Raw genomic sequence first — 71,036 nt, forward strand, 5'->3', positions numbered from 1 at the left:
TGCTCACAATACCATGCTGTCATTTTGTGGCAAACAAACATAATTTCTGTGTTAACGGCCACAATCTTTTGAATCTGGGCAAATTCAGGGAGACCTGAGCATGAGCCAGTAGAGAGTATCATGCCGGGATGATATTTGATTCCATCTACACAGACAGATGATGCATTAAGAACCGACTCAGGCTTTGTAATGTTTTGCACGATTACTCTCTGAACGTTCAAAGGGAAAGAGGCAAGCAAAACTGGGGTAACCTTTGTCATCTCAACTGACGGTCTGAAAAAAGAGCTACAGTCAAGGTGGTAACTGACTGCTTTCTGGTGTTTGGTGGCAAGTGTCATGGCAACATTTTTGAAGTTTTGCACATTGCGAATTGCCTTTTCAAAGAACTTGTGCTTCCCCTCAAAGTGCATTGTCCAAACATCACACAGGGGACCAAATTTCCTTACAAGCTGAGGGTAATGTTCCAAAAAGTGATGTTTTGGCCTTAAATGAAAATCTGGAAATGTTGACAGCAGCAGCTGTCTGTGCTCTGCTATTTTATAGTCCAGGAAATGCAGTGTCTCCTCAGTATGCCTTGGTGCAACAGCTAGCTCAACCACATCTTTGAGAAGCATGACAATTTCCCAAGTGTTGTCAACCTCAGGGACACAGTGACCAATAAGAAAAGGAAGGAGCCTTATGAGATACCAATTCTCATGGCCATTTCCACCAATGGTTCTTTTGGCGGAAAATCCCTTTCCAATAATCTGAAGTCGGTCTGTTTTGTCAGTAAATGTGTAGTTAAAGTGTCTGATGGCCTGATTTAACATTTCTAGTGTGAAATACCCCTTGTCTATCATGTTTTTAAGACAAAGGGACAACTCAGTTGGAACAATGCCTTCCAATATATCATGCAAGATGTCAGGAGGGTAACCAGTGACTGCATGAAAGTGCTCAAGATTCTCAGTTAAAGGACATGCTCTTTTCACACCATAAGTCCGACTCAATGCTGGGTCCTCTCTCACCTCCTGCACCTGCTTATCATGGGAGTCTTTGTCTCTGAGTTTAAAGTAACCAGAGCATACCTCTTGGTGTTGTATGTCAATACTGCTTGCCGAACAGAATCTGCAGAACTTGTCAGTAGTGAAGCTCTCCAGGAATCCTGCCAGGGAGTGGGCACCAAGATTATCAGCAACAACATATAAGACTGTGCCTTTCACACTCTCACCTAGTTGTTCCAAGTAAACACCATTTTGCTCCAATGACTTTAGATCATAGATAAGAGGTTGCAGAACTTTAGCGTAACCACACTCTTTGACTGTTGAGGTATTGCACAGTAGTGCAAGTTGGATTGAGTTTAGGGTTGACCTATATTTTGAGTTCCTAGGGATCCATCTTTGGCACAATATGACATTATGTTACTTTCTGACACGACACTGGTAACCTCTCTCACAACTGTTTCATTAATGTCAGCATAATATTTCTTTAGTACGGCCCTCACTCTGTTATGCAGAAGTGGCTGTGACAGCTTATTGATTTGACAAAGCTGCTGTATTACTTCTTGCACAGAACTCTCTGGTATGTGAAGGACAGTTTGCATCTTTAACAGAATGCTAACTTGTGCTCAAGCTGTTTTTCTAAATCACGAAAATCATTCTCACTAGCTTCTACACTGACATCTTCTAAATCGTCCATATCATCAGCATGTGACATTTGGTCTTGTGCAGCATCACTGTCATCGCTTACATTATCCAAACCAATGATTTCTGACTTGAAACTTTTCCAGTTCTGGTCCTGGTGTACTTTACTCTTGTGTGCTTTGAAAGTGGAGTATATACTTGTTTCACACAGTTTTGTTTTACAGTCTTTATACGGGCACCTGACTTTATGGTTTACTTTTAAGTGTGCAGTACGCAGGTGAGTAAAATAGTCAGTCTGTGAACAAGACTCGGCAAACCCACATGACAGACAGCAAAATTTAACTGGTTCATCTGGTTGCTGCTGAACAGGAGTTTTGGTGTGAAGGTGAGATAAATGTACTTTAAGTGCATTGAGGGATTTAAATGTACATGGACATTCCTGATATAAACAAGGAAAAGGCTGTGTTCTTGCATAACTTCCATGTTTTAGCCTATAATGTTTAAATAGCTGTGCTCTCTTTTCACAGTTAAGAGGTCAATACTTACACTTCCAAAGCATATTTTTCAGAGGTTGGTATTCAGTTTGTTGCTAATTTCAGGATACTGGGTTCAAAATAATCTCTTCCCATGACCTGCAACACAATAAAACAAAGAAAATAAGAGACAAGGGAACTTATATAAGCTACAGTAGTCTACTGCAACAATATACCTGTATTTTCAAAGTAGCTAACATTAAAGACAATGTAATTATTAGGGGTGTAACGTTATTGCTAATATACTCAGTTTGCATAATCCGGTTGCAATTCACTTTCTCTTAAGTGCTTGAAGGTAAAATAATCACTCATGCGGAGCATATGTCATGCATAAGACAATAATACAATGAATGGTCAAAGTCATTCACATTTAATACTAGGAAAAAACAATCCGATGTGGTCGCTAACACTCTTCTTCCCAACGAGTGCGTGTCCCTCGTTCAGCGTGGATTGGGCTGTGTCACCAAGACGCTAAAGTTACAGGTGAAAAATGTCCAGTTGAACTGGTTACAACAACGGCTTCACACTGCTCACAAATGCCCCTCCAGTAAGAAAAAAAAGTAAGTAATGTTGCGCTCCCTTCCCCGCCATGAATGCGCGTGGTTTTCGTCCACGGCGCCTCTTAATCTGCCGAGAGGCAGTTCAAAGCCAAGACGCTACAGGTGGAAAATGTCCTGTTGAACTGGTTAAAACGACAGTTTTCCAAGTTCACAAACAGCGCGTCAAGCGAGAAAGGCAATTTGGCTAGCTAAGCCATCAAACAGGTGGTTACAGGTGATGTCCGTTGAACTTAATAAAATGTCTTTCTCTAAAGTTACTCATAAAAAGCCCCTCCAGTGATAAAAGTGACTTAATTAGCTAGCTAAGTACCTTAACGGGTGACAATGTTAATGTCCATCGACGTCAAACTGCTTCACTTGGACTTCTCACAGACAGCGCACCAAGTGAAAAAAACTTTCAAACTGTAACGTTAACGTTTTTTTTTGAATTCCGATAAGTGTATTTTATAAAGATATTTGAGTAAACAGATATCCTTAAAAACCTGACAAGTTAGGTTTACTCAAACCGTTTGAGGCAACCGATTGCCTTAAACCATTTAAGTTTTAAAACTAACACACTGTAAAACCCGACAAGTAACGTAACTCAAACTGTTTGTGTAAACAAATATCCTTAAAAACATGACAAGTTGGGTTTACTCAAACCGTTTAAGGAAACCGATTGCCTTAAACCATTTAAGTTTTAAATTAGCAGTAGGAATTGATGCGGTTGCACATTAGTTTTGACTGGACAGGTGTTTATGCAAAATTAGAATCAGGCACAGTGACAAAAGACATCACCATGCATCACCACAAACACTGCAGTCTGAAACTGGATAACAATTGTCTGTAAGTACTTGTGTTCAAAGTCATTTTTATTTATACAGTACAGATTGTTTCAAAGTAACTTCGCAGTAAGTTGACAGTTCATTGTTGATTCAGTTGAGCTTAATAAGGCCACATTTAAACTGTAATTCCGATTTGTTGATCATATCCGATTTTTATTGGATGACCAGCTTACATTTTCTTTTTAAAGTGACCCCTATGCAATTACACTATGCACTTGGTGAAACAAGGTAGACGTAATGACCCAGAAAAGCTTAGGCTGAAAAGAAAGTGAAAACAGCGTGATCAGCAAATCATTGGGTCTCATTCACTAACAATTCTTCTCACAAAAACTTTCCAGCTAATTCACAACTGTAATGATCCAGAACTCGACATGGGATCCATATGCAGGCTTTATTGCAGAAACTCGTAGTTGTACAGGCAATGGTCAACACCAGCAATATCAGCAACGTAGGGAGAACAGAGAATCAAAATCCAGTAAACAAGCAAGGGTCGGTAGGTAGGCAGCAAAGGTACATAAAGGAGATCAAACAGGGTCGGTAACAGGAAAACAAACACGGGTAGTAACGCTCAGAAATGACAGACACAGCAAATCAAGACTTCGCGTTGATCTCCTGTGATAGTCCAGCTTTTATACACAAGTCCTGATGAAGAGCACCTGTGACGGTGATTAGAGTCCAAGGACGGGGCTTGTGGGAAATGTAGTGTAGTCAGTGTAAATGAATGAATGGATGCGTGTGTGTCAGTATTCAGGTGAGGGTGCCCTCTGCTGGCCAGCAGAGGGAATCACGGGGTTCGTCTCCGTGACAGAGCCCCCCCCCCTGCGAGCGACTCCTGGCGCGAGGAGGCAAACGATGTCGGGGTCTACCACGGGGTCGAGGGGCCGGTCTTTCAGGATGTAAGCGATGAAATTCATCGATGAGATTGGGGTCTAGAATATCCTCAGAATTTACGCAAGAGCGTTCCTCTGGACCGTACCCCTCCCAGTCGACCAGATACTGTAGGATTCTTCCCCGACGTCTGGAATCGAGTAACTCCTGGACTTGGTAAGCCTCCTCGCCCTCTATGGTGATGGGTTGAGGGGCCTGTGCACGGGACCTCCCCTCTCCCTCGTCTCTGGGACCAGCAGCGGGCTTGAGCAGGGATACATGAAAGGTAGGAAAAATACGATATGTGTTAGGAAGTGCCAGCCGGAAGGAAACTGGGGTTATCTGTCTAGTGATTTGGAATGGACCCACGTACCTTGGACTCAGTTTGTGGCAAGGAAGCCGGAGACGGAGATCCCTTGTTGATAGTCACACCCATTGACCCGGCTGGTAGTTGGGACCTGGGCGCCTTCTGCGGTCCGCTTGCTCCTTTTGCCTTCGAACAGCGTGTTGAAGGTGAACATGAGCCCGATTCCAAACCTCTTCACTGCGTGCCATCCAATCGTTCACAGCCGGTACGTCCGTTGGATCCCCTGACCATGGGAACATCGGTGGTTGGAACCCCAGTACACACTTAAAGGGAGTCAGACCAGTTGAGGGTTTGAGAAGGGAGTTTTGCGCATATTCTGCCCATAGTAAGTATCGAGCCCAATCATCCTGATTCTGATTGCAGTAGGTTCTGAGGAAGCGGTTCAGTTCTTGGTTGAGCCTCTACACTTGTCCGTTTGCCTGGGGATGATAACCAGAGGTGAGGCTGACATTGACGTTCAGGGCTTTGAAGAAGGCTGACCATAATTGAGAGGTGAATTGAGGTCCTCGGTCTGACACAATGTCTTCGGGTAAGCCATACAATCGAAAGACCGAATTGCAGAGGTGTTCTGCAGTCTGAAGAGCTGTGGGTAGTTTGGGTAGTGGAATGAGTCTACAAGCCTTGGAGAATCGATCTATGATGGTAAGTATGGTAGTATGGCCTTGGGAATTGGGAAGATCTGTAATAAAGTCTATGGCAATGTGAGACCAGGGTCGTTGTGGAATGGGGAGTGGTTGAAGGAGACCAGCGGGAGATTGCTTGGATGATTTGTTAATGATACAGTTATTTCATTGCTGTATGTATTTGGCTGTGTCCTTGTGCAGTGATTCCCACCAGAAGCGGTTCTCCAGCTGATTAATGGTGGCTGTGATACCTGGGTGACCGGATGATGGATGGCAGTGAACTTGACTGATGACCTGATCACGAAGATGTTCAGGGACGAAGATTCTGTCGACTGGGCAGGCCACTGGGGTCTCGTTCCGCTCCCTGTATTGTTGAAGCAGAGTCATGATGTCCCATTGAATGGGGGCCACTACTACATGAAATGGCAGAATGGGTTCTGGATCTATGGGAATATCCTCCTCCTCGAATTGACGGGAGAGAGCATCCGCCTTAGTGTTCTTGGAGCCGGGTCGATAAGTTACTGAGAAGTCGAATCGAGTGAAGAACAAGGACCATCTAGCTTGACAAGGATTAAGGCGTTTGGCGGTGCGTAGGTATTCCAGGTTCTTGTGATCTGTTAGTACTGTAAACGGGTGCGTAGCTCCCTCTAGCCAGTGCCTCCACTCCTCGAAGGCTGCCTTCATGGCAAGGAGTTCCCGGTCCCCGACACTGTAATTGTGTTCCGCTGAGTTGAGTTTCCTTGAATAAAAGGCACAGGGATGAAGTTTAGCGGCGGGGTCTGGACGTTGGGACAGGATAGCGCCGATACCCGTGTTGGATGCGTCAACCTCGACAACGAAAGGTAATGAGGGGTCAGGGTGGCAGAGGATGGGCGCGTTGCTGAATCGTTGCTTCAGGGTCTGAAGCGCGTTGTGAGTAGGTTCTGACCATTGTAGTCGGTGAGTTCCTCTCTTGACCATCGAGGTAAGTGGGGCGACAACCGTACTGAAGTTCCTAATGAATCTCCTGTAGAAATTAGCGAATCCTAGAAATCGGCGTTGACCTTCTTTTCGTCCATGGCCACCCCTCCGGGACTGATTATATACCCTAAGAATGTGGTGGAAGTCGTGTGGAATTCGCATTTCTCAGCCTTGGCGTATAACTGGGACTTGATGAGGCGGTGAAGAACTGCTCGGACGTGTTGTATATGTTCAGGAAGTGTGTTGGAGTAGATCAGTATGTCATCAATATACACGATCACAGATATGTTAAGCATGTCTCTGAAGACCTCGTTAATAAATGACTGAAACACAGATGGACTATTGACCAGTCCGAACGGCATCACAAGATATTCATAGTGTCCAGTGGTTGTGGAGAAGTTGGTCTTCCATTCATCTCCCTCTCTAATGCGAATGAGATTGTATGCGCACCTTAGATCCAGCTTGGTGTAGTCCTGGGCAGTGCGAAATTGTTCGAGGGCTGAAGGAACCAACGGAAGAGGGTATCTGAATTTCACAGTCATTTCGTTTAGTCCACGATAATCAATGCATGGACGAAGACCACCATCCTTCTTCACGAAAAAAAAGAACCCGGATGAAGCAGGAGATGTGGACGGTCTGATGAAACCTTTCTGGAGTTCTTCATTGATGTAATCCTTCATGGCCTCGGACTCAGGCTGAGACAAGGGGAAGATGCGACCCTTTGGGGGAGAATGCCCTGGCAGAAGATCGAATGCACAGTCATATTTACGGTGAGGAGGTAAGGTGTTAGCTTTCTCCTTACTGAAAGCCTCCGTAAGATCAGCATATTCCTCTGGAAGATCGAGAATGGACTCTCGTGCTGGAGAGAGTGACACGGAACAGACAGGAATGGGTTTGACCAGAGAAAGACAGTTCTGTTGACAATGAGTGCTCCATTTCACAACTTGGCCCTCTCTCCAGGAAATCTGTGGATTATGCAGACACAGCCAGGGTAATCCAAGAATCACGGGAGTGTGAGATGTGGGGAGAATGTAGAATTGAATCCTCTCCTTGTGAAGTAATACAGCCGCCATCACTAGTTTGTGAGTGAGGTGAGTGATGGATCCAGAACCCAGTGGTCGACCATCTATTGTTTCCACAGAGAGAGATAGAGCATGAAATCAGTCGAATGTCATTTTTCTTGGTGAACTCCTCGGAAATGAAATTGCCAGCAGCCCCAGAATCGAGTAAAGCAGAGGTAATGACCTGTTTGTCGTTTATCCACAATTCAACTGGAATGCTTACACACTGTGTATCACACATGGAAGTGAGAGGAGTACTCACCGAGCGTTGTGAGGAGGTAGATGCACGAGTAGGGCAGTTGTTACGTTGATGGCCAGGTAAGCCAGAGTACATGCATAGTCTATTTGAGATGCGTCGATCTCTCTCCTCAACAGACAGATGGTAAGTATTAACCTGCATGGGTTCAATAGATTCATGAGACGGCCTGGAACCTGGGTGGTCAGTGCGGCGAGGACTGGATCGCCGGGCACGTTGCAGATTGTCAATGGTAATTGTAAGTTCAATGAAGCTATTAAGATCTCTGCCCTCATCTCTGCATGCTAGCTCAGCTTGAAGATCATAGTTCAGACCCTTGCGAAAGAGTACCTTTAGCGTGTCGTTCACCCAGTTGGTTTGTGCCGCCAGTGTGCGAAATCGTAGAGCATACTCAGCCGCCATCATTCTGCCTTGAGATAGTTCCAATAAGCTATCTCCAGCTCCTTTACCCTCCTTAGGGTGATCGAATACTGCTCTGAACTGTTGTAGGAAGTCCTGAAAGGAAGAGAATGCAGAACCATCGGAGCCCCATACAGCAGTAATCCATTCCAGTGCTTTCTCAGTCAGAAGTGAACAAACAAAGGCGATCTTCCCAGTATCAGTATTATAGAGCGTGGGTTGCTGTTCAACAAACAATGAGCATTGTAATAGAAATCCCTTACACTTGCTGGCGTCACCGTTGAATTTCTCCGGGAAAGAGAGACGAGGATTAACCTGGGACAGCCTCCCTGCAGCGTGGGTAATGGCGGACGCTTCCGGCGTTGGTGTGGCCACGGGAGCTGTATGGAGACTCTGAACGGCTTTGACGAGTTCCTCGGTGATAGACGTCAGTCGATTCAGCTGAAACTGGTTAGCAGCGATCTGACTGGCTTGGGCCGCCATGGTGGTATGAAGATCTTCATAAGCCGCTGGATCTCGTGTTGGCGAAGTCTTCTGTAATGATCCAGAACTCGACATGGGATCCATATGCAGGCTTTATTGCAGAAACTCGTAGTTGTACAGGCAATGGTCAACACCAGCAATATCAGCAACGTAGGGAGAACATAGAATCAAAATCCAGTAAACAAGCAAGGGTCGGTAGGTAGGCAGCAAAGGTACGTAAAGGAGATCAAACAGGGTCGGTAACAGGAAAACAAACACGGGTAGTACCGCTCAGAAATGACAGACACAGCAAATCAAGACTTCGCGTTGATCTCTTCTTCTTCTTCTCTAGTATTAATGGCGGGTCGCAACCAATTTTTTCCGGTGCATACCGCCACCTACTGTACCGGAGTGTGTAATTCATGGTTTTAGTATTTCAGGTTACCTTTTCGCGTTGATCTCCTGTGATAGTCCAGCTTTTATACACAAGTCCTGATGAAGAGCACCTGTGACGGTGATTAGAGTCCAAGGACGGGGCTTGTGGGAAATGTAGTGTAGTCAGTGTAAATGAATGGATGGATGCGTGTGTGTCAGTATTCAGGTGAGGGTGCCCTCTGCTGGCCAGCAGAGGGAATCACGGGGTTCGTCTCCGTGACAACAACACATTCATATGCCACAGCAATAATTGATTAATAATGATGGCTATAAAATGTATTTGATTAATAACAATTGTTTCAGAACTTCTTGAAACAAAAAAGTTATATTTCTGTGTTGCTGTTTGTTTCTTTCCTTCTCAGTTAAGTATGTTCCACTTAATCGAGTTCCTGATCAACAAAACGGTAGCAGTGGTGCCACAAATGTGGTGCAGAGATGGAGTTGTCTATTGGCCAAACTACAGAAATGATAAAAGAGTAAACAGGGCAGTGAAAAATTCGGAGGAGCCTGGACCTGACTGATAACATATGATGTCAGAGTTATTAAAACATGTGGTATGCTATTTATTTATGTTTTAAAATCAAAATGACTATTGTAAGCAAATATCAAAATATTTTGCCCTTATGTAATTGAAAAAAAATCCTTTTAATCGGTCTCATACTGTTCTGTTGTGTATAATTATGTTCTTTTTTGCTCTGATCATTTGAAACTACTGAAGTTTAACACATTTAATTTTAAGATGACTAGTTTGAGGCACAACGACTCTTAAAGAAGTCTCTGATGTGTAACACATCAGATCTACAGTCTGAAGAGGAAGAGGAGGAGATTAAACCAAAGAGAAGGCCAAAGCCAATGTTAGTATATACATATATTATCCTTTATATTCTACATTAACTTTTTGGCCTCTATATTTTCTCAAAAACATAATTTAGTATAAAAATCAGAATACTCTTAACACAATTACAACAGGATTGCCATGACATTCTCAATCAATTACACTAATTTACAACTTAAGTTCTTAGGCCAGTGAAAATGTTTATGTTATTATTAATAAGAGTAGATCAATATAAGATTGTTGTAATTTTCAAACCTGATTATTGCATTTTTTTCAACCCATTTTATAGTCATTTCTTTGGAGACACAGATGATGACAGTGAGGAGGAAGGTCATCCTCATAAGAAGAGAGCCAGGGGTCCAGCCAAACTCTTAACCGAACCACCAGCTCCTGTTATATCAACACCACCTTTTATCCCAAGTAGCGGCACAGCAGCTCCTCCTCCACTCACTTCACCACCTCACTGTGCACAGAGACCAGCAGAAGAGCAAACCCCTTCTACAAGAAAGTGGGGGGGGGGGGTTCAGACAGTATTGCCTGCTCTGGTGAGCAATATCTTTATTATCTCAAATTATTATTTGAGAAATTTATTGTTACATTTCATCAGAATTATTGCACTTTCACCTAAACGCACAAATCAAGAGAATGTTGAATTGTACCCATGGTTTATTTTACCTCATCTAGTGTGCTGATTTATTATAGGCTATTTATAATATAAATTAACACGCTACATTACCAAAACTGGTAAAACAAGAAACTTACTGCAAAAATGAATACAGGGAAATCCCTAATATTGATACCAATAATTTTAAATGATATAAATGATAACAGCAATATATTAAATAACAGCAAAAAAATACTTTATATAAGCCCATTTATTCAGCAACCACAATCACAAACAATATAGTGGAAATCCATGTTTGGATTTATTACAATTCATTGCTGAGAAGATAAATTGTGAAGGAACACAGACTGGCTGAATGATACTTTTATTTGAGTAGAAAATCTCAGTGGATTTCATTCTCGTGTTACGCAGCACATTTGAGCTTCAGCAAGAACCAATGAGGTTCATTCTCATGTTGCGCAGCATGCTTGAGCTTCCCTTAAGAACCAATGACGTTCATTCCCGTGTGTTACACAAGGTGGCAATGCGCATCTTTACACTTTACAGCCTGCACTCCTTCTGTTCACTCACTGTCTGGTCTCAACCTTACAATGTTGTTTCCCCTGACCCACTTACCTGTTGTTCCTGTGATACGTCCTAGTTCTCCCCAGCTGATGTTCTCCACTGTCTACACACTCCTCCACGGATCCTCTGGGAAAGATACTATCAGACTCAGATAAGCCACGCAAGACTTTCCCGATCCCCGCCCACTTACCTGGACTGTCCTCTCGCCAGTGTTGTCTCAATCGTTGTTTAATAAACCTGCTGTTATTTGTACCACTTACCTCCGAGTCCCTTGTCTGTCTGCTGACAAGGAGCTCCAGCGATGAAAAAATTATTATTCTGTTGAATGAGGAAAGACGACAGAAAAGACGCAGATATTGGATACATCCCATAGTTAAGAGAAGAGGAGAAAATGGGGAAATCTATCGACTGATTCCTCTTCGTTGTCGTCTATCAATGTGTGCTCGGCAAGACTGTTTTGTGCTTGAGCGTCACCAAGTCGTGTTTTACTGTAACTTCAGCAGAAACTTACGCCTGCCGTTTTGCGCGTTGGTGTGCACACTCACATTAGCGCCCTTTGTTTAGTCACAAGGCATTAAACATTGGCGATAAATGCGCGCAATAATCGCCCTGGTGTGCACAAGCCTTAAGGTTACAGTACCAGATGGTCCCATTAAGCAATTTGGGCAAACTGTACCAGATGTATTTTTGAGTGCAGTTTTCCCAAAACTGTCAATATATATGCTGTTATATACACTAAACATCAAATATATGGCACAGGGGACATTTATTTCACCCAAAAATGAAAATGTCATTCATTTATCCCCATTATGTCGTTCTACACCCGTAAGACTTTGGTTCATCTTCGAACACAAATTAAGATATTTTGATTAAATCCAATGGCTCAGTGAGGCCTGCATTCAAAGAAATGACATTTCCTCTCTCAAGATCTATAAAGGTACTAAAAACATATTTAAAACAGTTCATGTGAGTTCAGTGGTTCAATCTTAATATTATAAAGCGACAAGAACACTTTTTGTGCGCCAAAAAAACGAAATAACGACTTTCCTACAATATAGTGATGGGCCGATTTCAAAACACTGCTTCGGAGCTTTACGAATCGAATCAGTGACTCGGAGCGCCAATGTCACGTGATTTCAGCAATTTACCCGTTTGATAGGAGATCCGAGTTACTGATTCAGTTTGTAAAGATCCGAAGCAGTGTTTTGAATTAGCCCATCACTATATTGTTGAAAAGTCGTTTTGTTTTTTGGTCCACAATAATTCTTGTTGCTTTTATAATATTTAGGTAGAACCACTGAACTCACATTAAATATGTTTTTAGTACCTTTATGGATCTTGAGAGAGGAAATGTCATTGCTTTGAATGCAGGCCTCACTATGCCATCGGATTTAATCAAAATATCGTAATTTGTGTTCCGAAGTTGAATGAAGGCCTAACGGGTGTAGAACAACATGAGGGTGAGTAATTAATGACAGAATTTTCATTTTTGGGTGAACTAACCCTTTAATATATATGAAATTGGTTTGATTTTTGTTTCATTTTAGATTTCTTCCCTTGTAACTGTTGGGGGCCATGACACAAAACGTGTCACATGGGACATCCTTTCCTGCATGTTCCATGATGACGTTGGGAGGAGGATCAACTGGAAGGGCGTGTGTTACGACCCGTGAGCTCTGTGTGTGTTTTGTGTGTTGGTGTTTTCTCTCTCTATTCAGCAGGTGTCCCATATCTTGAGGTTGACGAGGTGAGAATCCCGCAGCTGAAGTGGATCAGTGGCAATTAGTAAGGGTGTATAAGTTGAGCCAGTGAAGTGCTCTCGGTGTGTTCTCTTTTCCTGGGCAGCTCGTGTCAGACTGTGTGGACAACTGTGTGGACAACTGTGTGGACAACTGTGTGGACAACTGTGTGGACAACTGTGTGGACAACTGTGTGGACAACTGTGTGGACAACTGTGTGGACAACTGTGTGGACAACTGTGTGGACAACTGTGTGGATTGTGGCATGATCTGCTGGGTGTTGATCTTGGTTTCTCCCTGTACCATCTGTCGGGGGGGACTCTGTGGAGGTGGCTGTCGGACCGAGGTTCCTGATTAGCTGGAGGTCGGTGTGGTGAGCTGCGGGCAATCTCAATGTGCGTTCCGGTAACGCGGTGAGAGCTGTGGAGACTGTAGATTATGTTGCACTTTTTTTACTGAGTAGTTTACATTATATAGGGCTGAAATAAACAAATACATGAACTTGATACGTGTTTTGAGTTATCCTTGGTTTCTTTCCACCCTGGGTATATATTTATTTGTTGGTCCCTACCCCTAGACAAGCTGGGGACCTAACAGCGTGAATGGGGAAAAAAGCATTCAACCAGATGGAGTCCAAGAAGTTCCTCCTGTGTAAGTAAATGTAATAAATATTTCCAGTATCTGCATGACTCGTCATAGACATAAACAGAGAGAAGTAGCTCAGGCTATAATGTTCTTCCGCAAGATGCATGAAGTTCTGTTTATTAACCGCTAGAGTAGGGCTGGGCGATATGGCAAAAATGTAATCTCAATTTTTTCCCATATCGATCGATAACGATATATATTCCGATATATAAACTGTTAATGCTGCCAGCTATGACTGAAGCCACAAATATTTGAGGGTTTATTAATTACATTTTAAAGTACAGTTTATTAACAAAAACAGATTACACATTTGGCCTTAAAAAATTAAGACAACTTACCAACTTAGCGTGTGACTTTTAATTATAAACAAGCCCGAAATACACCGGGACTCTTATTTTGAAATGTCTACACAATTGCACGCTGACCTTAAAGGGTAACTAAACCCCTGGTCAGAGCCTGACTCCACCCACTGGCAATATTTGAAAAGTGGGCAAAGCACAGCGGAGATAGAGGGGATGAACCGAGGGCGGGGCTGAGCGGGTGGGGCGTGAACCTGAGACCCGCAGTAACGGATTATAGACAGCTGCTGTCAGAGTCGCTAAAATGGAGAGTGAAAATAATTGTAATTTGTTTTTGACTATTGATAAATCAAGACCTAAACTTGCGGTGGTGATGACATCAGTAGGGTACTTTCAAAAGTAATTTAAAATAATATTCTTAATATCATTAACACCGTTTTTACCTTGGAAGAATTATATTTGGTTTTTTAGGATTGTTTTGTATTTATTTTTTAGTTTTATTTTGAGTTTATGGGTTTATTTTTATCTGTCTTTTTTTTTTTTTAACAGCCATCTTTCGCATTACCTTTTGGCACGCCCCCTACCTTTCGTTTCATCAATGAGAAACCTTTTGGCACGCCCATTGCTCCAGGCTGCAGTTACCCCTACTTGTCAGCGGGAGTAAACAGTTCTGACCAGGGGGGCAGGGTTTCATATTTTATTGAAGCATCCCTGCTTGCCGCCATTGGCTAGCGGACCCCCACCTGCTGTTAGCATTCCATTGACTCCCATTCATTTTGGCGTCACTTTGACAGCGAATAACTTTACTTCTGAGGCGTTTTTAAAGACTCCATTTTGTCCATTCATTATTTCTAAAGAAACACGAAAATGTATAAAAGGCCCCATTACCTTGTATCTTACGTTATGGCCCCGTAGAAGCAGTTTTTGTAAAAATAGGCTAACGATTGCGTCATAACCTGCGACTCTCTGTCGCACAGTAGAGAAATTACCGTATGGACAGGAGGAGAAGCTCGCAGGCAATCTTTTATTGTCTATGAGGCTATCGGGGGGACGTGGAGGCATGAAGTCAAGGGAGAAGCCCATAGAGAATCCATAAAAGCTACGGGACAAAATTATTCAACAACGTCTGCAAGATTCAGTGGGTGATTCAGATTTCTCTTGGCACAGCGATTAGAAGACTTACAATTGTCAGACAGGTTGCTCACGTCACATCTATGTCATCAAGCTGAGTTTGAGTCTGCGCAGTACGCTCGACCCCCAGGAAGTGCAAGCTTCTAATTGACTTCACTTGTCTCCGTTGAATACAACGGGGTCGCTGTGTCCATTTCTTTTACTGTCTATGGTTCTGACGCACACATAACGAGCAGGTACGAAACACGTAGGGCGAGGGGAGATTTTCCACTAGTTAATCAATCGCGGATGGTTTCATTACCTTGGGCGGATACAAAAGTCTGAGAGGATAAAATTAATAAAAGCATAAATGTGTCTCCAAATATACTTGGGCGGCCGTTAATATACCTGGGCGACCCACCCAAGTAAAGTCTATGGGTGCGTCTCAATCAGCTCCCAAGTTCAGTAGTCAGGGCACTGATCAGGGAGTTACATGATATACTGATTCATGACTTAGGAAGCTAGGGAGCAGATTGAGACGCAGCCCACACAGCAAAGGAGTCCGTGGCGGACCCGCCCTCAAGCCGCCAGATCCGCCTGACTGTCAGATTCGTTTTCGCTGCGCTAACAGGATCGGCCCCGCCTCCAGGATCGGCCCCGCCTGCGCTTTTAATCGGCGGACCCAGAACGGATCCATACGGATCCGCACTTCGGACGCGCCGTGTGTATGCCGTGTGGGAATTAGTCGGGATCTCCTTCGCGTGAAGTTCGGCTGCCAAGTAAGTGTAACGTTAAGATATATTTTATTAATGTTATATCTGTCATTGAAATATAATCTATCGGTGTAACCTGCTTTGTCGAAGGTTTTGGTAAAATGTTCGTGGATTTGGTTGCCATTTTATAAGGCGCTGCAGTAGGCTTCAGAATAGCCTGTGTAGCATAAAGTAGCCCATGCCTGATTTTAATTCCCATTACCCATATTCGAACTCTATCCCAGACGTCCTATGTTAAGTTGTTTTAATTTGGGAAAGTATGTAGCCTAATTCATTGCAGTAACTTGGTGCTAACGTTAGTTTTTTTTGGACTGACAATCTGAATGTAGCCTATATCGGGATAATAAATAGAAGTGTAACGTGAAGGTTCAGTATGTGGTGGTAGATCACTCTTTATGATAATGAACAGCAGAATGGAGACAGAAGACTTCCTCAAGCGGCACTTTTACTGAACACCGTCACAACAACAACACTTCCTTAAACACAGCCTTTCACGTGACGTCTCTAAACAATCAGAAGCAAGGACTTAGACTGAGATAAATGTGAGTGAATCAGATAGGCAGATTCAGCAGAATATCCTTACTGCATTAAATATGTAAACACATAAAGGTGTAAATAATTAACTGACTAAACATTGTAAATATACTTCTAGTATATTACCTCAAATATAAATCATATTAAATTCTAAGCATTACAAATTTCCAACATGAAATATGAACTCCACTTCTAAACCTTACATTTCCTCCCCCACCCACAAAAGAAACGTCCCCGTTTCCCATCAAATAAACAAGTAACAGTCACCACAGCGATAAACCAACTGTATCAGTTCAGAACATTGTCCTTAAGGAATCTTGGAGGTCTAACTGAACGTTTCTCAGGGCGTAGCAAAGAACCAGAAGCCTGAGGAGTGGAGGGGACAGTGTCAAACTGGCCTACTGGGCCAAAGGAGGGAGCTGAGCAAGACTGAGTCAAGGGGAGAGCGGGATTGGGGCTGTGGTCGGGGTTGTGGATGGCCAGTGGGAGGGACTAATGAGGGAGTATTGCACTGGCCAGATAAGGTGTAGCTCCTCGTGGCTGCAAACTTTAAAGGCTTAAAGGGCAAAGCACCTGATAATGCAGCCAAATGAGGGAGTTGAGACTGCAAAAAGTCACGTGTAGGTGTCTCATGTCCACAATCTGGCACAGGAGCATAGTAGGGTCTGAGACGGTTGTAGTGGACAATCTGGGACTTATCAGACTGATCCAGCACATAGGGAGTGTGCTTAACACTTTTGTCATACTGTCGTTTCTGCTGATTGTGGGCATAATCTCTGTTCCATGCAGCAGAACTGAAAGCGAACTGAAGTTTCTGTGTCAATTGTGCAACATAGTCAGCAGGAGAACCCGTCATAGACAAAGATGGTGTGTTGTTAGGTAACAGCATGTTGACAGGCATCTTGGCTTCATGACCATGTGTGAGGAAGAATGGTTTGAATCCTGTTGTAGAGTGTGGGTTGGTATTGTAAGCCAAAGCAACTTGGTTGAGGCAGTCATCCCATTCCCCAGACTGCTGAAGAAGTGTCTTGGCTAACTGATCAATAAGTGTCCTGTTGAACCTCTCAATCATGCCGTCACACTGCACTGTAAAACCTGACAAGTCACAGTAACTCAAACCATTTGAGTAAACAGATTGCCTTTACTTAAACCATGTAAGTTTTAAAACTTTGCAATTATGTAATCAAGTGATTAATTAAGTGCTGATTGAGCTTTAGTGATGAACAGCTGCTGTTAACAAACAGCATCACCAGCTCCACTTATTAGTAACCAGACTGACTGAATATAGCTCTCGATGGCGCCGCAGACGGCTGCTTCAGTGCTTGGCTCTCCAGTGTTTGTACTGTTTTTGTTCGTTTTTCCTGTTTTTTGTTTAACAAACACGATCAGTTTCACCAGGGAAGAACTGCTGAACATTCGGCAGAACACACCACAATATCTTTTACCGGATTTCAATTATTCAGACGTTTTACTGAACGTTGTTGTCGGCGGAGCAGCGGCGCTGATCAAACTCTTCAGGACGCGCAAACGGGGGAAGCGAGCTGGTGCGCTCGTTAGACTCAGGAAGCGCGGATTTCGAACGCCGTTGCCTAGCATCCATCTGGCAAATCTCCGCTCTCTACCCAACAAAACGGACGAAATCCTTCTGCTCTCTCGGACAAATAAGGATTTCTCACACTCTGCTGCTCTGTGTTTCACGGAAACCTGGCTCAATGACGCCATACCGGACAGTGCGCTCCATCTGCCGGGCTTTCAGCTGTTCAGAGCGGATCGCGACGCAGAATCAACGGGGAAATCGCGCGGCGGCGGGACATGCTTTTACATCAATGAACGGTGGTGTACAGATGTAACTTTGTTAAAGAAGATGTGCTGCTCAGATCTCGAAACACTCTTCATTAACTGCAAGCCGTTCTATTCGCCGCGGGATTTTCACTCGTTCATTCTGGTGAGTGTTTATATCCCTCCGCAAGCGCACGTAAGTCTGGCTTTACAGAAACTCGCTGACCAGATTACAGAGACAGAACAACAACACCCGGACTCTGTTTTAATCATTCTTGGGGACTTTAATAAAGCCAATCTCTCCCGTGAACTGCCAAAATACAGACAGCAGGTTACATGTCCCACCAGAGACAGTAATATATTGGATCACTGTTACACCACAATAAAGGATGCATATCACTCTGTTCCACGAGCAGCTTTGGGACTGTCTGATCACTGTCTGGTTCATCTTATACCAACCTACAGGCAGAAACTTAAATCTGCTAAACCTGTAGTAAAGACTGTAAAGAGATGGACCAACGAAACAGAGCAGGATTTACAAGCCTGTTTTGACCTCACTGATTGGAGTGTTTTTGAAGCTGCTACCACCAATCTGGACGAACTCACAGAGACCGTAACATCATATATTAGTTTTTGTGAGGATATATGCATTCCTACCAGGACTTATTTAACATTCAACAATTATAAGCCATGGTTTACAGCAAAACTCAGACATCTTCGTCAGGCCAAAGAGGATGCCTACAGAAATGGGGACAGAGTCTTGTACAATCAGGCCAGGAACACACTGAACAAAGAGATTAGAGCGGCTAAAAAGACCTACGCTAAAAAGTTGGAAGACCAGTTTACTTCCAACGACTCAACTTCAGTGTGGAGTGGACTGAGAGCCATCACTAATTACAAGACACCATCCTCCTGCACTGAGGCTAATCAACGACTTGTTAACGACCTGAATGAGTTTTATTGTAGATTTGAAACCCCCCAACACCCATTCTGACCATCTTTCTACACACCCGTTAACACCTCCTTCAATCCCTCTCTCCACACCTCCTGCTTTTCAAATCTGTGAAGATGATGTGCGCCAGGTCTTCAGGAAGAACAAAAGAAGAAAAGCACCAGGCCCAGATGGCGTTACACCAGCCTGTTTAAAAACCTGTGCTGACCAGCTGGCCCCCATCTTTTCACAGATCTTCAACAGATCTCTGGAGTTGTGTGAAGTGCCTTCCTGCTTCAAACGCTCCACCATCATCCCCATTCCAAAGAAACCCAAGATTACAGGACTTAACGACTACAGACCTGTGGCTCTAACATCTGTCGTCATGAAGTCGTTTGAAAAACTGGTTCTGGCTTATCTGAAGGACATCACTGGACCCTTACTGGACCCCCTGCAGTTTGCTTACCGAGCAAACAGGTCTGTGGATGATGCAATCAACATGGGATTGCACTTCATCCTGCAACATCTGGACAAAACAGGGACTTATGTGAGGATCCTGTTTGTGGACTTCAGTTCGGCTTTCAACACCATCATCCCAACAGTCCTCCAGACCAAACTGACCCAGCTCTCTGTTCCTAGTTCTATCTGTCAGTGGATCACCAGCTTTCTGACAGATAGGCAACAGCTAGTGAGACTGGGGAAATTCATGTCCAACAGCTGCTCCACCAACACTGGTGCCCCTCAGGGATGTGTTCTCTCCCCCCTGCTCTTCTCGCTGTACACCAACGACTGCACCTCAAAAGACCCCTTTGTCAAGCTCCTGAAGTTTGCAGACGACACCACACTCATCGGTCTCATCCAGGACGGTGACGAGTCTGCTTACAGACAAGAGGTTGAGCAGCTGGCTGTCTGGTGCAGTCTTAACAACCTGGAGCTGAACACGCTCAAAACAGTGGAGATGATCGTGGACTTCAGGAGAAACCCCCCTGCAGTCCCCCCCATTCACCATCATGAACAGCACTGTGGCTGCAGTGGAGTCATTCAGATTCCTGGGAACCACCATCTCTCAGGACCTGAAGTGGGACAATCACATTGACTCCATTGTTAAAAAGGCCCCAACAAAGGCTGTACTTCCTTCGCCAGCTGAGGAAGTTTAACCTGCCACAGGAGCTGCTGAAACAGTTCTACTCAGCCGTCATTGAGTCTGTCCTGTGCACTTCAATAACTGTGTGGTTTGGTTCAGCTACAAAATCAGACATCAGAAGACTACAGAGAACGGTTCGGACTGCTGAAAGGATTATTGGTACTCCCCTGCCCACCCTTCAAGAACTGTATACATCCAGAGTGAGGAAAAGGGCTTATAAATTCACTCTGGATCCCTCACACCCAAGTTACCCCATCTTTGAACTCTTGCCATCTGGCCGGCGCTTCAGAGCCGCAAATACCAGGACAGTCAGGCACAAGAACAGTTTCTTCCCCCAGGCAATCTACCTCATGAACAGTTTAAATGTTCCCCACTTCTACAATAAAAATGTGCAATATCCTTATATTTATTTGTTACCCCTTCATCCTAGTACATCCCTGCATCTTACTCAATCCAATTCCATTATCATTTATAGCACAATTGTTTATACACTTATTTATCTGCAAAGGGTTTTTTATTTTTTATTTTTTTGACTGTGTGTTGTTGTCTTTTGTGTACTGGAAGTTTATGTCACTAAAACAAATTCCTTGTATGCGCAAGCATACTTGGCAATAAAGCTCTTTCTGATTCTGATTCTGATTCTGATTCTGACTTTACTTCTGTCAGACGTCTACAGAAGATCTTATTGAGAATTATAGAATCTTATTGACACTATAGAAGACCAAACTGTTTGGAAAGTCCTTTATATTAACTGATTATGAAAGAACTACTGACTTTTTGAATGGCTTTCATTGTAATCAACTGAACTAACTATAGAACACCTATTTAGTAAGATTTTGAACTCTGAACAGCTCCATAATTGATGATTATCATCACCCAATATGCTGTATAACAACCAATACCTGATCATTTTTGCTCTGGGTTTACGAGTTATAACAAACATGTTTTAAAAACACATGGTTACAACAACCAGAGAAAAAACTAAGACAGAAGTCAAGGGTCAAGAGCCCAACTAAAGCAAACACTGATCTCTAACATGGTTACTTCAAATGAAAATAAATCAACATCTAAACCTTAGTTAATTCTCAATAAGATCTTCTGTAGACGTCTGACAGAAATAAAGTCAGTCTGGTTATTAATAAGTGGAGCTGGTGATGCTGTTTGTGGGGGGTTGTTTAATCAGATCTTGAGAGATTTAATGTATTTTATTTCAGTTTATTTTATCTAAGGCTGTGTCTGAAGTCAGTTGTAGTTGTGTTTCTCTTTTCTTCAGTAATTCTGTTTGTTAACAGCAGCTGTTCATCACTAATTCACAATTATCACTCAATTAATCACTTAATTATTTAATTGCAATGTATATCTTCTTTCAGTGAACTCAACTGAATTAAGTTCAGAGTACTCATAACTGTTAGTTTTAAAACTTAAATGGTTTAAGGCAATCGGTTTCCTCAAACGGTTTGAGTTAACATAACTTGTCAGGTTTTAGTGAGGCTGTGTCTGAAGTCAGTTGTAGTTCCTTTCTCTCTTTTCTTCAGTAATTCTGTTTGTTAACAGCAGGTGTTCATCACTAATGCTCAATTATCACTCAATTAATCACTTAATTACTTAATTGCAATGTATATCTTCTTTCAGTGAACTCAACTGAATTAAGTTCAGAGTACTCATAACTGTTAAGTTTTAAAACTTAAATGGTTTAAGGCAATCGGTTTCCTCAAACGGTTTTTTTGAGTTAACATAACTTGTCAGGTTTTAGTGAGGCTGTGTCTGAAGTCAGTTGTAGTTCCTTTCTCTCTTTTCTTCAGTAATTCTGTTTGTTAACAGCAGGTGTTCATCACTAATGCTCAATTATCACTCAATTAATCACTTAATTACTTAATTGCAATGTATATCTTCTTTCAGTGAACTCAACTGAATTAAGTTCAGAGTACTCATAACTGTTAAGTTTTAAAACTTAAATGGTTTAAGGCAATCGGTTTCCTCAAACGGTTTGAGTAAACCCAACTTATCATGTTTTTAAGGATATTTGTTTACACAAATGGTTTGAGTTACGTTATTTGTCGGGTTTTACAGTGTGTTAGTTTTAAAACTTAAATGGTTTAAGGCAATCGGTTTCCTCAAATGGTTTGAGTAAACCTAACTTGTCAGGTTTTTAAGGATATCTGTTTACTCAAACGGTTTGAGTTAAGTTACTTGTCGGGTTTTACAGTGTGAGGATGATATGGGCTGGTTCGTGTTTTCTGCACGCACAGCAGGTCACACAGATGTTTCACCAGGTCAGATTCAAACTGACGTCCCTGATCATTGTGAAGCATTTCCGGGATACCATGCTCACAGATGAAGTTTTCAAACAGACATTTCGCTACTGTTATGGCGCACTGGTCTGGAATGACATAAAGGTTGACATTATTGGAGAAATAATCTTGGACAACAAGCACATACCTGTTGCCACGACTCGTGATGGGGAGCTCAAGTATGTCAGCTGCAACCTTTTGGAATGGCTCAGTAGCAACAATTGTTTTCATTGGAGCTCTCTGATAAGGTGTGGGACTCCATCTGGCGTCACATGGAGTACATTGCTTGCACCACATCTTGATGTCACATGACATAAAGGGCCAGTAGCACAGCTGTTGAGCACGTTTCAGGACCTTATCAGCAGATGAATGACCAGTTACAGGATTTCCATGCAGCATCTGCAGAACAGTGTCTTTCAAAGCATGAGGGACAATCAGTTGATGGAGCACTGATGTTGTGGATGGGTTGAAAACTTTACGGCAGAGTACACCATTATGAAAAGTAAGTATGTGGAATTCTTGCCAAAGTGCCTTCTCAACAAGTGTGCGTTTTTTCATGCGCCAGTATGGGGGTTTCTGTCCCTTAACTGTCCAGCTAATAACCTCTAACAGTGCGGAGTCTGTGGATACAACATGACCCAGAAACTGTACTTGATCCCTGGCAAAACAGCATTTTGAGGGATTCAGCTTCAGGCCACTTGACTGGAATCTGGAGAGAATTTCTTCCGGGTGCTGGAGATGTTCACTGAAAGAGCGGCTGTAGATGAGGACATCATCCAAATACACTAGGCATGTTCTCCATGGGAGGCCACAAAGTACCATTTCCATCAAACGCTGGCATGTGGCTGGAGCGTTGGTGAGACCCATTGGCATAACTTTAAAGTGATAAAGGGCACTACCTGTTGTGAATGCTGTTTTTTCACGGTCTTCCTCCTGCAGCTCGACGTGCCAATAGCCATGTTGTAGGTCCATTGTGGAGAACCAGGCAGAGATCTTCTTTTGCCAATTCCACTTGTCGTATATCGTTGGTGGGTTGTGGTCTTTGATTGTCACTGTATTAAGTTTTCTATAGTCCAGGCAGAAACGCCATGTGCCATTTTTCTTGCGCAACAAAACAACTGGCGCAGCCCAGGGACTGTAGCTTTCTTCAATGACATCTGCCTTTAACAGGTTGTCAACTTGAGTCTGTATTTCAGCTCTCTGTTCTGGTGTCACTCTGTAGGCTCTCTGTTTAATTGGTGTGGCCTCACCAGTGCGGATTTGATGCTTGATGATGCTCGTGCGACCTCTGTCCTCTGAGTGTTTACTGAATACTGCTGAGTATTTCTGAAGCAGTGATTTCAGAGACTGAACTTGGGAAGGTGACAGGTCGCTGTCATTTATCTGGACAGATGGAGCTATATCATGCACAGGGGAGATTGCACACCCTGTCCCTTCCCCTGATACGACGTCAACAGATGAAACCAAATGAAACTCACCCAGGAGTTGACCTGAATGCAGCTCAACGTCATCTCGGGAGGGATTTAAGATTCGAACCACAGTTGTACCATTCTGAACCTCACTGAGAGAATGTGCCACAATGTTGTCACACAATGGGTTGGGCATGAGAACATCATAATAGTCAGTTGGCATGGGAGAAGCAGGTGTAGCTGCTGACACACAGGCTGTGATGAGAGTTTCACTCATAGCTGGAATCTTAGTGGGCGCTAGCACAGATACATTACAGCAGGCGGCCACTTCATGTCCTTTGGGCAGGAGAGGAATTTTTCATGTCCCAAAGTTGCAGCATTTTGTTGTTTATGTCAAGGAGGGCATGGTGTTTCCGTAGAATATCAAACCCAAGAATGACTGGCTGGCAAGCACCTCTGAGAATTTTCAAAGTCCTGTTGCCATACCTGATGTCCAAGTCTGATACCAATCGTTAACTTGCCTAAAATGTCCAGGCACTGTCCATCGACTGAGCGAGCTGGCAGAGAGGAGGGTGTCATGGGGCGTTTTTTCAATGCTGGGTGAGAGTTACGAAAATCTTCGCTCACAATGGAAACAGTAGAACCAGACTCAATTAAAGTGCACACTTCAATGCCCTCAACAATAGCCAAGATTGTAGAAGAGACAGAATCACCAGAGTGTGAGTCATTCTTGTCAGGCATTAACTTGGGGAAATCCTTCTGGGGCAGTGAGACAGTAGCTGATGTTTGCCCCTCAACAGCAGCTAATGGAAGTTTCCCTGACGGTTGGAATCAGAGTGCGGGTATCGTTCAGGAGACTTGAAGCGAACACTACCTCTAGCGTGTGGACTGTCATCCCTGTTTCCCTGTGGAGCAGGACTAGGGCTGCGTCTGTATCTGTTCGTATCATCCTTGTCATGGCGACCATACCTGGAGTAGTGATAGGACTGGCGTGAGGGAGAGCGATGCCGGTCACGTCTGTCATTGTCATGCCATTGACGGTCTCTCTGAGTAACAGGGGAAGGAGAACAACGGTCATAGCAGGACCCTGGATCACGACCATGATACTGCTCAGGTGAGTAATTGTCTCTGCGGTGTTGTCTGTTATAATAGGGTTGTGGAGAGACACTGCGTGCACTGTATCGAGCATCGTCAGAGGAAAACCTTTCAGTTTGGGAGTCCAGACGCTGAGCCAGGTAGCTGTGTTTCTCTCTTAATAGGTGTACTTCACTTTGTAAGCTGTTGACAGTAAGAGTCAGCTAGATTTAGGACTAACCATAGCTACCTGCTCTGAAGATTGAGAGTGTGGAGACCCTACAGTTGTCAGTTGGAGCGCTGCACGCGCCCTCTCACAGCGGCTGGCGATACGCAGGGGATCCTCAAGATCCTCCGCACCCATCTCATGGACTTTTGACTGAAGATTTGGGTCCAAGCCAGCAACAAAGCGGTGAAATTTTTCACCCTCCAGTGCATTGAGGTTTCATTGCCTTGCTTTTCATCTTTTGAATGCTTGGCTTTCAGGCTGACTGGTCTCTCATCAGTTCTTGTATTGAATATCTACCGTCCCCCCAAACTTAATTCTGTATTTTTCTCTGAATTTACTGAGTGTTTGACACTTGCCAGTGCACTCTGTCCAGTTATTCTTTTAACTGGTGATCTTAATTTTCACGTTGATAATTTGGCTTGCAATAATGCTGTGTGCCTAATGGATGCCCTTGAATGTTTTAACTTCACTCAGCATGTTGACTTTGCAACACACAAACACGGACATATATTAGATCTGGTCTGCACTTCAGGAGTATTTATTGATGTACTTGAGTGTACTGATGTATGTATAAGTGATCACAAGCTCCTCACATTCACTCTGACTCCTCCTTCTTTGCAGTCTGTGAAAGAACGTGTTATCTGTTTCAGGAAAATCAGTGATATTGATCTTGATCTCCTTAGTCATACTATGGGTGATTTAACAGTGGCGACCTCTATTGACCAGTATAATGTTGCTCTTTCATCTATTCTAGATGAGTTTGCTCCTTTGAAAAAACGTGTTGTGTCTTTTAAGAGATCATCTCCCTGGTACACATCTGTGTTGCGCAAATTGAAGGCATTAGGCAGGAAGTTGGAACGGAAATACAAAAAATCTGGTCTAACAGTTCACAGATTAATGTTTAATCAGCATCAGATTGAGTATCAAAATGCGCTCAAAGCTGCAAAAGGGGCATATTATTCTACTATTATTAGTAGTAACATCTCTAATCCCCGTGTTCTGTTTAGAACAGTCAATAATCTAATCAAACCTCCTAGTGACTTTAACTGTTCCACCATTGAGCAGTGTAATGCATTTCTCAATTATTTTTCAACTAAAATTGAGAATATTCATAACGCTATTGCTTGTGAGGTTGCTCCTGAGCTTGTTGAGGTGCATCCTGCTAATTTCTCTGGTCTTGTTTTTTCAAGTTTCAGTGCTGTTGACTCTGATTTTATTTCTAAACTTGTCTGGTCTATGAACTCTACTACTTGCATACATGATCCACTCCCTACGACTGTTTTAAAAAATTGTCTGCCTGTCATTTTACCCCACATCACTACCATTGTAAATGCCTCACTCATTACAGGAAATGTCTCTTCTGCTCTAAAAATGGCTGCAGTTACGCCAGTTCTTAAAAAAGCTGGTAGCGATATCATTGACATGTCAAATTATCGACCCATTTCTAACTTACCTTTCCTGGCAAAAGTGCTTGAGCGTGTGGTTGTTGGGCAACTCCATACTCATCTCTGTATGTATAGCCTATTAGAAAGATTTCAATCCGGGTTTAGATCTGGACACAGTACAGAGACTGCTTTGGTCAGGGTTCTGAATGACCTCCTCGTTATAGCTGACTCTGGGGCTTGTGGCATTTTTTGGTCATGTTAGACCTTAATGCCGCATTCGATACCATATGTCATAGTATTTTATTGGACAGATTGCATAAGTGGACCGGTCTGTCTGGAACGGTGTTAGACTGGTTTGAATCTTACCTCTCAGGTCGTTCACAATTTGTCTACCTGGGTTCAAACAGATCTCAGACTGTTTCTCTGTGTCAGGGTGTCCCTCAGGGGTCAGTCTTGGGTCCTACGTTATTTAGTATTTATATGTTGCCTCTCGGGAAGATCATTCAGAAATATGGCCTGAGCTATCACTGCTATGCAAACTGAAGTCTTATTAATTGGCACTCCTTTGAATGTCAGTAAATGTAAAGATTTTAGAATCTCAGTAGACAACACCCAATTGTCCCCTTCTGGTCAGGTTCGTAATTTGGGGGTTATTTTCGATGACCAGCTAACATTTAACTCTTTTTAATTTTAACTCTGATTTTAACTTATAAAGCAGTACATGGGCTGGCTCCAGATTACATCTGTGATTTGGTTACTCCATCCATTCTTGCTCGCTCTCTCCGCTCTGCTGGCTCTCTCTCTGTGTCAGCCTCATTGTAAATTAAAAACTATGGGGGGAAGGGCCTTTTCCTGTAATGCGCCGAAGTTATGGAATACACTACCTGTGTCTATCAGGGATGCTGCTTCTGTGGATTGTTTTAAGAGACTTCTTAAGACACATCTTTTTACTCAAGCTTTTAATGTATAAATTGTGTATTTTTGATACTTATTTTTTTACTGCAATGTTTGTTTGATTGTTTGACTATTTTGTATGTTGTAGCGCTTTGAGCATGTGAAAGGCGCATTATAAATAAAATGTATTATTATTATTATTATTATTATTATTATTATTATAGTTGGGAAAGGCTTCTAATACAAGACGAGTGATGTCAGCACTGTACACATCCAAACTTTCACCTGGTCGACGAGGTCGAGCATTCACATGTGTCTGGAAGAATGGCAGGGAGTATATTGGTCCAAAAACATCCCTCAGTTTCTCCTTTACTGAATCATAGTCCTTCTGGATAGAAGAAGGAAGGCTGTCCCAATACAGAAATGCAGCATCTGCTAGGCGAGTAGGGAGGACGGAATTATACCCCTGTAGTATAATCGCCTATGTCAAAAGTGTGACTTTTGTGTGCCGTTTTATTTTGCCTAAGTCAAAAGACAATGAGACTTAAGCAATTTTACAAGCTTTTCAAGATGGCAGTTGCATCAAGAAGAACGAAAATCTACTCGGCCTCCGAAGTTAGGTTCAGTTTTTTGTGTTTTCTGAGAAACCTGAAAAAATGACTTGGGCAGTTATTTTAGGAAGGTGATGATATTCTCCACTCGATGTAAATGGAATTTAGCATTTCTTCTAATGTCGGATTTATCTAGCAGTCATCGTGCGCTGAAAGGGTCTGGGAATATTCCCAAGGTTTTTTTCCCCGACCGTGAACGCCATGCCGGTGTTTCGGTCAAACTGCTAGCAGTACCACGCCAGCGCAATGGGAAATAAAACTCACAATCCACTGTTAGAAGTACATTTACTTTAATTTTGTGCTACCTCAACGTGCAATATTAATAGTTCACGTCTGTCAATAGCTAAGAACTAAAAAATATATTACAAAAGAAATCAGACATATTCAGGTTTGTTTATTTCACCTCCCCGTTTTGAAATGTGTGTACCACCTGTACCACCTGGAATTATTCTATCAAACAGTTAATAGTATGTTGATGGTAGAATCATTTTACTTTTGCAGAACAGCGCCATATTCATCAAAAAATTTTATTGATTCGCGCTACGTAGCTCATCTCGACAGAACAGACTGAGCTATAATGCCACTTCAGCTGCATACTGGTGGTATCCATAATCCTAATCACAATTTAACATAATTCTGTTTTCTTTGCAGCTTGTTATTGGATCTTGGGCTGAGGACTGTTCCACCTGTGTGAAGTAAGATCAACATTTAGGATATATCACCAATTGCATTGTTTCATTGTTGGAGCATAAATAGTGATGTCACTGTTAAATGCTAAGGTGTTGATGTAGACCCTTTCAACAAGATAAACAAAAACAATGCTTGAATGTTCTATTTTGTTCCCAATCTACTTCCTCTGCATTAAGATAACATATGGAATGTTAAAACGGAAGCCTTGTGGGAATAACTATCCCAGCTAACAATTTTTGGTTCCCAGAACGTTATTTTTTATGGTTTGTTTTTGGTTAGCCAGGAAAGTTTTCTTAACGTTCCCATGACGTTAGTTTTTGGTTCCGAAGAACGTTATTATAACGTTCCCCTAAACTTTTTTACTCCGATATGATCACCTCGCTGCACATCAGTATTCATCCAGCACACTCGTGACCCGGTATAGTATAAACAGCATGGAAATGATGTGTGTGGACTGTTTAAAATTGATAAACAAAAACATCTGCCTCAACATATTTCTGTGTAAAAATTTAGGTTTTTTTAAAGCATTCATTCATTAACTCGAAATTACTTTTAAAGTAAGATACAGTGTCTTAAAATTACATATTTTATTCATATTCATTGGTAAAAACGAGAATGTTAGACAAGAGAAAAACATGGGATCAAGGACAAAATTAATACAGCAGGACCAATAAAATATTTACTATATTATTCAAATATGTATTTATAAATATACCTTTCCTTAATTTTTGTATACCCATGCCTTCTACACCGGTGTTTTTGTGTTCACTTGTTTACAAAAAGATTACATAAGAATGATAACATTACTAAACTGATAAGATGTAGGCCTAATTTTTATGATTAATGGTTAGTCATTATTATCAATTAATTTGACCAACGTTCTAAAGCATTGCTAGAGAAAACAACTGTTAATGCATCTGAAGCTTAACATTTATGACAACCTTTGATAAAGTAATGGTTGTATATCAAAAAGATTATCAGTTGAGTCAGTATAAAGCAACATCCAAAGCATGCAACATGCAACTCCAAGTTCATATGTTGTCTTAAACAATCAGCCTATAATTTAAAGGCTATTTTAATAATAAGCAGACAACTTTGGGAGACAGAATAAAGACAAAATAATATATTTGTAAATATTTATTTAAACAGCAATCACACACCTTTTAAAAATCCTAATCTGTCATTCATATGAAACGAACAGTTCTGTATCATAGAATGTCAGCAACAACTAATTTGGAAAATTTGGAGAAATATGCCTTTATTGTAGGTCTTCCAACGCTTCCTACAGGATCAGCTCTGTAATAGTTCAGGTAAACTCAGAGTACTGAAACTACAAAACGATGAATTATTTATAAATTATATATAAGTAGTTTAAGCTTAACTTCGTTCAACTTTATTACCTGTTTGAAATAAATGATCCATAAAACAAAACGAGGCGCTCACGCTAATAATTTCTGTTCCACTCACTTGTATTTGTCGCCCCGCCCACGCTATGGTCTCATGAACTATTCATGATAGCTCCACCCATTGGAACCAAATATTTCGGGAACTGAATATATTGTAACACCAGCTTATTTTCCCCAGCCGACGAAGTCAAAAGATGCCCAATCTGGCAACACTGATTAATTCCAGCCAATAACTTGGCAGCCCGGGCTTAAGTCATAAGTAGCCTACCAAATGCATGCTGAATTGAAAACCTCATTTTGTGCTTACAGGTGCTGTACGTGCAAATGGTTTGTGTCACACAGACAGACATTCAACGTTATGCCATAAGATGGTTTAACTTGGCTGCAGACCGTGGTGCGGCGAGGAGGCACCTGACCAACCAGTCTAACCAGGCTGAGGCCGATGATTAGGCTACTTATGTTCATGTGTTCTTTTGTTAAATAAAATGTTTTATTTCTTTCAAATTGTTTCAGTTTTAATTTAAATAGTCTGTCGCAGGCTACACGTTGTTTTCCAATTCAGAGACCATCCCCTTTACAAATTCCATTGGCCTGTAGCCTAGTGTTTAAACCCCACCCACGATCAACTGCAAGATAGAATACAACCAACTTACTGCTCCTTTTCAATAATCCGACTTGGATTCCAATACTAAAAAAACTTATGTTTGCTACTTATGTCTCATGTCAACTGTAAATGGTTACATACAGCTTAACAGATACAAAACACATTCCCATTTCCCAGAATTCCATTATAATCAGAAAACATCTCTTCTCATAGTACTTACAACTAGTCTTGCTGATCCTAGCACTTAGAACTGACACTCTGTTTAAAAACAGCACTCACTGATGCTCTTATTGTACTCTACCTTTTTTTTTTTTTTTTTTTTTTTTAAATATAATTGACAGAATAGACCCCTTAATCGCCTACGTCACTGTGACGTCACCGCTCTAGCTGGAGGCAAAACATAAGGAAGAACTCATAGCAGGCGCGCTAAAAGTTCGAGGTTTTGACTTTAAAATGTTGTCTTGTTGTGTTTTTGGCGGCCAGAATATAAGGAACAGCACTTTTGGTTCAAAACTAAAGTTTCACCGGATCCCGGCCGACATTCCTTCACAGAAATCAAGAAGACAATTGTGGTTGAATGCAATACGGCGTACAGACTAGACAGAGACGATCATAAATAATGCTCGTGTTTGCAGTGCACACTTCATATTAGGTAAAATAATCTATGCATATGTATTGGTGTGTTGGTTTTATCTAGTACAAATCAGCAAGTTTATATGTTTTATATAGGTGAAAAGTCGCCAACCTTCAGCGCACTAGCTAGCTTAAATGTTAAACAAACATACAGCGATAGATGTGTGTGCCATCCTTTGAATGGTCTCTTAAATAATCCACATTGCTAATCATAGTTAGCCAGCAGCGATATACTGAGTTACATTAGACAATAAGCCTTGACAAAATTCCCCAAACCACCCGAAAGTAATTCATATGTTGTCTAGGAAATATCCAAAACCTGGTTCAAATGTTTCCAATGAGAACAAGATACAAGAACTACACCAGGCTTAGCTAAAAATAAATAAATTAGGCTACTGTAATGTTATCCACTCGTCATTATATTTTGGTCAGATAACCAGTTTGGTCAGTGAACTGAGTGATCAACTGAATTAATTGATAAATGTATGCTAACTCCCACTTTTTTTTATTATTATTTTTTTTGTCACGGTCCAGCAGAGTCAGTGACTGTACATATTCGGACAGTTCCGAACCTTCTTCTGCATCCATGTTTAATAAATCCCTCCTAAAACGTGCTAGTTTACGCTTGTCTACATTGCGTCCGCGCCTCTTTTTGCCTCCAGCTAAGCCCCGCCCACCCGGAGACGTTGCAATGTTTACAAACTTTTAAGGGGTCTATTGCCTTAAAAAGAAAACTGTGTAGGCTAGCATGTTAGTCGCTTTGGTTAAAAATGTGTCAGCCAAATGTAATGCAGCCTAATGTATCATTTACCAAAACCCAGAGACACGTCAAGCCTCGGATTTCACAGCTATTTCTCCTCCTGACATCTTTAACAAGGCACAGTGCAATCACGTTCACACACTGGATTCACTGCATGAATTTTGGATGAGGGGGATGTTATCAGGCAGTGTGGGGAAAAAAAGTGGCATTGCAGACGGAATTTTATGAACGGGTCCAAAACGGACGCTTTCTGGATCCGTTCCGGAGTTCACCGTACCTCCGCGGCAGATGCGTTTTGTAGTCAGTTTGCTGTCTGGGAGGGTATGTGTGGGGAGCACTGTGATGGAATAGGTTGATCTTGGTCTTGTTTTTTACCGTCCGACGACATATTTTACAGATCGTTTTAATCTGCGCCTGGTCGCTTTTCAAATAACCAAACCATATAACTGAATTTGTGCTACCTTTTTGCCGACAATTTCATAATTTTTGAATAATAAATCGAGGTTAGTTTCACTTCCGTGCCTGCTTCCACTCATTTTTGTCGTCCTTGTCGAGTTTTCTTTGTAAAGTGCTGTAGGAAATTGACTTTGTTCTTTGACGTGAACGTTTAAAGCTGCATGCTGATTGGCTGTTGTCGCATATTTCTGCTGTATGATTGGCTCTTATATTAATCCATATCGAGTAAAAATGCCTATAGGGCTTCTCATCATTATCGACATATATTTTATCGCAATTCAATATAATATCGTTTATCGGCACAGCCCTAAAAGTTACATAGTGTACCTAATAAGTGTCAGGTTGTACACTTTTGTTTTAAAGGCAGTGGTTATGTGTATCCTTAAACAAAAAAAAAAAAAAAACACTGGTAGCTTCAATGTGAATGAATTTTTTAAATGAAAATCTGCTTGTGTATTACCGGTGCTGTGAGAAAGAGCCATGTATCACGTGCCGCCACTGATGATGAAATTACAAAACGCACAATACGGTGGTTCAGCCTGGCAGCTGTAGGGGAAGCTCGAGGAACCGTCCCACTGTGAGCACCCAGCAGTAGAGTTTTTCAGAGTTTCATTGGTAACTTCAGAGTTTTGAAGTGTTCATTTAAAATAGCAACAGTTACAATAAAATAAAGGTACAAGGTTACTATTTTAGATAAATGTTTTCTATTGTTTTTGTTTCCATTCAAAGAATCTATTTGTTTCTATTTTTCTATTCAAAGAATATTTTTAAAAAATCCAGTTTCTACAAAAAAAAAAAAAAAAAAAAAAAATAAGCAGTACAACTGTTAACAAAAAATTTTTTGCTCAAATATTTACTCTTCTTAATGTTGTAAAGTCTTATTTTTCATTAAATAAAAAATGTTTTTGGTACAATTTATGGTTGCATTTCATTTTCTGTAATAATTCTATTCAATACCTATTAATGTACATAAATAATTAAACTATAAAAGTAATAATAGTAATTACAGATTGTAAATACATTTACAGACTATTTTTATAGTTTTATTGTAACTGGCTAAAGTTCTGAATAATTTCATCATGTTTTATTAATATTAATAAAGGCAAGCATTAAATATTCAAGCTTTTATAGAGCAATCCAGTCTATCTGATGTTGGTCCATTTAGATTTTAAATATTTCTGTGTAGCGAATGACCCACTTAATAAACGGGTCCAGATCGGGTCCGCGGCGGATGAACTACCTTATCGGCGGACACCATTGTAGCCCCCCTTTAAACTGTCGAATTCACTCAATGCTTACATAAACAGTTGTTTACGTCCTAAGTGAATGTAAACAGAAAACTGGACGTGTGTAAGTACATTAAATCCGTGCAATTTCATTAATGTTCATCAACACAAGAAAAAAATCACTCACTGCTCTTGACTGTTAACTTTAACTTTGATTAGAATCAGTTTATACTGAATTCATACAGTAAAGTCTACTGAAGTTTACTGAAAATCCTGCTTACTTACAGTAGCATTTAAATCTTAGATGTTCACTCTCATTACTTAATATTAATATGAATTTATATTTCTGTTTGTACTCAGGATCACAGCTTGATTGTCTTCCTATCAGAGAACACTGACGATCTGATTGATTATTTTTTTTAATAATTTGGTATTAAACGTTTTATGGATGTGTTTAATTGGTATAATTTAAGAAATAATAAAATAAAATGTATATTTTGGATATACTTTATTTTTTATTTTTTTTTACAGTGCAGTAGCATTATTGTGATCAACATTTTTATGGATGTTTAATTGATACAATTTAAAAAATAATAAAATATAGTTAATATTTTGGAAATATTATTATTATTATTAAATACTGACAGTGCAGTAGCATTATTTCAATCGTATCATTTTTAAGTATGTTTAAATAATACAACAAAATTAATATTTTAAAAATATTATTATTATTATTATTATTAAATACTGACTTTTTTTACAGTGCAGTAGCATTATTGCAATCATACAATCGTTATGGAAGTTTTTTAATAAATAAAATGGATATTTAGGAAGTATTATTATTATTATTAAATACTGACTTTATTTTTACAGTGCAGTAGCAGCATACAATTTTTATGGATGTTTAAAATAAATAAAAAATGCAATAAATATTTTGGAAATATTATTATTAGTTTTATTATTATTAAATACTGACTTTTAATTTTTACAGTGCAGTAGCATTATTGTAATAATAAATAATAAATTTTTATGGATGTGTTTAATTGATATAATTTAAGAAATCATAAAATAACATTAATATTTTGGAAATTATTATTATTATTATTAAATACTGTCTTTTTTACAGTGCAGTAGCATTATTGCAATCATACAATTGTTATGGATCTTTTTTTTAAATAATAAAATAAAATTTATATTTAGGAAATATAATAATAATAAGTACTGACTGTTTATTTTTTTTTTTACAGTGCAGTAGCATTATTGCAATCCTAAGTTTTTTATATATGTGTTTTAATTGATATAATAAAAAATATATATTTTAGAATTATTATTATTATTATTATTATTATTATTATTATTATTAAATACTCTCTTTTTTCCCTCTTTTTTTAGCATTATTGCAATCATACACTTGTTATGGATGTTTTTTTAAATAATAATAAAAAAATTATATTTAGGAAATATAAATAATAATAAGTACTGACTGTTTATTTTTTTTACAGTGCAGTAGCATTGTTGGCAATCCAATTTTTTTTATAGATGAGTTTTAATTGATATAATAAAAAAAAATATATTTTAGAATTATTATTATTATTTTATTATTATTATTATCATTATTATTATTAAATACTCTCTTTTTTTTTTTTTTTCCTTTTTTTAAGTTGCAGTAGCATTATTGCAATCCTATTTTTTTTATAGATGTCTTTAATTGATATAATAAAAAAATATATATTTAGAATTATTATTATTATTATTATTAAATACTACTCTTTTTTAATTTTTTTTTACAGTGTAGTAGCATTATTGGCAAAATTTTTTTATGGATGTGTTTAATTTATATAATTTAAAAGATAATAATAAAATTAATATTTTATAAATATTATTATTATTATTATTATCAAATATTCTCTTTTTTATTTATTTATTTTTTTTTTTTTTTACAGTGCAGTAGCATAAGTGCAATCATAAAATTGTTATGGATGTTTTTTAAATAATAAAATGAAATATATATTTAGGAATTATTATTATTATTATTATTATTATTATTATTAATAGTAATAAATACTGAATCCTAAAATTTCTATGGATGTTTAATTCATATAATTTAAAATATAATAATACAAATAATTTTTTTACAGTGCAGTAGCATAAGTGTAATCATAAAATTGTTATGGATTTTTTTTAAAGTAATAAATACAATTTATATTTAGGAATTATTAATAATTATAATAATAATAAGTACTGACTGTTTATTTATTTATTTTTTACAGTGCAGCAGCATTAATGCAATCCTAAAATTTCTATGGATGCGTTTAATTTATATAATTTGAAAAAAATAATAAAATTTATATTTTGGAAATATTATATATACATATATATTATTGATGATTTTAATTTTAATGACCACACAGCCAAGCTGGTGGAATTTGTTTTCAGTACAGCTCTTTGGTACAGGTTCCAGCATTACATTACAAAAACAAAAACATAAACATATAAAATAAAATAACATACATATACATACAGACACATTAATACATAATAATACATAAGGGGTCATGCTTAATCCATAGTCCTCAGCGTTCAGAGTTCAAAAAGTTTATTGCTATTGGGATGAAACTGTTTTTGAAGCGAGTTGTTCTATTATTAAATACTCGTTTTATTTTTTACAGTGCAGCAGCATTATTGCAATCATACAATTTTTATGGATGTGTTTAATTGATATAATTAAAAAAGAATAATATAATTTATATTTTAGAAATATTTTTTTTTTTTTTTTTTTTTTTTATTATTATTATTATTATTATTATTATTATACAATACTCTATTTTTATTAATTGTTTTTACAGTGCAGTAGCATAAGTGCAATCATAAAATTGTTATGGATGTTTTTAAATAATAAAAATAACAATGGAGTATTTAGGAATTATTATTAATAATGAGATATGATAATGATGATAATAATAATAATAAATTAATAATAATAAAAAAATAATAATAATACATAAAAACTGATTGTAAGTAAAGATAATAATAATACTAATTTAATGTTTTAATAAAATTATTACTTATTATTATTATTATTTATTATTTAAAATAATCAATTTTTACTTTATTTTTTTTTACAGTGCATTAGCATAAGTGCATGCATACAATTTTTATGGATTTTTTAAAATAATAAATACCAAATCTTATATATAGGACATTAATAAATAATCTAATAATAATAATAATAATAATAATAATAATAATAATAATTTATACTGACTGTTTATTTTTTTAGCAGGCAGTGGCATTATTGCCAATCCTAAAATTTTTATATGGATGTGTTTTAATTTATATTAACTTAAAAAATTTAAAAATTAATATGTTGGAAATATTTTATATAGATAATCTTATATATATATAATATATAATATATATCTTATATAATATATATATATTATCTATATAGTATAATATATATATATATATACACAGTACAGGTCAAAAGTTTGGAAACAGTAACTATTTTTAATGGTTTTGAAAGAAGTCTCTTCTGCTCATCAAGCCGCACTTTTATTTGATCAAAAATACAGAAAAAAAACAAAAGAGTAATATTCATTACTTCCAGCCTTCAGTGTCACAGTAAACATCCAGGTCTATCACATGATCATTTAGAAACTCATTCTAATATTCTGATTTATTATGAGTGTTGGAAACAGTCTGCTGTCTAATTATTTGATGGATAAAAGGTTTAAAAAGAACTGCATTATGTCAAAATAAAAAAAAAAATATTCTAATCATATATTTCTAATCCAATATATTTTCTTTTACTATCATTTTTATCAATTAACACATCCTTGCTGAAATAAAGTATTGATTTTTATTTAAAAAAAAGAAAGAAAAAAAAATTACTGACCAGTAGTGTATATTGTTAGTTACAAAAAATTTATAGTTTTAAAAACATAGCTTCTTTTTTTTTTTTTCTTTGACGTTTTTATTCATCAAAGTATCCTAAAAAAGTACACATGTTCTGAAAAAATATTAAGCAGCAGAACGTTTGTTCCAACTTTTGATAATGAATCATCATTCTAGATAGAATGATTTACTAAAGGTATTCATGTGATAATCGATCCCTAAAAATTGCAGCTTTGCATCACAGAAATCAAATGCACTAATTTAAAGTATAATAACCTTTTAAAAACAAATTATTTTAAATTGTACAATAGATCACAAGATTACGGTTACTTCTGTATTTTTGATACAAATAATTCAGGCAATGCTGATGAGGCAGCAGAATAAATCTCTTCAAAAACATTAACTAATAGTCTAATGTTTCCAAACTTTTGACCTGTACTGTATGTATATATATATATATATATAATAATTATTATTATTATTATTAAATACTCTTTTATTTATTTATTACAGTGCAGTAGCATCGTACAATTTTTATGGCTGTTTAAAATAATGAAATACTCTACAATTAACAGATGCTTTTTTGATCCCAAAGTGTACAATAACTCCAAATAATAAATATTGTGTGAATAATATTATTAAATGCTGTTGTTGTGGATGTGGTTAGCTGATCTCATGTAGCCAGTAACAGACTGAGTATTGAGATTATTTGTGGTTTGTAACACATTTCTGTAATTATTTGTTATAATATATATTTCATTAATAATTTAATTAATAAAAAAGGAGCCCAGTGTTGATACAAATATAGAGTAATATTTGCATTATTTTTATGGTGATATTTGTTTAAATCAAAGCCTGCACATGTTTGAACACATCTGGACATGTTTGAGTTTATAATAGAACTGATTTCTGTTCAGGGAATATTAAAACATTTCACTGCTCAGAAGAAAAGAGATATTTCAGAAAGTACATACTCTGTCAGCTTCTTTCACTGAAGGACATCCCATAATAACTGAATATATATCTTTACTGTGCTTATAATAAATATATTTGATGTAATGCTGTTCTATCTGATATTTGTCGCAGAAACTGAAGCTGATTTCAGACTCCAGAACATCATCAATCACACTGTGATCTCAAGATGATCTGCCATTGTGTTTTATTACAAACAACAGAGAAATCAGATGAATGATGAGACAGCAGAGCTGATTATGATAGTAGTAATACCAGACCCTTTAATCAGCACAAACAGAGACTGAGAAAAGCAGAGAAACACAGATCATCACACACTGATCTACGTCTAGATGAGGATTCATCACACATTTATTCTGATTCATGTTCATATTAATGTCATGAAGAGACTCTAGAACATCTCTCACTGTTACTGATTCATCCTGCAGCTCAAAGCATTATGGGTAGAATCTCTCATCAGTCTATCCTGATTCATCAACACAGTTTTCACTGATCCTTTGTAACCCCAGAACCCAGGATAGAGCGGGCTGAGTGAATGTGGTCTGGACGGTGTGGATGGGGCTCATTGTGTCAGAGACCGCTGTAGAAGGACAGAGTGGTTCCTGCACTGTGATCCACAAACACTCCTATTCTACTGCTGATGGACTTCACAGAGAGAACAGACCATATGTTATTGTGTCTGAATGAGTAACTGGAGGAAGAGCAGAACAAACTCCAGGACTGATCATTACATCCAAACACACACTCATTACCTCCTCCCTTCCTGCTGATGCTCTTATATGACACTGATATATACACACATCCACTCCTCTCAATCTCCCAGTAACAGCATCCACACACACTCTCTCTACACAACACCTGAGGATACACATCAAATCTGTCTGGATGATCAGGATACTGCTGGAGTGTGCCAGTGTTAGTAATCACTCTGTTGTTCTCAGACAGACGGAGGAGTTTATTCACTGTGTTCAGATCCAGAGTGAACTGATGGTGATCTGAAGAAGATAAAACACACCAGAATCAGTGATCATGAATGAATTCATAAACCAGACACACAAGCACGTGATCTTTAATATAATAACCTGCACTAAACCTAAGCCTGTGTCACAGAACACATCCTGGTATATATCCTCATATATCTGTATGTGTGTGTGTTAACAGAGATGACACACCGGCTGAATGAGTGACCTGGTCTCCTAGCAACAGTGACAGCAGCTGTTGCCGAGCAACAGTAATGACTGTACTGATACTGATGCGTCTGAATCCATTCATGTGCATCATAAACACATATAATCACGTCACAGATCGACATTTACAGCGCTCTGAGGTGTTCTGTATCTCTCTGACTGACGTGAAAGCAGTGCTCGTAGTTTACAGTGTATTCTGTCACCGGCAGACTCTGTGTGTTATGATTCAATACCAGTTTAACATAATAAAAAAAAATGTCTAATGAAATGAACTAATAGAAACTATTGAAATCCTTTAAAAAGTTAAAAAATAAATAAATACAACAAAACAAAAAATTTCATTGTTTTTTTGTCTGTGTGTCAAATAAGATGCTGCACATCAGAACTGTATAAAATAATGAAACAAATACAGTGATTGTATTATATTTCTTTAAATAATTATTATTGTTATTATATCTTCGTGCACAGCAGTCATTTGTTTGGGACTTTTACTTTGACGGGTGGTTGTGAGGGTGACGGTAACTTCCTGTTTATACCGGAAGTGAACCCTGCGCCTGTAAGAGGAGGCGTTCTGTGTGATGTGGAGCTGTTTGAAGCGATTATTATAAGAAAGGTGAGTTATTCTGCTGTTGAATCTCTTCTCTGAGAGTCTGTGGCTCAGTTTGTCTGGTTTCTGTGTGTTATAAGCTCCTCACAGCTGAGAAGGGTCTGGCTGCAGCCCGCCGCCATTTTGATTCGAAAACGAGGCTGACTGTCAGCAGCGTTCACTATGGCGTATTGTCGTGTACGTTCAGCCGTCAAAATAAAGAGAATACATCATTTCACAAATTTCCACAGGACAAAGAACTTCAGAAAAAGTGGATTGTTAAAATTCGACGGGACATAGGACCTAACTTTCAGGTAACAATATTGCATTTGGGGTGCAAACAGCGCGCTTTTCGGCGGCTCTCGCTTTTTTCACGGCCGTCTGGGTGACTTGTGTGAATCGTGCAGATCCGAAGAGTTTTTTTTCCGGGGGGGGGGGGGGTGGGGGGGGGGGGGGTGTCTGAGAGTGTCGGATTATAATTTCACCATCAGTAATTCAGGATTGCCTCCACCAAAAAAGTAAATGAGCAAATCAGAACACTGCGCGCCAAAACAGCACCGGTATGCGCGCTGGTGTGAACCACTATGTTTCTTCTCGCTGCGGTATATATCTGCCACTGCAGCATTATTTTTCCCTGAGACCCCGAGTTTCGCGGCGCCGCGCCTTCCCGTTTTACTGGAAACTGGTGAGATCATCAATGACTGGACGTAAGGATATTTTTGGTTTATAATGTTATTTAATCTACTAGTCATGTAATTTATTACACATTTTAACTAGGCCGAGGTAATATGTTGTGTGTCTGTGTGTAACCTGCTATCAATACGATTTTAGCTACATCAAGTTCACATGTAAAGACCTAACGTTAGTGCTAGCTAGCAGATCAAATTATGGATGACTGTAGCTTCATAGAAAAAGTTGTTAGGCTCGAAATTACAACCAATTTTGGTCGCATGTGCTCGTGAAAAATGTAATCCGTCGATATATACGGTAACCTAAAAATATATTCGGGAGTAAGTTACTGCTAATTTGTGCGAGTGCAAATTAATGATTTCCTGTTGCGGCTGCTATTGAAAAGCCGAAAATATGTGGATCGGGTTTCATTCTCGCGCAGCTTTCATGAGCGGGTCTTTTCCGCTCCGTGTGCGCCGCCGCACTCTCTGTTCCGTGTGTGTGTGTGTGTGTGTGTGTGTGTGTGTGTGTGTGTTTGTGTGTGTCGCTCCGTGTGCGCCTCTCTGCTCAATGTCCGACTCCGTGTTTGCGCTGCGCGTTCTGCTCTGTCGTTCACGGCCCAAACGCTTCAATCATGTATCGATCAAGCACTGGAAAAGCAAAGTCTGCTCAAATAAGGTGACATTTCTCTGTAGACTTCTGTTTGCTGAGCTGGTATAGTCATGCTGGGCAACAATGTTAAAGGAATAGTTCACCCAAAAATGAAAATTCTGTCATTTTTCTCTCCCTCAAGTTGTTCCAAACCTGTATTATTTCCTTTCTTCTGCTAAAACACAAAAAAAGGTATTTTAAAGAAGGTTGGTAATTAAACAGTTTGCTGGTCCCCATTGACTTCCATAGTATTTTTTTTTTATCCTACTATGGAAGTCAATAATGGGGTCCATCAGTCGTTTGGTTACCGACTTTCTTCAAAATATCTTCTTTTGTGTTCAGCAGAAGAAAGAAAGTCATAAAGGTTTGGAACAACTTGAGGGAGAGAAAATGATGGCAGAATTTTTATTTTGGGGTGAACTATTCCTTTAAAATGACCTGCTCTGATCATATGCTCTGAAAATAATAGCTTTTTTAGGACTATAGTTTATTTTTATAATTAGTAAAAAAAAAATTTTTTGAAAATTTTGAAATTTTGATTGATTATTGAAAAAGAATAATACATTGATATATTGATGTTTAATATTATTTTAATATAGGGCTATTTTCTGTTCCTTTTTTTCCCGGTGATTCTAAGTTTAATTATTGATGATTACAAGCTTGGAGGAAATGCAATTAATTACAGCAAATTGTGCAAATTAATTAGTTATTTTTTTTAATCGATTCCCAGCCCTAATATTAATACATATCTTATTTAGTATTATATAGCAATATATTAATATAATAATATTGGTGGCAATGTAAGTATCTGGATATTTGCCACTGGGCAGGGGCTTCGATTACCTCTCTCTTTTTTTTTGATAATTGTTTTTTTTGCACTGATTTTTTTTGTAAGAAAAAAAAGAGTGTGTGGACACTAGCCTTTTGGCTAAATGCTAATTTCTAATGTGAGCATGTTTACTTTCCTTTAAACGCCTACATAGAGCTAAAATATAATGTTTTACCACAACAACTAAGGTCAAAATCTCAATTTTGCATAGATTACAAAGAACACAAGAGTGTGCTCGAAACATTTCTCTCCGGAATGTTTTTCAAGAACATTGACTGGAATCAGGTTCAGTTCCGTCAGTGTTTACCTGGACTCAGCGGCCTTACGAAACGAAAACCCTGCGATCGTAAGGGAAAAATATATATTCTTCAAGTGATGTTATATAGATTAAAATACTCAATTTGTGATAAGAGCTTACAGCTAGATCATAAGCTGCTTTCAGACATTTACATGAAATAAAGATAAACATGTCAAGTCTTACAAAATACTGGGTAGAAACTTTATTTTTATGCAAAGCGAAATGTATTTAATAGTTTGCTGTGTACTGTTTGGTGTCAACCCCTTTTAAAATATCACATTTATGTTCAGAACATTATTTCTGTTTCTGCTTTAGACAAGGAAAATGTCATTTAGAGGAAGAACATGAGGAAGATGAAAGGTGAGCAGAAATGGGGAAAAAGAATGAATTTACTGTTTAAATTATGATTTTAAATGAACATGTAAATACATAACGTTACTCTATAAGTTTTGTGTGTCTCATAATCGTTGTATAGTTCAATCGATGACAGAACAGAGGTTGGAAAAAATAATGTGAATACCTGCAAAATAGCCAATACTTTAAGTTGTTTTGTGTTGTTTGTTCACAATCTTTATTAGTGTTTGATGGCCCCCATCACTCACTTTTTGTTTTTGCTCTATATTCTTTTTCGCTGATGAAGTCATAATAATAATTACAGTCATAATCATAAAATCAGTTGTTTTTTAAATGCACAACAACTGAGCTTAATGTTATAGATGTTTTTGTTAAACAGGCTCTGATAATTTGCTCTATTTGGATATCTAACCTGTTACACTCACACTCAGCCAGTACTAAACACTGCGTAAAAGCACTTATGCTGTACTGATGGACAAACAGGAGAATATAAACAAAAATATGAATACATGATAATCACAATGTTTTTCCCCCACTGTAACCTACACAAATGTTATTAACGCCTATAATAATGGGTGTTCACATTATTTTATGCAACCAACTGTGTATTATTGTTAATGACTGTTCTTTTCTTTTCTGCAGTTCTACAAAGGATGGACCAAGCAATGAAGAATGGTTAGTAGAAATCTATCATACAAAATTAATGTGTATATAAATGCATGAAGTGAGAAATAAACATGAATATAGAATAGGTGTGTAAAATGTCACTTGCCTGCTCTCATTCTCTCTCTCTCTGTAAGAGCTATATCGCATAATTCATTATTTAAATTGAGTATCACAATTATTTGTGTTATGTTGCGTGTTCTGGTTATATTATTTTGTATATATATTATAGTTTGTAAACCAAGTGGATTTATGTAAGAAGACTGTAAGAAGTGTTAAACGACTGATGTTGAAAATAAACTAAGAAACAAAAGGACTTCATGGACTTGAGGATTCACATTGAACGGGCCATTCGTCGAATCAAGGAATATCACATTTTTGATCGGGTGATTCCTTTGTCATTGGCTGGTTCTGTAAATCAGCTCTGGACTGTGTGTGGTATCCTCACAAATTTTCATGGTCCACTGTTTTGAGTGAACGTATAAATGTTCCAAAAAAAGTGCACATGGATTCACAAAAGTGAAATTAGTATATTTATTATATATAGTTTCTATCTTGGATTGATTGTATATTTTATTTAAGTGTTATGTTATAAAAAATTTTTATTTAATTTTTTTTTTTTAAATTGATTGATTTTTTTTTTATTATTGTATTTTTACATATCTTATTGTAATTCTTATCACATTTTTGTAACAAAAATAGACATTTCAATATAAAAATGTACCTTTTAATTAGTTTCTCTTTATAATAACATTTGTACTATTAATATTTTCAGACATGTCTGAAGTTTGAGAGAATTAAAAAAAAAACATTTCTGCATTTCATTGGAATCCAGTTTCATTTGTCATATTTACAGTTTATAAAGATGGTAAATTAAAATCAATACAGATTCTTTTGTTTTTGTTTTTTTTTTTGCAGGAAAAAACTTTTTAACAGAGAATGCAATGTATTTAAATTTTTAAAGTAATAGTTTATCCAAATTGGAAATTTAAATTGCTTACCATAAATTTGTTCCAACCCTGTATGGATTTCTTTCTCCTAGTGAACATAGAAAATACTTTGAGGAATGTAGGTAACCAAACAGTTAATAGTTGACTTCCATAGTGTTTTTTTTTTCTTCCATACTATGGAAAGTTTGGTTACCCACATTCCTCAAAGTATCTAATGTGTTCAGCATACAAAAATTATTTTATGCAGGTTTGGCACAACTCAATAAACAAGTGATGACCAAATTTACTTTTTGGATGAACTATCCCTTTAAGAAATACTTTGCAATGATTAAGTTAATTTGAGATTTTGTTTTTGTTTTTTGTTTCTTTTTGCACTGTATTGTTGAGAAGAAGATGTAAGAGAAAGATGAATAAGGATTAAAATTCAGGTTTTCACTTTAGTTTTTGTTGAAATGGATACGTTTCAGGTGGTAATCACTATTACATTTTACAAAAAAATCACACAAGGTAAATCCACTAATCCCCATTTGTCCAACAATCTGATAGTAGTACTCGTGGGTCTTTTTTAGAGTGTAGTTCCCTGCTGCATTTGTCAAATATGAGCAGTTTTTGAAGCTGTCTTTGTTTGGGCATTTGATCTTGAGAAGACCGTGGACAGGATCTGCTGTAAGGTCAACTACTTTCCTGTCAGGTGAGGCTCCTAGGTGAGGGGCATTATGATTAATTATTAAAAAAAAAAATTTGTTTCCCGTGAGTTTTTCATATTCTGCAGCAGCAACAGGCTCAAATTGTATGCCTCTTTTCATAGCTTTGGTCTGAATGGTTTGTTTTGCAGTCATGTCAGCAGCTAACTTTTCAAAGTCTTTAACTCTAGAACAGACCCGCTTAAAAGATGTTGATGTGATCCTCTCTGCACGTAGCCGATGCCAAGTGATGCTGCTTTGGTCCCTGGTTCCACTTTCCAGGTGTAGTGAATCTTCTGGTGTAATTATCAGACCTCCATAGATATCATGTTCTTCCTGGTTTAATACGGTTGCGTAGGAGCATGGTTGTGGAGGAAGAGGCAGTGTAGGGTGCTCTTCAAAGGACACAGTCTGCTGGGTAAACTGGTAGGTATTTTTTATTATAAAACAGACCCTAAAGGTAAGTCGCCGAACTCTGTGGTGACAAGTTTTTTTTGTTGGTTACTGGCGGTTAATAATTTAAACATGTAGCTTCTGCTGCCTGATGCTTTTAGGTTTTCCCTCAGATTCTCTTCAAATTCACCACAGGGCAATGGGACAGGGACTGTGCAGTAAACAATTGGGAGATTTCCTCACTTGTGCGGTTTACTCAAAGGGTGCTACTATTTGGTGGTTTTACTTTGGAAACCGATACTGTGCTGATTGGCTTTGGCTTTAGTCCTAATGTTTTTGATGGCACATGCCATGTTTGAGGCACAGAGGTTTTACTTGTTCTTGGTGGTACAGATTTATGTTAAGGGTCAGAATACTTAGGCCCATGTGATATTTTAGTTTTTCTTTTTTAATAAATCTGCTAAAATTTCAACAATTCTGTGTTTTTCTGTCAATATGGGGTGCTGTGTGTACATGAATGAGGAAAAAAATGATCTTAAATGATTTTAGCAAATGGCTGCTATATAACAAAGAGTGAAAAATTTAAGGGGGTCTGAATACTTTCCGTACCCACTGTATATCTGATCTGCACCCGCAGAAATATATCTGTTCTTGTCCCGCACCCGCAGAAATATATCGGTTCTGGTCCCACTCCCGTAGAAATGTATCTGATCTGGTCCCGCAGAAATATATCTGTTCTTGTCCCGCACCCACAGAAATATATCGGTTCTGGTCCCGCACCTGCAGAAATATATCGGTTCTGGTCCCACTCCCGTAGAAATGTATCTGATCTGGTCCCACAGAAATATATCTGTTCTGGTCCCGCACCCGCAGAAATATATCGGTTCTGGTCCCACTCCCGTAGAAATGTATCTGATCTGGTCCCGCAGAAATATATCTGTTCTGGTCCCACACCCGCAGAAATATATCGGTTCTGGTCCCACACCCGCAGAAATATATCGGTTCTGGTCCCACTCCCGCAGAAATATATCTGTTCTGGTCCCGCACCCGCAGAAATATATCGGTTCTGGTCCCACTCCCGCAGAAATATATCTGTTCTGGTCCCGCACCCGCAGAAATATATCGGTTCTGGTCCCACTCCCGTAGAAATATATCGGTTCTGGTCCCACTCCCGTAGAAATATATCGGTTCTGGTCCCACTCCCGTAGAAATGTATCTGATCTGCACCCGCAGAAATATATCGGTTCTGGTCCCACTCCCGCAGAAATATATCGGTTCTGGTCCCACTCCCGTAGGAATATATCTGTTCTGGTCCCACACCCGCAGAAATATATCTGTTCTGGTCCCACACCCGCAGAAATATATCGGTTCTGGTCCCACTCCCGCAGAAATGTATCTGATCTGGTCCCACTCCCGCAGAAATGTATCTGATCTGGTCCCGCAGAAATATATCTGATCTGGTCCCGCAGAAATATATCTGATCTGGTCCCACTCCCGCAGAAATGTATCTGATCTGGTCCCACAGAAATATATCTGATCTGGTCCCACTCCCGCAGTAATGTATCTGATCTGGTCCCGCAGAAATGTATCTGATCTGGTCCCGCAGAAATATATCTGATCTGGTCCCGCAGAAATGTATCTGATCTGGTCCCGCAGAAATGTATCTGATCTGGTCCCGCAGAAATGTATCTGATCTGGTCCCGCAGAAATGTATCTGATCTGGTCCCGCAGAAATGTATCTGATCTGGTCCCGCAGAAATATATCTGATCTGGTCCCGCAGAAATATATCTGATCTGGTCCCACTCCCGCAGAAATATATCTGATCTGGTCCCGCAGAAATATATCTGATCTGGTTCCGCAGAAATATATCTGATCTGGTCCCACTCCCACAGAAATATATCTGTTCTGGTCCCGCAGAAATATATCTGTTCTGGTCCCGCAGAAATATATCTGTTCTGGTCCCACTCCCGCAGAAATACAGGTCCTTCTCAAAAAATTAGCATATTGTGAAAAAGTTCATTATTTTCCATAATGTAATGATATAAATTAAACTTTCATATATTTTAGATTCATTGCAGACCAACTGAAATATTTCAGGTCTTTTATTGTTTTAATACTGATGATTTTGGCATACAGCTCATGAAAACCCAAATTCCTATCTCAAAAAAATTAGCATATTTCATATGACCAATAAAAGAAAAGTGTTTTTAATACAAAAAAAAGTCAACCTTCAAATAATTATGTTCAGTTATGCACTCAATACTTGGTCGGGAATCCTTTTGCAGAAATGACTGCTTCAATGCGGCGTGGCATGGAGGCAATCAGCCTGTGGCACTGCTGAGGTGTTATGGAGGCCCAGGATGCTTCGATAGCGGCCTTAAGCTCATCCAGAGTGTTGGTTCTTGCATCTCTCAACTTTCTCTTCACAATATCCCACAGATTCTCTATGGGGCTCAGGTCAGGAGAGTTGGCAGGCCAATTGAGCACAGTAATACCATGGTCAGTAAACCATTTACCAGTGGTTTTGGCACTGTGAGCAGGTGCCAGGTCGTGCTGAAAAAACGAAATCTTCATCTCCATAAAGCTTTTCAGCAGATGGAAGCATGAAGTGCTCCAAAATCTCCTTATAGCTAGCTGCATTGACCCTGCCCTTGATAAAACACAGTGGACCAACACCAGCAGCTGACATGGCACCCCAGACCATCACTGACTGTGGGTACTTTGACACTGGACTTCAGGCATTTTGGCATTTCCTTCTCCCCAGTCTTCCTCCAGACTCTGGCACCTTGATTTCCGAATGACATGCAAAATTTGCTTTCATCTGAAAAAAAGTACTTTGGACCACTGAGCAACAGTCCAGTGCTGCTTCTCTGTAGCCCAGGTCAGGCGCTTCTGCCGCTGTTTCTGGTTCAAAAGCACACGCCTGTGCACGGTGGCTCTGGATGTTTCTACTCCAGACTCAGTCCACTGCTTCCGCAGATCCCCCAAGGTCTGGAATCGGTCCTTCTCCACAATCTTCCTCAGGGTCCGGACACTCTCTTCTCGTTGTGCAGCGTTTTTTTGCCACACTTTTTCCTTCCCACAGACTTCCCACTGAGGTGCCTTGATACAGCACTCTGGGAACAGCCTATTCGTTCAGAAATTTCTTTCTGTGTCTTACCCTCTCGCTTGAGGGTGTCAATGATGGCCTTCTGGACAGCAGTCAGGTCGGCAGTCTTACCCATGATTGCGGTTTTGAGTAATGAACCAGGCTGGAATTTTTAAAAGCCTCAGGAATCTTTTGCAGGTGTTTAGAGTTAATTAGTTGATTCAGATGATTAGGTTAAAAGCTCGTTTAGAGAACCTTTTCATGATATGCTAATTTTTTGAGATAGGAATTTTGGGTTTTCATGAGCTGCATGCCAAAATCATCAGTTTTAAAACAATAAAATACCTGAAATATTTCAGTTGGTGTGCAATGAATCTAAAATATATGAAAGTTTAATTTTTATCATTACATTATGGAAAATAATAACCTTTTTCACAATATGCTAATTTTTTGAGAAGGACCTGTATATCTGATCTTGTCCCACTCCCGCAGAAATATATCCGTTCTGGTCCCACTCCTGCAGAAATATATCTGATCTGGTCCCGCAGAAATATATCTGATCTGGACCCGGTCCCGCAGAAATATATCTGATCTGGACCCGGTCCCGCAGAAATATATCTGATCTGGACCCACTCCCGCAGAAATGTATCTGATCTGGTCCCGCAGAAATATATCTGATCTGGTCCCGCAGAAATATATCTGATCTGGTCCCGCAGAAATATATCTGATCTTGTCTCACTCCCGTAGAAATGTATCTGATCTGGTCCCGCAGAAATATATCTGATCTGGTCCCGCAGAAATATATCTGTTCTGGTCCCACTCCCGCAGAAATATATCTGATCTGCACCCGTAGAAATATATCTGATCTGGTCCCGCAGAAATATATCTGTTCTGGTCCCACTCCCGCAGAAATATATCTGATCTGGTCCCACTCCCGCAGAAATATATCTGATCTGGTCCCACTCCCGCAGAAATATATCTGATCTGGTCCCACTCCCGCAGAAATATATCTGATCTGGTCCCACTCCCGCAGAAATATATCTGATCTGGTCCCGCAGAAATATATCTGATCTGGTCCCACTCCCGCAGAAATATATCTGTTCTGGTCCCGCAGAAATATATCTGATCTGGTCCCACTCCCACAGAAATATATCTGTTCTGGTCCCGCAGAAATATATCTGATCTGGTCCCACTCCCGCAGAAATTTATCTGATCTGGTCCTGCAGGAATATATCTGATCTGGTCTCGCAGAAATATATCTGATCTGGTCCTGCAGAAATATATCTGATCTGGTCCTGCAGAAATATATCTGATCTGGTCCTGCAGAAATATATCTGCTCTGGTCCCACTCCCGCAGAAATATATCTGCTCTGGACCCGGTCCCGCAGAAATATATCTGATCTGGTCCCACTCCCGCAGAAATATATCTGTTCTGGTCCCCGCAGGAATATATCTGATCTGGTCCTGCAGAAATATATCTGATCTGGTCCCGCAGAAATATATCTGATCTGGTCCCGCAGAAATATATCTGATCTGGTCCCACTCCCGCAGAAATGTATCTGATCTGGTCCCACTCCCGCAGAAATATATCTGTTCTGGTCCCACTCCCGCAGAAATATATCTGTTCTGGTCCCACTCCCGCAGAAATATATCTGATCTGGTCCCGCAGAGATATATCTGATCTGGCCCCACTCCCGCAGAAATATATCTGATCTGGTCCCGCAGAAATATATCTGATCTGGTCCCACTCCCACAGAAATATATCTGTTCTGGTCCCGCAGAAATATATCTGATCCCGCAGAAATATATCTGATCTGGTCCCACTCCCGCAGAAATTTATCTGATCTGGTCCTGCAGGAAAATATCTGATCTGGTCCCGCAGAAATATATCTGATCTGGTCCTGCAGAAATATATCTGTTCTGGTCCCACTCCCGCAGAAATATATCTGATCTGGTCCCACTCCCGCAGAAATATATCTGATCTGGTCCCACTCCCGCAGAAATATATCTGATCTGGTCCCACTCCCGCAGAAATATATCTGTTCTGGTCCCACTCCCGCAGAAATATATCTGATCTGGGTCCCGCAGAAATATATCTGATCTGGTCCCACTCCCACAGAAATATATCTGTTCTGGTCCCGCAGAAATATATCTGATCTGGTCCCACTCCCACAGAAATATATCTGTTCTGGTTCCGCAGAAATATATCTGATCTGGTCCCACTCCCGCAGAAATTTATCTGATCTGGTCCTGCAGGAATATATCTGATCTGGTCTCGCAGAAATATATCTGATCTGGTCCTGCAGAAATATATCTGATCTGGTCCTGCAGAAATATATCTGATCTGGTCCTGCAGAAATATATCTGCTCTGGTCCCACTCCCGCAGAAATATATCTGCTCTGGACCCGGTCCCGCAGAAATATATCTGATCTGGTCCCACTCCCGCAGAAATATATCTGTTCTGGTCCCGCAGAAATATATCTGATCTGGTCCCGCAGAAATATATCTGATCTGGTCCCGCAGAAATATATCTGATCTGGTCCCGCAGAAATATATCTGATCTGGTCCCACTCCCGCAGAAATGTATCTGATCTGGTCCCACTCCCGCAGAAATATATCTGTTCTGGTCCCACTCCCGCAGAAATATATCTGTTCTGGTCCCACTCCCGCAGAAATATATCTGATCTGGTCCCGCAGAAATATATCTGATCTGGCCCCACTCCCGCAGAAATATATCTGATCTGGTCCCGCAGAAATATATCTGATCTGGTCCCACTCCCACAGAAATATATCTGTTCTGGTCCCGCAGAAATATATCTGATCCCGCAGAAATATATCTGATCTGGTCCCACTCCCGCAGAAATTTATCTGATCTGGTCCTGCAGGAAAAATATCTGATCTGGTCCCGCAGAAATATATCTGATCTGGTCCTGCAGAAATATATCTGATCTGGTCCCACTCCCGCAGAAATATATCTGATCTGGTCCCACTCCCGCAGAAATATATCTGATCTGGTCCCACTCCCGCAGAAATATATCTGATCTGGACCCACTCCCGCAGAAATATATCTGATCTGGTCCCGCAGAAATATATCTGATCTGGTCCCACTCCCGCAGAAATATATCTGATCTGGACCCGCAGAAATATATCTGATCTGGACCCGCAGAAATATATCTGATCTGGTCCCACTCCCGCAGAAATATATCTGATCTGGTCCCACTCCCGCAGAAAATATATCTGATCTGGTCCCACTCCCGCAGAAATATATCTGATCTGGTCCCGCAGAAATATATCTGATCTGGTCCCACTCCCACAGAAATATATCTGATCTGGTCCCACTCCCGCAGAAATTTATCTGATCTGGTCCTGCAGGAATATATCTGATCTGGTCCTGCAGAAATATATCTGATCTGGTCCCACTCCCGCAGAAATATATCTGATCTGGTCCCACTCCCGCAGAAATATATCTGATCTGGTCCCACTCCCGCAGAAATATATCTGATCTGGTCCCACTCCCGCAGAAATATATCTGATCTGGTCCTGCAGAAATATATCTGATCTGGTCCCACTCCCGCAGAAATATATCTGATCTGGTCCCGCAGAAAATATATCTGATCTGGTCCTGCAGAAATATATCTGATCTGGTCCCGGTCCCGCAGAAATATATCTGATCTGGTCCCACTCCCGCAGAAATATATCTGATCTGCACCCGCAGAAATATATCTGATCTGGTCCCGCAGAAATATATCTGTTCTGGTCCCGCAGAAATATATCTGATCTGGCCCCACTCCCGCAGAAATATATCTGATCTGGTCCCGCAGAAATATATCTGATCTGGTCCCACTCCCACAGAAATATATCTGTTCTGGTCCCGCAGAAATATATCTGATCCCCCGCAGAAATATATCTGATCTGGTCCCACTCCCGCAGAAATTTATCTGATCTGGTCCTGCAGGAAAATATCTGATCTGGTCCCGCAGAAATATATCTGATCTGGTCCTGCAGAAATATATCTGATCTGGTCCCACTCCCGCAGAAATATATCTGATCTGGTCCCACTCCCGCAGAAATATATCTGATCTGCACCCGCAGAAATATATCTGTTCTGGTCCCGCAGAAATATATCTGATCTGGTCCCACTCCCGCAGAAATATATCTGATCTGGACCCACTCCCGCAGAAATATATCTGTTCTGGTCCCGCAGAAATATATCTGATCTGGTCCACTCCCGCAGAAAATATATCTGATCTGGACCCACTTCCGCAGAAATATATCTGATCTGGTCCCGCTGAAATATATCTGATCTGGTCCCACTCCCGCAGAAATATATCTGATCTGGTCCCACTCCCGCAGAAATATATCTGATCTGGTCCCACTCCCGCAGAAAATATATCTGATCTGGTCCTGCAGAAATATATCTGATCTGGTCCCACTCCCGCAGAAATATATCTGATCTGGTCCCGCAGAAATATATCTGATCTGGTCCTGCAGAAATATATCTGATCTGGTCCCACTCCCGCAGAAATATATCTGATCTGGTCCCACTCCCGCAGAAATATATCTGATCTGCACCCGCAGAAATATATCTGATCTGGACCCACTCCCGCAGAAATATATCTGTTCTGGTCCCGCAGAAATATATCTGATCTGGTCCCACTCCCGCAGAAATATATCTGATCTGGACCCACTCCCGCAGAAATATATCTGATCTGGTCCCGCAGAAATATATCTGATCTGGTCCCACTCCCGCAGAAATACATCTGATCTGGACCCACTCCCGCAGAAATATATCTGATCTGGACCCACTCCCGCAGAAATATATCTGATCTGGACCCACTTCCGCAGAAATATATCTGATCTGGTCCCGCTCCTGCAGAAATATATCTGATCTGCACCCGCAGAAATATATCTGATCTGGTCCCGCAGAAATATATCTGATCTGGTCCCGCAGAAATATATCTGATCTGGTCCCACTCCCACAGAAATATATCTGTTCTGGTCCCGCAGAAATATATCTGATCTGGTCCCGCAGAAATATATCTGATCTGGTCCCGCAGAAATATATCTGTTCTGGTCCCGCAGAAATATATCTGATCTGGGTCCCGCAGAAATATATCTGATCTGGTCCCACTCCCGCAGAAATATATCTGATCTGGTCCTGCAGAAATATATCTGATCTGGTCCCGCTCCCACAGAAATATATCTGTTCTGGTCCCGCAGAAATATATCTGATCTGGTCCCGCAGAAATATATCTGATCTGGTCCCACTCCCACAGAAATATATCTGTTCTGGTCCCGCAGAAATATATCTGATCTGGTCCCGCAGAAATATATCTGATCTGGTCCCACTCCCGCAGAAATGTATCTGATCTGGTCCCGCAGAAATATATCTGTTCTGGTCCTGCAGAAATATATCTGATCTGCACCCGCAGAAATATATCTGATCTGGTCCCACTCCCACAGAAATATATCTGATCTGGTCCCGCAGAAATATATCTGATCTGGTCCCACTCCCACAGAAATATATCTGATCTGGTCCCGCAGAAATATATCTGATCTGGTCCCACTCCCGCAGAAATATATCTGATCTGGTCCTGCAGAAATATATCTGATCTGGTCCCACTCCCACAGAAATATATCTGTTCTGGTCCCGCAGAAATATATCTGATCTGGTCCCACTCCCACAGAAATATATCTGTTCTGGTCCCGCAGAAATATATCTGATCTGGTCCCCGCAGAAATATATCTGATCTGGTCCCACTCCCGCAGAAATGTATCTGATCTGGTCCCGCAGAAATATATCTGTTCTGGTCCTGCAGAAATATATCTGATCTGCACCCGCAGAAATATATCTGATCTGGTCCCCACTCCCACAGAAATATATCTGATCTGGTCCCGCAGAAATATATCTGATCTGGTCCCACTCCCACAGAAATATATCTGATCTGGTCCCGCAGAAATATATCTGATCTGGTCCCACTCCCGCAGAAATATATATCTGATCTGGTCCCGCAGAAATATATCTGATCTGCACCCGCAGAAATATATCTGATCTGGTCCCGCAGAAATATATCTGTTCTGGTCCTGCAGAAATATATCTGATCTGGTATTATTAGTTGTTCTTTTTGCTTTTGTGCAACAGATAAATGACAGTTTTTATGTTTTAAACATTTTATGTTTAGATAATTTTGCGGTAGTCCTGTGATTTATTTTATTCTCCGCCGTCCCGCACACACACGAGTCTCTTCCTGCCTGAACTCGCCCATCAAGAGCTGTCCCGCGCCGCACCCTGCTGTGTTGGGTCTCGCCGGAGTGCAGGTCTCTACTATACAGCACGTTCAGCCGGCTATGTCTGCTATAGGATACTTGTGACATAAATTTTGCCATCATTTTTGTGTGAATTTGTCCATTCAAACATGATACTTCAGAGAGCACTTAATATTTGTGTGCGTTCTGAGGCGCAGGTCATCCGACACGTCCGTGCTACGTTAGCCGAAGGTAAAGTGCACACTCACTGTCTCCCTGTTGCTTGTGTCCTCAATGTTTCTGTGCAGATACCCGCGATCCTGAAGGCCGACGAGAGCCCCAGAGCGGTCGTGCTTCACGCCGGGGTTAACGACACCACGCAGCGGCAGACGGAGACGATGATGTGGCAGACAGGGATCCTGATCGAGACGGTTCACAGCACGACGCCCGCGGGACGATCATCATGTCAGGACCGCTGCCCACGTATCGACGAGGACACGACAGGTTCAGTAGACTTTTTGCTTTAAATTAATGGTTATTGTCATGCTGTAAAGAAGAGAAATTGCTCTTTGTTAGTAATTGAAATATTTTCTGGGAGCGTCCTATGCTTTTTCTCGCGCTGATGGCCTGCACCCCAGCAGAGTCGGAGCAGAACTCATGTCGGACAACATCTCCAGGACTCTACGCTCCATTTCTCAAATAACTGCTATGATGGCTTTTGTTCTACCCGCTTAAATGTTAGAAGTACTTGCGCTGTCCAATCTATTAAGACTGTGTCTGTTCCCCGAATAGTGAGGTCAAAATATAAATTTAATGTAGGATCTAGAAAAAATATTATCGTGATTAAACCAGAAAAACGTAAAATAAATGAACAAAAACAATTTTTAAAGTTTGGGCTCATAAACATTAGATCACTCACACCCAAAGCAGTTATTGTGAATGAAAATGATCACAGATAATAGTTTTTTGATGTACTCTGCTTGACTGAAACCTGGCTAAAACCAAATGATTATATTGGTCTAAATGAGTCTATTCCATTAAACTACTGTTATAGGCATGAGCCCCGTCAGACTGGTCGTGGGGGAGGTGTTGCAACAATATATAGTGATATTCTTAGTGTTGCCCAGAAAACAGGATACAGGTTTAAATCATTTGAAATACTTATGCTTAATGTTACAATGTCAGATATGCAAAAGAAATCTATCGTATCTCTTTCTCTGGCTACTGTGTATAGACCACCAGGGCCATATACAGAATTCCTAAAAGAATTTGGAGATTTCCTCTCAGACCTGTTGGTTACTGCTGATAAAGCGCTAATTTTCAGAGATTTTAATATTCACGTTGATAATACAAATGATGCATTAGGACTTGACTTAATAAACTGTTTTGGAGTAAAGCAAAATGTCACCGGTCCCACTCATTGTTTTAATCATACGCTAGATTTAATTATATCGCATGGAATCGATCTTACTGATATAGATATTGTACCTCAAAGTGATGATGTTACTGACCATTTCCTTGCAGGGTTTTTCCTACATTGAAAATGTTTTGTCCCGCCAAAGTTTTATTTGATGTGTAATTGGGTTTTGTGAGTGAAGCAGGCTACAGATGGAGTGAACGAGCACAGCGCCCCTCCCCCGCGCGCGCACTCTCAGTCTTCAGTTCTGTCTTTGCTCTCTCCCTCGTATCAAAATCAACTGATCCTAAAGGTCGGAAGACCAAATCCACGGTTCGCGTGGTGCCTTCAGAGAATATTTTTGTAGAATTACCGCTGGGTGTGAATTGCAGTCAAAAAAAAGTTGCCTTATCTTCTCTCTGACAAGCATTCCGCACATGCAGCTGACATAACTTTAAATAAACGCAAAAAAAAAAAAAACATCTATCCAGTTATGAAGTGTTTTTGTGTGTGTGTGTGTGTGTGTTGACAAATCTTTCGCAATGTCCTAACAGCCAGGATTCCCACACAACACGTCCGCTAAAGTCCGATTCGTGACCTAATGACTCCTTTGAGGCGATTCATTATAATGAATGGTTACAGCGATCGGTCTGCCCGTCAGTGTCTGAATCGTTGTATAACAAATCATGACTTCTTAGAAGAACATACACATCTGAAATGAGAAAGTAAGTGTGCTTACCCCATTTAGCAAGAGTGTTTAGTAAAGTTTAGCCTTAATAATCCACAGTACGTATAGGCCTATGACAGTGTGTAGTAAATTACCTGTCAATTAGGACCACTTCTGTCAAGTATATTTATGACAATTATATTGCATACAGTTAGTGTTGGCGGTATGGTTATGTTCTGGGCAACACTCCACACGCCCGTCCATGCAGCCATGCTTGGACAGAGCGGGGAGAGCAGCAAGACAAACCCCCAAAAAACAACCATATGCCAAACTCCCCAACACAACTGATGCAATTTGAATGCCCAGCAATGAGAAATGTTGCTTGATACTATATTTATGGGGGAAGCATCACCCCAACTCAGAAAAGAAGCATGCAACAAGCATGTTGCTTAAGCTGCTTATGCAAATATTTGAATGTACGGGGGAAGCATACACCCCTAGCAGCAGCAGGGGTCTAATACGACGGCAGTTTGTATATTATCCAATTTTAAGTGTCTAACATGCTGTAAAAAAAAAAACATTAAGGGGGAAGCGTCACCCCAAGTTAAGCAATCGAGGATGTGCAACAAGCATGTTCTTAAAATGCTTAAAGCAACTGTGTGATTGTAAAGGGGGAAACATACACCCCTAGCAGCAGCAGTCTAATAAGAAGGCAGTTGTATATTATACCAATTGTAAGTGTGTAACAGGCTGTAAAAATCACATAAAGGGGGAAGCGTCACCCCAAGTTAAGCAATCAAGGATGTGTAACAGTCATGTTTTTAAAATGCTTAAAGGGTACATAACATACACAGTTTCACCTAATCTCATGTTAATCTTGAGTACCTACAGAGTAATACTGCATCCTTATCTCCAAAAGTCTTTAGTTTTGTCATATTTGTAATAGTAAAAAATACAACTTCCGATTCTCTCCGGAAAAACCCGAGCTCCTGGAGGCATGCTGTGGGCAGAGCTATAACACTGATGTTTCATGTTGTTTCCATTAACATATATTCACTGAAGTGCTGATTTCCAACAAAAGACAGAAATCTGATGCAGTTATACTTACCTGAATGTTTTTTTTTTTACCATGTTTTAATAGCAAACGATGTGCAAATCCAGCATCAGCCTGGTCTTGTTTATAAAACATTCGTCACTGAAATGAGGAGAACACACAAACGCACTTGCTACACTCCATTGCTGCCCCGGAAAAGCAAACTGCATCCACGGTTCGTGTAACACTGGGTTCTTTGAGAAGCTGAACACAGTAAACTTTCCCCTCACATCCAAAACACACTTTTTTGGAGACATTCTCGAACAAATCCTATGCAGCGCTGCCAACAATTTCCAGATGAAGCGCGTTTATGGGCGAGGTCTCGCTATCCTCTGGTCGACGTGTGCACGCTTTCCCGAGAGAAATGCTCCATTGTAGCCCCCCTTTAAAGCAACTGTGTGATTGTAAAGGGGGAAGCATACCACGCCTTGCTGTGGCACGAGGAGCATGTAATATGCATTAATGCTGTAAATTGCATAATGAAGGGTGGTAGTCCAGCAGGGGAAGCATACACCTTTCGGAACTTAGAATGACAGTCCAATCTGAATGAAAATGCTCCATATAAACACCTCAGTTGGAATAAAATTGCCCAAACCGAAATGGTAATCGGTTTGAGAGGGGAGGGATAACCTTCTATAAACCGAACTAAATTAAAATCCTTCCATGTAAACGTGTTAAACCGATTACTTTGTATCTATGTAATCACATCAATAGTCGTAGTCATCAGAATGGGAACGTGATGTCAGCAACGCTGTGCATTCTGTGATTTGTAGACACTGACATTACAGTAGAGACTGGGAGATAGTGGACGTAGAAGATAAAATTCCAATTATACAATAACACACATTAGAATGGATAACACTTGCTGTGTTTTGACAGTCATATCTGCTCTCATGGCCAGAGCAGAAAGCTGATGTAATAATGAAGCACAATGTACTGCTTTTCAGCTTAGAAACACACAATGATAGGCTAGTGAATAGCTCAATGAAAACAACAGGTTGACCAAAATTTGCCTTTGCCATTTGTATGAATTATTACAGATTCATGAAACCCATTTGTACACTATCTGCGTTCATGAAGCCACCCATGATTCATTGTTTAGCAAAATCTTGTGAGAAATTGTGTATGTTTCCATTTAAGTAAAGATTTTTTTTTTTTTTTAAATCAGAATACAGTTCATTTCAGAGCTGCATTACAGAGGGTCTTTGCTACGGTTATTGCCCCTTGCTGAACTGACATTCCTATGTAGGCCTGTTGGCGTTTCCCAGCTCTTCATGCAGTTAACATTATCGTGGATGTTTTCAGCCAGCATGACTACAGAACCTTTAATGTTCTCATATATCACACGACACGACAATATCAATAATTCTGTCACATCTGAATGGATGAAGCGACTTGTGCGGTTTATCACTTTGTTGCGCAAATGCAGCGCTGTGCGGGAGACTCTGCTCTTGCACGCAGCTGGTGGATGCAGTGCATAGCGCCGCTTCACACTTTTTGCATTTTTTGCTTTTTGCAGTTTGGTGTAATTTAAAAACAGTGCCTAATGTGGGGGAGGTTTCCCTCGCTTCGGCGATCAGCTCACAGCTCCATCGGTCCAGAAGTGTCCCCGATGCTATTTGAGCGGAGCTCTCTTGCTGCAGCGGACACGCGCACTCAGTCGATGATGGGCGGGGAAAGATAGAATGACAGAAGTGATAATGCACCAATTACAACAAAGAATCACGAGTTTTACACAACTGTATGGTACACCATTAAAGAGGAACGATTCATGATAGTAGATTACGGACTTTGCGAAGCAACAAACAAGTGGGAATACCGAGGGTATACGCAGACACTGAACCTTTAGAAGCTGTAATACGCAAATGGCCCGGGAAAAAGTAAGCATACAGCATATACTTGCGTATGGCCCCAACTACACCACTGGTGTGGTACGACAGAAGACGGTCGTAGTGTGTATGTGATCGTGTTCTGCCACATGACTGAGCGCACGAATGAACACTAGAGGTTCAAATATTAGTCTGTTTATTCCAAGCAAGTGCGAGCAGTTATTAAAAATATTAATGCAAATGCGGCGTTTTTTTTTTTCTCTCTCTTCTTCTTCTTCTGGTAATTTGTATGTCATCGTAGGCCACTTGCATGTCCCAAAATCGAAAGCACGAGCACATGTATACACCATCGGATTAGATAACGTCTCATGTAAACGGTCCACCGAATCTTTAAATCTAAATGATAAAATAAAATGCATGTAAACGTGGCTATTGATATCACGTTCTTATAGGCCTATGTATAGACGGGTTGGTATAGAAGCAATAGAGCGATAAACGCGTGTTTCTGACGCTGCGTGCATTTGAATCAACCCCACACTCGCACAGCTAATGTTGCATCAACCTTATAAATAAACACCCGTGACATTGAGATTACGCCGCTAAATACAGCGAACCCCAGTTGAACGCCTACACGAGAAGCCTAAATGAGAATGCTTAAATGAGAATGCTTGTCTCATTTAACCCTGTTCTCATGGCCTTATCGGCATGTCCTCAAGAGCGATTACATGCTCTAACTGCTTATTGCTCCAGGTGTATGAACACAGATGTGTAAATGCTGCTGCAAATATGCTGAATATTTCGCTCCTGCAACCGATGCAAAACGATGTTAACCACCAGGCAATATACACAGCGATATGGATTAAAAGAGCATTTACTTATCTTAGATGTGGATTTCAGATGTTCGGAAACACGCTGCAACAGTTAATTGCAAGCAGCGATGCGACAGAAGAGACAGAAGAATGGGAATTTAAATAGACCGCATGTGATATGTGTCAAGACTGGATTGGTATACGTCAGGAACAGCTGACTGTCAGCTGATGCAAGTGTGACTAACGTGGCCTGACTGAACTAACGCGATGCTGAATATATAATCATTTAGTTTAAAGTTTGACTGGAGTGAGATGAAACTAGATCAAAGCACAAAGCAAGCTGTTGCTAGCTAGCTGCTAATTTTATTAAATTTTATATGGTAAAAATTACACTATTACACCTTTTAATGCTACATTTTTAATGCTACTTTTTAACTGATATGATTATACTAAAATAATTATCAGGTCTCTCAAAAAAGGATTTTATCTTTCAAAACTAGGAAAGCCAGTCGTGGAAAAATCACAGCTGTTTTTGCAAAGAGGGCAAGAAAGGATGACAGTGAGAGTGACAGGTAATATCTGTGTCTGATAATTGCATAATTTGTAAATAGATAAATTGTGATATCTTTGACATTTCAAATATACTTTGGTATTGATGATGTTTACATGTAAAATAAGTTGTAATCGCTTTCTTTTACTATCTAGCCTGACAGTGATTGTTTTTTCATGAATAAATAGGATAAGAAAAAGTCACAAACTGTTTCTTTGTATTTATTTTAAATTTAACATTTAATGTAAATATTGGGCTTGCGGATCATGTGGGTACTAGGGTACTCTTTGCTGTGTGTGGATGACCATGACCCGTGTCTGAAGCATACAATGAAAAAACACCAACGAGTTGGCCGGCGACAGCCTCTGACGTCACTACCGGTGCGACTATGAAACAGGAACCGGGAAACACGTCATTCTCTTCTTCGTCTTCAAAACTGACCGTTTTGTTTGAAGCATGCATCTGAAAGAACCGGTAAGAGCGTTCTTTCTCTGTCTATCATGGCGACTACTAGCAAGCGTTTAGACGATGTGTGCATCCGTGTCGGCGTTATTTGACCCCCAATGACACACACAATCTTTACGTCATTTGTTTGGGTAAAGAGCACGCACACGATGTCTTTGAGGAGGCAATCTGCGTGCATTGCGAGCGTTTTTTCAAGAAAAAAGCTCCGCTCTCGTTCGTCTCTCTTTCCAAGAAAAAAAGGCCGCCATCTGCTTCCCGCGGTTCAGGACCCGCCGCTGCTGAGGCACGGAGGAGAATGAGCTCGTGAGAATTTCAGGTGGATCTGTCTGAATGGTTTTAAAGAAGGACTTTCCCTTTCGCGCTCATAATGGCGGCGGACGAGAGAGAGCCTCGGGAGGATGATGTTATATCTTTAACACTTTCTGATACTGAGGTTAGTGCTCTGCTGGGTTTTTACCCAGGAAAAGCAGGAGATATTTGAGGGTGGTGAAGAAGCTGAGGCTGAGCCTTCTCAATTCTCCTGCCCTGCGTATGTAGAGCTGTTGGAAGTTATGGATCGCGCCTTGATGAGCGTTATCTTTCCGACCATAGCCCTCCAGCTCAGGTGAGCCTTCCATTTCTGCCTGATCTCCATACAGAGATCGAAAGGAAATGAAAGAGGCCGTTTTCTTCTCGCATCCATCGGTTTCGGCATAAGAGTTTTGCCAACATCGAGGCTATGCGCGAAAACTGCTATGAGAGGATGCCCCCTGTAGAAAGAGCTTTCATTCTGCGGGGGAGACATCCTCTCTTAATCTCCCTCCTAGCCATCTAAGCCCCTTCAAGAAATACATCTCGCTTAAATGGCAAGGCATACGCAGCAGCAGGTCAGGCTGTGGCTTTATTACAAAATAAATGCTTCAACCATATCAGACTGATCTGCTAAGAGACCTGGATAGAGGTGAAGGCCTTTTTCCTGATCAGGTAGCCGAGCTGCGCTGCACCACAGGCCTCTCTCTGGGCTACCAAGCAGGCCGTCTCCGCAATGTGCAGGACTATGGCGGCCATGGTGGTGGCGGAGAGACTTCTGTGGATGAACCTGGCAGACATCGGGAAGAAAGAAAAGGCTTTCTTTGTTGGTGGTGGTGGTGGGCTTCTTTTCTTTTCGGTTTTTACGTTGAGACGGTGATCGAGAAGTTCGGGGAGACGAAGGCGCACTCCACTGCTTTCAGATCCTTCGTTCCACGAAGGTCCAGGTCTGAGCCCGAACAACATAAGGGTCCTGGCCTGTCTCGATCTGAGGATCAAAGACGGGCACAGAAGGCTAGTGTCGCGACTCGCGCTCCTACCCCACCTGCGGGCAGGGTTAAGAGGAATTGTGGGTCACAAGGGGGTAAGCAGAACCTAAGGGATGTGATCCAGACGAGGCAGCGTTCTCGTCTGAGTCAGAGTGATACTGAGGTATCTACTCGTTCCCTTTAGGGATTTTTAACTTCTGCTTTTATCCTCCCCTTCCTAATTCCCCTGTAACCACCAGCTCTCCACCTGATCAAGGTTAGGTGGAAACCTCTAACGCATAACAGTCTCCTATGCTGGACCTATAATGTTTTTTGGCTGGTTCTATGTTCATAGCAACCACCTTACTGATGGTCCGGACTAAAAGGAGGCGCCCCTTGACCGGGGCTCCAGCGCAGGAGGGTGGGAGTATAAAAATAACCCTTTCTGTATATACTTGTATGTAATATGTAAATTGCTGTTGGTTATGTGTCTACTAATAAACTCTGTGAGTTTCCTTTGCAGTGCTCAGTTACAGTGTTTACTAAACACTCGTCAGCACCAGCCATCCGGCTTCGTGCTCCGGTATTAGGCGGCTGAGATCACAGGTTTCTACGGGAGCCTCCTTTGATCATCAGGCCTGGCACAGCACTGCAGGGAATTTTATGGATGTCCGGCCAGGTCACCCTGAGGGGTCTCCTGGCCGCTTAGGTGCTGTCACATCCAGCGGGAAGTGAAGGTGGCAGTTACAGAAGTCTTCTTGAATATGCTGCCTCAGGTGATGCTCCCCTCGCTAGAGGTTTGTAAAATTTGAGCTTGCCTCTCCCGTGCGGTTCAGCGCCTCTGCGATACTTAGGAACCTTTAGGTACACACGCTAATGTCTGTGTACTTTCTGAAAGCCACATGGTGGTCAGTGTGCACGTGAACACTCTGCGCACTTTCTAAAAATCCACGTATTGGTAAGTGTGCACGCAAGACTCTGGGCACTTTCTGAAATCCTGTAAGGTAAGGGTTACGCGCTCAGCTTTGTTCCCTTTCTTGAGATGGTTAGACCTTGGTGTATTTGTTTATACACTTCAAGCATCGCTTCCCTCAATGTGAGGGGCTATTTGGGCGATTCTCGTGGTAGTTTAGCAGCGCTCCCCTTTTCCAAGAAGGGTCGCCTATGAGCGCGCTACTCTGGATTCAGGAGTTCTCCTCTCAAATGAGACTGAGTTCACTGTTTTTCCCAGAGCGCTCCAGCATTATTTCCACAGATCGAGTTGATGACTCTCAAACATACTGTTTTGAGATGCACCATTCAATCTATGAGCTGCTCTATCAGAGTGCCACGAGAGCCCTTCCTTAGAACAGTATTTGAATCCATGCTATGGTAAGTGTGCACGTGAAGTCTTTGCACACTTTCTGAAATCCACACTGTCGTAAGTTCGCACGCTAGTACTCTGCGTTCTTTCTAAAATCCTATATGGTGAGGGCTTCGCGCGCGTTGCTTCGTGCCCTTTCTTGAGTTGGTACAAAGCCCCGTTCATCTTGGGCGCCACTCCACCCATGTATCCTCGGATACCTATCTAAACAGGGTGTTGCTACTGTAGATCTGTTGAGACAGCTCCTTCAGCAAGCTTTTGCGGAAGCAAGCTGAAGCCCCTTTGTGACAGGCAAGACTTAGTATAAAATGCTAGGTTCCTAGCCGTATCCCTTTAAAGGAATCTTTCCTGATTCCAAGCCTTTAGCTCTACCACCGGGCCGAGGTATTGTCACAGACAGCCGTCTAAACATCCCGGGGGCAACTCCCATTGAAATGGTAGAGTTGGTACTTAGTGTTCACCATGATTCTGGCCTGCACTCCCCTCAGCATGGCGGTGTGGGTATACTGTTCCCCATAGCGACCCCTAGAGGACACAGTTCGAAGTTCCCTTGAAAGGGAACGTCTCAGGTTACGAATGTAACCTTGGTTCCCTGAGTAGGGAACGAGACACTGCATCCTCTAGCTCCCTGCCATGCTTCGGACGCAAGCTTCAGACGAAGAAGTGAATGACGTGTTTGAGGGTGCCTGTTTTATAGTCGCACCGGTAGTGACGTCAGAGGCTGTCGCCGGCCAACTCGTTGGTGTTTTTTCAATGTATGCTTCAGACATGGGTCACGACGAGGTGTTCCCCATAGTGACCCCTAGAGGACGCAGTGTCTCGTTCCCTACTCAGGGAGTCTTGTTTACTTTTGTAAGGTGAGAATTTTTGGTTGCGTAGAGTTGTTCGTTTTTGTTTAGCATAGTGGATGGATTGTCTAAATATTCCCTCACAATTTAATAGTAATGACTTTATGAATTTCTTCACTGATAAAATAGATAACATCAGAAATACAATAACAAATGTAGATTCTACAGCGTCTAATACTTTGGTTTTATCCATCGCACCCAAAGATAAACTGCAGTGCTTTACAACTATAGGACAGGAAGAGCTAAATAAACTTATCACTGCATCTAAACCAACAACATGTTTATTAGATCCTGTACCCACTAAATTACTGAAAGAGTTGTTACCTGTAGCAGAAGAAAACCGCTTCTCAATATTATTAACTCGTCGTTATCTTTAGGTCACATCCCAAAACCATTCAAGCTGGCGGTTATTAAGCCTCTTATTAAAAAACCACAACTAGATCCTAGTGAACTGGCAAATTACAGACCCATTTCAAATCTTCCATTTATGTCTAAAATTTTAGAAAAAGTTGTCTGCTCAATTGTGCTCCTACCTGCAAAAAAATGATCTCTATGAAGAATTTCAGTTGGGTTTCAGGCCCCATCATAGCACAGAAACTGCACTTGTTAAAATTACAAATGACTTGCTTCTTGCTTCAGATCAAGGCTGCATCTCATTGCTAGTTTTACTTGATCTTAGTGCTGCGTTCAACACCATAGATCACGACATACACTGTAAAAAAAAAAAAAAACATCTGTATAATTTACAGGATTTTACTGGCAAAAAAGTTGCCAATAAAATCCTTTAAAAATCATGCTAATTGCTGTGTAAATTGGTTTAAGTTTTGTTAAGGAAAGGAAATTTAAGTTTATTTGTTTTTTTGAATTGATTACAGTATGAAATGTGCTGTTAAATATCAATAATCTACTGGCAGCAGGGTTGCCTCTACCTTTAATTCACAGCTCTTCATGTGTCAAATTCATACGGTGATAGAACTGTGAACTTATTTTATCTGAGTCCACTGAGAAAGAATATTTCTTAGTGCAAACACTTAATGTGTAACAGAAAAATAACAGAAAAGATGACTTTAACTCAAATTGTTATACGTCACTGTTATATAGTACACGTATGAAATGAAGTATTTAACACAGATAATCACTGCATCAGTAACGCCCCAGTTACTGTCTTTAACTCTATGTAGTTGATTCACGCGGATACGCATTTTGTGTCATCATCTCCTGATAACACCGAAAAGAACTTAAATGACACTTTCAGTTTTGATCGTACAGATAAGAGCAATACATCAATCTGTACAGGGTCTACTTTTATTTGTATACACGCATAACAACAAAACTTTGTGCATTTATAAAATAAAGAAAACAAACAGGGTGCGCTGTCTGCAGCCTCGGTCTGCGGTGATCTTCATTTAGAAACGTGTCATTAAAATGAACTGTAACTCAGTGAATATTCAACAAAGAGACATGAAAACCGGGAGGCTTGAGACTGTCCCATAGACTTCCAAATAAATAACAGTGTCAAGGTCCATAAATGGTATGAATGACATCGTCAGAATGTCATCTGCCGTCAGACGTGCAATCCGGGTTATATGAAGCGAAGGGTAAATACATGTAGAAACAGCGCATCCTTGTGGCGCGGAGGACACAGAAGAGCATACGCAGCATACGGTGATATGGAGAGAGACAGAGGAGACTTTATTTTTGTTTTCTTTGCTTACAAAAAGTGTTCCCGTCGCTTCATATAACCCAGATTGCACGTCTGATGGCAGATGGAGCATTCTGAGGACGACTTTCATACCTTTCCTGGACCTTGACACTGTTATTTATTTGGCAGTCTATGGGACAGTCTCAGGCCTCCTGGTTTTCATCCAAAATATCTTAAATTGTGTTCCAAAGATGAACGAAGCTTTTACGGGTTTGGAACGACATGGGGGTGATTAATGACAAAATTTTCATTTTGGGGTGGAGTAACCCTTTAAGCAGAATTCTGTCATTTACGCTTTACCAAACCTCTGACTTTTGTTTCTCTGCAGAACTCAAAAGAAGATACTTTGAAGAATGCTGGTAATCAAACCCAAGAAGTTTGTCAGGTATGGACAGTATGAAGGGGACTAAATGATTTTCATTTTTGGGTGAACTCTCTTTAATTAACATGCTACACACTAAATATTAATCATGCTGGGCACAGCTACTTATTGTGCTGTCACTGCAGTTAGTGCTGTAAATAGTCTGTCAAATAACAGGTAAATTGCTACAACATACTGTAGTTCACATTAATGCATTACGTTAGACCTTTTACTAATAGATACTTGTATATTATTTGCTCTTTACAGGTGCAGAAATAAAAGCTCCCAAACAAAGATGTCACAGGATTAAGAAGTAGAAAGACATATTACATCACCGCAACCATTAATCCTGAGCGATTTGAAAATGGGCAACAACTAAGAAAAAGTACTCATTGTTCCACTCAGAAATAATCCATGGTAATAGTTGTAAATGATCAAAGTACAAACTGCGTTTAATGTTAAAACTTTGCCATTTACTAATGTTTTGTTCAAAACACCAAGTTTTGGTGTCTCTTTTACAATAAGGTATCATTAGTTAACGTTAGTAAATGTTGAAATTAACATTAAATAACAATGAGCAATACATTTCTTACAATATGCATTCATCTTTGATACTGTTAAAAAACAACAACTGTTCTTTGTTAGTTCATGCTAGCTCTGATCCATTAAATAATGTCAACAGGCACAACTTTTGTTCTTAATAATGTATTAGTAAATGTTGAAATTAACTAGGTTAATATATAAGGACAATATATACAGTAATATATATATATAAGGTTAATGTTAAGTTAATGTTAGTTCATGTTAGGTAGGTAACTAATTTAACAAGTATAAATAAATGCGAGGGTAATTTTGCTTAATGTTATAATCTTTTTTTTTTTTTTTTTTTTTTGCTGTAATTGCGTAGCACTGTAAATAAATTGTGGTGTAAATATTTTTTTCTCTTGCCAACTTAACCAAGTGAGTTCTTTACTTCAAAATGCATTCATCATAATGAGATGTTTCATCTACATAATTAATGAAAGCAGTGGCGTACAGGACACCCCCACAGCCCCCGCAGTGCGAGGGGGCCCCAGCCTTTTGTGGGGCCCCATCGCAGGACATTCTAAAAGGCAGTGCTTTTGAGACACTGCAAAAGACGCGAGTCGTGAGTGCAAGGATATGCAGTGCAGCGGGCTTTATGTTTTAAAACAACAACAGGGAAATCTAATTCTTCTCATTTCACTTGTCATAAACACTATATTTCTAAGACCACCGCACCATAATCGAGGTGGATATTTTTATGCTTAAATTAGCTTATGTAAGGAGCCCCACACATGACATGCAAAAAAAAATTAAAAAAAAAAAAAAAAAAAAAACTTGTGCGTGTGCACAATTCGTTCCCTCCCTCATTTAACTTAATCTTGTGCACAACTTAATAACTCGTTCCCTCCTTTTAAGTAAACTGTGCGTTGATTTTATCCAACTAAATCCTGGCTACGATTAAATTATATCGTGCGCACAGTTTAGTAAAAGGAGAAAAGAAATTAGTGCTCACGATTTATTTACTTTATACACATGTATATATCGTAGCCTAAATTGCGCTTAGTCATAGCCAGCATAATCTTTTCCTGATTTTGGGCAAATGTTTTAAACAAAAACAATTGTAAACACTTTAAAGACATTAAATAGGCTATAATATATTTTGTTTTCTTTCCCTCCACAACAAATCCTCTAAAGCTAACAGTATTTAGGCTATAAATGTCAAGACAAAAACAAATTAATTTAAAGGGAAGCTGAAACAGATATCTTTTGGACATTATTCAAGTTAAATGCACAGGCACACAAACACATAAATTTAGTAACGTTAAATCTTACTGAAAATGGCCAATTAAGCAGTTTATATTCTGAAATATATTTCCAGGTTGTGTTCTGTGTGCATTAAATTACATTAGGATGTAAATGGTCCCTTTCCTGACATAAATGTAAAACACTGAGCTGCTAACGGAGCGTCTAATGGATCACCTTTATGACGCTGTCGGGGTCTGGAGTCTAGTTTCATCTGTCTTTATTTTGGTAAGGTTCAGATTCCTCTGCAGTTGTTGTATGTTGTAAAAAACACTAAATATCCATTCATGTCATGCAACAGCATGCAGCAGGCAAGCATAGGCTATTATCCGCCAAAATGCAGATTCGTCACTCGCCAACTTCTAAGTTTGATTTTATTTATTAATTTACTTACAATAAATAACAGTAAAATATATTAAAATAACTACATTATTTACTTTTGAGTTGAAAACATTATTAATTAACAAATATTTAGTAAAATCTTTCAATTGTTAGAGGGCAACGATTGAAAATAGTAGGATATTTTGCTAATTACTTATTGCAAATAGTTGCAATTATATGCACCTCAGCACTGTAATACATTATAAATGAGTATGAGTTGAGTGCAAATTGAGTGTAAATTTTAATTCAAATTATTAAATGGATGTCACCTTACTGGGAAAAAGCCCTCCCTACACCTACCCAATACTTTATTTTCAACTTTTTGATGATTTTCTTCAATTCTATTAAAATAAATGCTTTTCTGATGTGATTTGAAATTTGAAAGAGAAAAAAGTTTGCCAAAAGGCAGATTCGAACCCAGGTCAATCGCGTCAAAAGGAATAGAATGACACACGCTTCACCATCTACACAACCAAATTCGACAATCGGCAGCCGTCTTTTGTAATGTTGACTAGTACAATCACAATCCACCTACAATACCAGGTACTTGCACTTTATTTTAGTCTAACATTGACGCTGTTTTTTTTTTTTCCAACAGTTAAACAGTTGCCCACAGAAAAAAAGCAGGGGGTGCTACAGCACCCTCAGCACCCCCACTTCCCGCGTCTATGGTAGGTTGTTGGTTTTAAATCATCATCCTTCACAAAGGCTATAACAGCACAGTGGGGAGCTTGTCACACTGAACACAACAACGGACTATTTCAATTGAGAATCGTAACTTTTATATGTTTCTTTATGTATTTTATTTTGATAATGAACAGGCTGCGATGTCAAGGTAGCAAAAATGTTGCGTGCGCGAGTGAGGTGCCAGTGCCATCACTGCATCCCCTCCAACTGTTTAATCGTAAGTGGTTTTTTGTTGAATGTGAGCCAAAATCATCACAATTAAAAGAACCAAAGACTTAAACTACTTCAGTCTGTGTGCACTGAATTTATTTAATACACAAGTTTCACAATTTGAGTTGAATTACTGAAATAAATTAACTTTTCCACGACATTCTAATTTATTGAGATGCACCTGTATGTAGCGTGTTTTGTGAAGTTCAGAGTTCTGTTCTGTTTATTTCATACGCTGATTCTTGATGAGTGTTTTATAGCATTTCAGAGGTTTTTTTTTTCTTTTTTGTAGTGAGTGATGTGATGGCTCTAATGTATTATTAGAACATTATTACACAAGGACCAAAGGACAAAATTATGAAACCTAGTGTTTAAAGATGATTATGTCATTAGAAGAGCATAATTTTCAAAAACACATGGCTGTGACAGCCAGACCAAAGTTAATATTATATAGTTAAGGTTCAAGAGCCCAAATAAAGCAAACACTGATCTCCATCATGGTAGTGCCCAAA

At 40.0% G+C, this 71,036-nt stretch overlaps 2 long non-coding RNA genes across 2 annotated transcripts; both read left to right on the plus strand.

The window, feature by feature from the left end:
• Positions 1–9,390: 9,390 nt before the first annotated feature.
• On the plus strand, positions 9,391–10,216 carry LOC122142556. Its single transcript, XR_006158675.1, has 3 exons — positions 9,391–9,520; positions 9,706–9,820; positions 10,091–10,216. It is a non-coding gene; the product is annotated as an uncharacterized LOC122142556 (long non-coding RNA).
• Positions 10,217–40,261: 30,045 nt separating this feature from the next.
• LOC109070129 lies at positions 40,262–55,422 on the plus strand. The gene is made up of 5 exons (XR_006158677.1): positions 40,262–40,568; positions 42,615–42,749; positions 43,017–43,061; positions 43,698–43,730; positions 55,389–55,422. It is a non-coding gene; the product is annotated as an uncharacterized LOC109070129 (long non-coding RNA).
• The last annotated feature ends 15,614 nt before the right edge of the window (positions 55,423–71,036 follow it).

The sequence above is a fragment of the Cyprinus carpio genome, unplaced genomic scaffold (assembly GCF_018340385.1).
Source record: "Cyprinus carpio isolate SPL01 unplaced genomic scaffold, ASM1834038v1 S000000001, whole genome shotgun sequence".
In the NCBI taxonomy this organism is placed as follows: domain Eukaryota; kingdom Metazoa; phylum Chordata; class Actinopteri; order Cypriniformes; family Cyprinidae; genus Cyprinus; species Cyprinus carpio.